General features: G+C 37.7%; 6 protein-coding genes across 11 annotated transcripts; all 6 read right to left on the reverse strand.

Annotated features, from left to right (window-relative positions):
- Positions 1-4661: 4661 nt before the first annotated feature.
- Positions 4662-7771, reverse strand: LOC121974476 (probable leucine-rich repeat receptor-like protein kinase IMK3). Its single transcript, XM_042525556.1, has 2 exons — positions 5637-7771; positions 4662-5534 (listed from the first exon to the last, which is right to left on the reverse strand). Exons 1-2 carry the CDS (start codon positions 7741-7743, stop codon positions 4876-4878), a joined length of 2766 nt encoding a protein of 921 aa, XP_042381490.1. The 5' UTR covers positions 7744-7771; the 3' UTR covers positions 4662-4875.
- A 1948-nt stretch (positions 7772-9719) lies between these two features.
- Positions 9720-10419, reverse strand: LOC121974477 (macrophage migration inhibitory factor homolog). The gene is made up of 3 exons (XM_042525557.1): positions 10280-10419; positions 9969-10169; positions 9720-9874 (listed from the first exon to the last, which is right to left on the reverse strand). Exons 1-3 carry the CDS (start codon positions 10388-10390, stop codon positions 9839-9841), a joined length of 348 nt encoding a protein of 115 aa, XP_042381491.1. The 5' UTR covers positions 10391-10419; the 3' UTR covers positions 9720-9838.
- Positions 10420-20299: 9880 nt separating this feature from the next.
- Positions 20300-20947, reverse strand: LOC121977261 (protein LIGHT-DEPENDENT SHORT HYPOCOTYLS 5-like). Its single transcript, XM_042529850.1, has one exon. The coding sequence runs from the start codon at positions 20945-20947 to the stop codon at positions 20300-20302; it is 648 nt and encodes a 215-aa protein (XP_042385784.1).
- Positions 20948-22980: 2033 nt separating this feature from the next.
- LOC121974478 (putative transcription factor bHLH086) lies at positions 22981-30650 on the reverse strand. 5 transcript variants are annotated; one of them, XM_042525559.1, is made up of 10 exons: positions 30492-30650; positions 29178-29296; positions 28334-29055; positions 28165-28248; positions 28000-28086; positions 27759-27920; positions 26164-26229; positions 24584-24649; positions 24431-24499; positions 22981-23531 (listed from the first exon to the last, which is right to left on the reverse strand). In XM_042525559.1, the coding sequence occupies exons 3-10, from the start codon at positions 29024-29026 to the stop codon at positions 23193-23195; spliced, it is 1566 nt and encodes a 521-aa protein (XP_042381493.1). In that variant the 5' UTR covers positions 29027-29055; positions 29178-29296; positions 30492-30650; the 3' UTR covers positions 22981-23192. The 5 variants fall into 5 exon arrangements, with proteins under 5 accessions (XP_042381493.1, XP_042381492.1, XP_042381497.1 ...); XM_042525558.1 differs by having other exon boundaries at positions 29164-29296; XM_042525563.1 differs by having other exon boundaries at positions 28165-28200; positions 28334-29296.
- Positions 30651-31983: 1333 nt separating this feature from the next.
- LOC121974479 lies at positions 31984-37103 on the reverse strand. Of its 2 annotated transcripts, none has more exons than XM_042525564.1 (5): positions 36973-37103; positions 34912-35804; positions 34584-34784; positions 32601-32796; positions 31984-32370 (listed from the first exon to the last, which is right to left on the reverse strand). In XM_042525564.1, exons 2-5 carry the CDS (start codon positions 35752-35754, stop codon positions 32186-32188), a joined length of 1425 nt encoding a protein of 474 aa, XP_042381498.1. In that variant the 5' UTR covers positions 35755-35804; positions 36973-37103; the 3' UTR covers positions 31984-32185. The 2 variants fall into 2 exon arrangements, with proteins under 2 accessions (XP_042381498.1, XP_042381499.1); XM_042525565.1 differs by lacking the exon at positions 36973-37103 and adding an exon at positions 36875-36960.
- Positions 37104-39087: 1984 nt separating this feature from the next.
- Positions 39088-48609, reverse strand: LOC121974480 (phosphoinositide phosphatase SAC2-like). Its single transcript, XM_042525566.1, has 15 exons — positions 48286-48609; positions 47447-47651; positions 47191-47356; positions 46371-46593; positions 44634-44710; positions 44309-44496; positions 44088-44182; positions 43815-43948; positions 43580-43708; positions 42045-42462; positions 41536-41657; positions 41298-41408; positions 40687-40887; positions 40195-40335; positions 39088-39351 (listed from the first exon to the last, which is right to left on the reverse strand). The coding sequence occupies exons 1-15, from the start codon at positions 48415-48417 to the stop codon at positions 39213-39215; spliced, it is 2481 nt and encodes an 826-aa protein (XP_042381500.1). The 5' UTR covers positions 48418-48609; the 3' UTR covers positions 39088-39212.
- Between the last annotated feature and the right edge of the window lie 12339 nt (positions 48610-60948).

The raw sequence follows: 60948 nt of genomic DNA on the forward strand, positions 1-60948 counted from the left end.
GATGGTGCTTGGCAATAAATTGACCAAGAGCTTGGTCACTTTGTCATTGGCCTCGCACCTTTGGACTTGCTTTTTGCACCACTTGCTCCTCTTGAGAACTTTGCCCTTTGAATTTCTTGGAGCCTCGAAGCTTTCCATTAGAGCAAACCATTGCTCTATCTCCATCATAAGAAAATTTTCGATTCTTGATTTCCAAGAATCGAAACTCGTGGAAGTGTATGTTGGAGCCACCCTTGTGTCAAATCCAAGTCCATCTTGGAATTGTATCTTGAAGTTGAGCTTGATAAAGTCTTGAACTTGAAGAATTTGCTCCAACTTCTTCACCCTCTAGCTTTTCTTGATATGCTTGACCCTTCTGGCGATGATTCCGGTGAAGAGCGGCCTCGCTCTGATACCACTTGTTAGGCCCAAAAGTAGCTAGACGGGGGGGGGGGGGGGGGGGTGAATAGCTCGTCGCGTGCTCGTTGCTCGGCGGTGCTTGTTTCTTCAAAGATATGGCAGCGGAAAATACAGAAACAATCACACAACGCTAACACGGTTGGTTTACTTGGTATCCACCTCACAAGAGGTGACTAATCCAAGGATCCACACCAACACACACACCCTCCACTAATAAAACTCTCCTTTACGGTAACTACCAAGGGCGGAGAAGCCCTACAAGACTCAATACAAGAAGAGAGGGAAAGGATACAAGAAATACAAGCTTACAATGAGTACAAAACCCTAACCCTAGCTTCTCTTCTTGGCTTTGATCCGCCTCTTGACTTGGAGAACTTCCAAGATCCTTCAAGAACTGGCGATCTGAGCTTTGTGAGTGCTGTAGAGGAGCTGGCGAAAGATCTGAGATGAATCTAAGAAGAGATACCGAAGACAACGCTCGCCTGCGGCTATAAACACGATGCAACGATCGGATCCCGATCGATCCGAATGTTCCCAATCGATCGGGGAGGCTTTGGATCGATCCACGGATCGATCCAGAGTGCCTCTGTGCTCTGGGAAAAACGCCTGGATCGATCCACGGATCGATCCAGCGCTTATCGCGCGAAGCAGCCGCGTCCCAATCGATCCACTGATCGATTGGGACATCTGGATCGATCCACGGATCGATCCAGAGGCTCTCTGTTCGCTAGGAAAGGCCTGGATCGATCCACTGATCGATCCAGCACTTGGTTTTTCGCTCAAAACCAAGTCCCAAGGCTCTCAAACCAACATAACCTTGACCTGTTGGTACATCATGCCTAGCATCTGGTCACTCCCTTGACCTGCTAGGACTTCCCACCAAGTGTCTGGTCAATCCCTTTGACCCACTTGGACTTTTCTCGTCGTGCCAAATATCTGGTCACTCCCTTGACCTACTTGGACTTCCACCAGATGTCTGGTCAATTCCTTTGACCCATCTGGATTTATCCTTGCCTGGCTTCACTCACCAGGACTTTCACCTAGCTTCACTCACTAGGGTTTTCCATCTGCCTAGCTTTACTCACTAGGACTTTCACCTGGCTTCACTCACCAGGGTTTTCCATCTGCCTAGCTTCACTCACTAGGACTTTCACCTGGCTTCACTCACCAGGACTTTCCATCTGCCTAGCTTCACTCACTAGGACTTTCATTTTGCCTAACATCCCAGTTAGGACTTCCCAGTCAAGTATCCGGTCACCCTTGACCTACTTGACTCTTCTTCAATCAATTTCTTATTGTCAAACATCTAAACCCAAACCAAGACTCAGCTTGGTCAACCAGGTCAACCATGACCTGAGGGATGTTGCACCAACATAAATGAACCAAACGGTTCGGGAGTTATTCGGAGTTCGGTTCGATAAAAAGTTCGTTCGAGTTCGTTCGTTTATCTTATCGAGCTGAGCTCGATTTTGAGCTCGATAGTTTTATCAAGCCGAGCTCGAGCTTAAGGATATTCGGCTCGTGAGCTCGCGAACATGTTTGTTTGTAGGCTCACGAGCCAAAAAATGAGCCAAAAAACGAGCTCTAAAATGAGCCAAAAAACGAGTTCTAAAACGAACATTAAAACGAGCTTTAAAACGAGCTAAAAAAAGAGCTCTAAAATGAGCTTGAAAACGAGCCCGAGCTCACTTAACGAATTAGGCTCGTTAACTATGATAATCGAGCTAATAACGAGCCGAGTTCGAACTGTTCGCGAGCTTGATAATTCCAAAACGAACCGAGCTCGAGCCTTGTAATAAAAGTTCGATTCGAGCTCGAGCCGAGCTCGATCCCGAATATAACTTAAACAAGCCGAGCTCTAGCCTAATACTGTTCAGCTCAATTTGGCTCGTTTACATCCCTAATTCCAATTTCATCCCGAGCAGCATTGCTTCAGTTTTCCTCGTCCCGAGCCGAGGATCTAGTCCGCTCAGCTAAAGCTCGGATGAGACTTGTGTTACCTCTCCATTGAGGCTGGCGCTGACGCTACTCGGCCGTCGTTCTTTCTTCTTCCCGCCGCCCGTCTGATCGACGTCGATGATGCCAATCGGGAGATAGTGAACGACAGTGATATCCTAAGAAGCTAGTTAGCTTGAAATTGGCCTCAAGTCGTAGCAGTCTCGAGTGTTGTGTGTCATCAATTGATGGAACGAGCAAAACAACGGTGTTCAAGGCTGTCTTTTGCAGCTTTCAGTCGGTCTGCTACTACATGTTGTACGGCATGGGTTCGGGGCTCCTGATACGATTGTGCTACTCCCGCTTGGGGATCCTTTAGTGGTTGAGGGCTTTTATCCAGCTGTCATTCAGGGGCAGCGGTAGGTTTAGCGAGTGCCTCTCTCCTTCGTGCCGCCTGGCCTTCCTCCACATTGATGTATTCACTGGTGCGCTTGAGCAGGTGGTCGAAATCTTTCGGCGGCCTCTAGATGAGTGAGCGAAAGAACTTGCTCTCTGAAAGTCCCTACGAGAAGGCACTTACTAATAACTTTGGAGTGACCGATAGGATGTCCATGGCCACTTGGTTGAACCACTTGATATAGGCTCTCAGTGCCTCCTTAGGCCCTTGTCTTAGAGTGAACAAGTTAACGTTCGTCTTCTGGTAATAGTGACTATCAGCGAAATAATGTAGAAACGTCATCCAGAAGTCCCTGAAGTTGCGGATTGATTCGATCGGCAACCGTCTAAACCACCTCTATGTCGATCCAGAAAGAGTGGTGAGGAAGACCCGACACTTCACCTCATCAGTATACTGATGGAGCATGGTTATGCTATCAAACCTGGTCAGATGGTCCTCTGGGTCGGTCGTTCCATTGTACTCCCCGATCATTAGTGGAGTATAATGGCATTGTAGCGGGTTGTCTAGGATCCCTTGCAAGAATTGTCTGTTGATATGTTCTGGGGCATCATCGACCTTTGGTGCCTTTCCCTTCCGTCCGCTCCAGATAGGTGCGTCGTCTGATGAAGATCCTTGCTCTTTATTCGCTCGGCCTTGTTCCTTTGAAGGAGTATGAAACAATGCTTGGTGAAAGGGGATCGACAGATTCCTGTATGTGTCGGTCGACTTCTTGTTCTGTCCCGGAACGGATATATTTTCAGCTCGGTCTCTGTATCTAGCCTATTGTCCTGTTGCTGACGTCGCAGGTTCATTTACGTGTCCCTCGATCATCACCTGCTATTGCTGCTCCACAATCTTGGTTGTTGGGCTTGTATCAGCATGTCTAATTTCTCCTTTGTCAGTGTCACCGTTGTGAATCGTCCAGCGTCCTCCATCTCTACGTCTCGAATACAGGCTACGTTTCCACAGATGTCGCCAATATGATCTTATCCAAAAATGGTGAAGAAGGCTAACTGAGGATGTGGCTACTCGGTTAACAGTGTGAAGACTCCGCTCTGATATGCAACACAAGAAACGTCAGTATCGGACCAGGAAAGAGGTCCCCAACGTTAACCCTCCGATGCTCAAGTCAGTTATCGGAACAGTGGAAAGACGATGGAGCAATCTAGTAGCAATGAGTGCACAAGTACAAATAACAGATATCACATACCTTCGTTGGTGCATGGACCCTCGTTTATATAGTGCTACAGTATGCGACATGCACACTTTTCAAGATGCAGGCACGCTTTCCCAACTGTCCTATGAAAATACCTGTCAAGAAAATGTCTCTAACACCATACCTTAATAGAGCATGCAAATCTCGAATATAACAGTAGAAGTTTCCGTCGTACGATTTACCTGTTGATCATGATGCCTTATTATCAGTAGTATTATCTCACAGAGGGATATCACGAGATATGAGAGGTTCCCCACCCGGTCGATCTCAACTGTTCTTCTCCATAGTATCTCGGTTCAGCAGATTATTTCTTGCCCGACCGGATATGCGCTCCAGTCGACATAGCGTTCATTTTGGTCAATTGTGAGCATCTGATCTTTCCATAGTGAACCTAGCCAGACAAGTAGTCCACTCATATAAGCCACATGGTTGATCAAACTCTTCTGATCTGATCGCCAGTTGACATCGACTTTTGCTCGGCTAACTTTAGTGGACTTATTAATTCTCTGATGTTGATCATCTTAACTTTGACTTTCACATCGACTGTTAATCCCGCTTGTCACTTATATTTGATAAGCACCTTTTACCACCGCATCACAAAGTATTAAAGCGATCAAAACAACAATTTGTAAATGAGAAATGGTGTTGTTAGAGAACTGGGGAATTGCAGATTGCTGAAGGAAGAAATGCATTGTTGTTCCTGGCAAAATTGATCAAAATTCAAAGATAGCAACAGAACCCATCCTACAATTATCTTATGATAATAAATTAAGCAAGGGAAAAGAATAACAAGAATAATTAAGTCTGACTCTAACAAGAAGCATTATCTACAAACATTCGATTGCTGTTGCTGTCGTGTGATCTCCTCCATGGCTAGCTAGCTAGCTAATCAGGGCTTGGTTGCTGCTTCACTAGCTGTGCCGCCGCCGGCGCCTAGATGCTTGGGAGAAGAATCCAAAGAAGCGGCGGCGGCAGCTTCCGGCTTGATCTCCTCCAACTGCTGCAGCACTTGGTCCGTCTCCGGCCGGGCAACCGGCGACGGGTCTACGCAATGCAACGCGAGTTTGAGCGTGTTGAGCAGCTCGTCTCCGGTGCTCGTCCCGGTCGTCGTCGCTTCTTTCATCAGCTCCAGATCAAACACCTCGTTCGTCCATTCCTCCTTCACTATCGAAGCCACCCACTGCGGCAGGTCCATGCCGTTGGTCGTGTCGGCGGGGGACTTCCCGGTCAAGAGCTCGAGCAGGATGACTCCGAGGCTGTACACGTCGGTCTTCGTGTTGGCCTTCTTCAGCTTTGATAGCTCCGGCGCTCGGTACCCGAGCGCGCTGGCAGTGGCGATCACGGTGGAGTTGGCGGCGCCGGTCATGAGACGGGAGAGCCCGAAGTCGCCTATCTTGGCGTTCGCGTGCTCGTCCAACAACACGTTGCTGCTCGTGAGATTGCCGTGGATCATGCTGAGGTCGACGTGGAGATGCCGCAGGCCGCGGGTGATCCCCATGGCTATCTGCATCCTCGTACACCAATCCACCGGCGTGTCAGGGCTGCGAGCTGAAAAAGAAGAAGTAGAAACCGAACTTCGATCACTTCAAGCATGAACAAGAAGACCGATGAGAACTACTACTGAAAGGGCGGCGGTGAACAAGAACTCGCCATGTAGAAAGGAAGCAAGGCTGCCCTTGGACATGAAATCGAAGACCAGAAGCTTCTCTCCTTTAGGCCCCAAGTAGTAAGCTCTCAGAGGCAAAAGATTCGGGTGCCGAATCCTTCCGATCACATTCACCTCGGTCTCGAATTCTTTCTGGCTCTTGGCAATCTTCTCCCTCAGCCTCTTCACTGCAACTTGGCTTCCGTCCTCCAGTGTCGCCTTGTAGACTGTCCCGTAAGTGCTCTTCCCCATGATCTCCGCCGTGGCGCAGAGGAGGTCGTCGGCCGCGAAGACCAGCGGGCCGTCAAAATGGACCAGCTTTCCTCCGACATCACCGCCAGATTCGGCCTCAGCGCCAGCTGAAGGCCTGGACTTCTCGCCGGAGCCAGCCGCCTCCTCTCCAGCAGCCGTAGTGCTCTGCTTGCTGCTCGTCGCAGTTTTTCTTCTCGTCAAGCAGAAGAGAAGAATGCAGAAGAGCAGAAGCGACAGAGCAAGGAGGACCCCCACCGCTAAGAGTATTATTGCTGTAGAGCTAAGTCTTCGTCGATGCTTCGAAGGGGATAACGGAGGAGGGGGATAAGACGGAGGAGGAGAAAGACATGGAACAGAATTGGCGTAATCACATAGTTGGATGTTTCCGGCGAAGGAGCTCGAATTGAACTTGTCGGAAAGGAGAAGCGGCACTGGCCCGGAGAGATGATTATTCGAAACATTAAAGAAAGTGAGGTTGGTGAGCTTGTCGATTGAACTCGGAATTGCTCCGGTGAGATTGTTGTCCGACAAGTCCAGCCAAGATAGGCCGGAGATGTTCCCCATCGTCGCAGGGATTTCGCCGTAAAAATGATTTCTTTTGATGGAAAGGAATGAGAGGTTCCTAAGGCCATCGATTGCTTCTGGGATCGGACTCTCGAGCTGATTACCTTGAAGATTCAGCTCAACCAGCGAAGGAAAGTTACAGAGTGAAGCAGGGAGGCTTCCATTAAGCTGATTGTTACTGAAATCAAGCTCCTTTAGCATCGGCAATCTGGAGAGGGAGGTCGGAATGCTGCCGGAGAGGGAGTTTTGGGCAAGATTTAAACTTTGAAGCTGGTACGTGTCATTGGCGACGGAGCTTCCCCAGGTGTCAGGGATCGGACCGGAGAGGTTGTTCTGGTGGAGATGGAGGAAGGAAAGAGAAGGCAGTCGGGCGAGAGAAGTGGGGATCGAACCGGAGAGGTTATTAAAGCTAAGATTGAGCCTGATGAGGTTGGAAGAGTTGGCTAACGAAGGGATGGCTCCGGTGAGGAGGTTGTTGCTGAGGTCGAGTGCTTGGAGCAAGCGGCAGGCGGCGAGGGAGGGCGGGACGCCACCGGAGAAGCGGTTGTTGAAGAGGTACAGCCCGCGGAGTTCGCGGAGGAAGCCGAGGGCAGGGGGGACCTGTCCGTCGATGTCGTTGTCGTGGAGGCTGAGCTTCCGCAGGGCGGAGAGCTGGCCGACCTTCTCGGACAGCTGTCCGGCGAGGCCGCGCCAGGGGAGCTGGAGCGCCACCACCTTGCCTTGGACGCACTTCACGCCGATCCAAGCGCCGGAGCAGGCGCCGAGCCCGGTGCCATTCCAGCTCCGGAGGACCCCGCGCGGGTCGGAGAACGCCCGCTTGACGGCCTGCAAGCCCTGCAAGTCCGCCTCGGAGATCACCACCCCATCCCACGAAGCAGAAGCAGCGTACGTGCTGCTGCCACTAAAGCATGCTAAGAAGACCACCATCAACAGCAGCAGCAGCAGCAAGTTGTTGCATTGCTTGCTCCATCCCATGGCTACCGGCGACGACTCTAGACGGAGCTCGAGGAAGAGGATTGAGACGAAGGGCGACGAATCTCGGTTGGGTTCGCTTTTGTCTCGGGGGGAGCAAGTAAATACTGTGGGTGCATCATCGAGTGAAGGAGAGAGAAAGTAATGGCGAGTGTCAGAGAAGCAATAAGCAATTGCTTTCCTCCTGGTGCCTGAAGCAACGGCTAGTTCGTGCTTCTTCTCCTTCTTTCTTTGTTTTGCCTTTGCCTGAGGAGAGTGGAGACTGCGAGAAGAGACCACAATCCATCGAGCAGCGTGAGGACCGCTCCAACGGTTATTTTCCATCCTCTCGAGGTACTTTCTTTGGCACAATAGAGGGCTACAAAGGAGTCCTCTGACAATAATCAACAAGCCTTATACATTTTTTTTTAAAAATAATTAAATAAATTTAAATTTTATTTTTGATACTGCACAATTAATTCAAGTCAAACAACACCAATTGAAGTGATCTGATGGTTCAACTGCACTCGTTTGAAGTCAAACAACAATGTGACTGTGTGTTAGGAATGAGGGCACAGGATTGACTTTGCTTGTTTGTTTGTTTGCATAGCTCCATGGGATGTTAATTGATAGCAGCAGAAGATTAGACAATTCCTTTTTTTTTTTTTGCATTATCATTTTGATGAATAAAGATATACCATTTGAAGACTGTAAAGTAATTATTTTAGAGTGCAGTGAGATGTTCCAAGTCAATAGAGTTTTGATCGAAATGAAATGGATCTTTTTTCTTCTTTGAAGGTTGAAGTTTGTATTCTCATCCACCAGATCAGTGGAAACATTTCTGAGATCTAGTAAAATATTATTTTACTTTTCGATTAAATCTAGTCCCAGTAAACCAGTCAAGTTTTTTTGGGATAAGGTAACCGAGCTAATAGTGGTTCAAATTTGAACTTAGTCGTTTATAATTAGAGTTGTTCCTATCTGAAGGCAGGGAAGACGAAAAGCTAGGATGTGGTTAGAGGTTTGACGTGGTGAAGATTTCACGTGGTCCTACAATACAAAAATGTCAATGTCGGATCAGGAAAGGGTTCTCAACATTAACCTTCCGACGCTCAAGTCAATCTCTGTCAATGTAAAAAACAATAGGAAATATGTGGCAAAAGAGCATGTAGAATGATGAAATTACGTATACCTTATTCTGTAGATAGAAACCCCTTTTATAATATCACTGTAATGTCTATGCACGCATCTCAAAGTATGCATATATTTTTTCAACTATCCTATGAAAAGACAAATCAAAAAATGTCCCTGACATCTTTCCTTAAACAAACATACATATATCTGATGTAACAGTCTGAAAGCTTCTATTGTAAGATTTGCCTGTGAAATATGCTCTGTTGTCAGTGGCGCAAACGTCCAAAAGAGTACAAGGAAAATATACGAATGTGTCTCACAGTAGGCCAACTGATGGTCGCTCGGCCAAGACACGCCCGTTCAACTGTGCTGCACCGAGCAATCTCCCTTTACTTAGTTTTCTCGTTGTCGGAGGGTTGCCTCTCATCCAGATGGACACGCCTCCCACTCGACGAGGATAGCGGTCGGGGGATGTACTGTCTGTTTATCTCTTAACCTCGAATTGCCCATTTGGCCTTGTTCGTCTACTCGGACATGGCGGTTGTAACTGGCCCGCTCGGTCGTAGCTGACCCGCTCGGTTGTAGCTGACCCGCTTGATTGTAACTGGCCTGCTCGGCCGGCTTTGACTACTTAACTTTGACTTTCACGTCAACCGGTCTTCTTTATTTTAACTTATCTTTAGTGGGATCCCTCTTCATCACCACATCAAAAAGTAAAAAATGATATTACTCACCTAAACAATCCAGTATTATTAGTCCCACGGTAAAATACATACAGATAAATTACGAGAAACATTTTACCCTCACACAACGTCCTTTGCATGAAAAAAATTAGACACTCAACGAAGCATTTTGTATCCGTTGAAAATTGACCCTACTACCCTTGTTCGTCAAATTTCTTCAAACTTATTCACAAACACAAACTCTTATCAAACCAAACACCTAATCTCTTTCGCCTGTAACACAGCTTCTAAGAAAGTGTTGCACATTTACAACTCTCCTATCCTTTCTTCCTCCTCTCTCGTCTCTTGTCGACAGATTGTCAACTGAGACAAGCTATCAACTGTGAGATTCTATAAACTAAACAAATTATTATAATGATTGGATTTAGACCTGATAATTAATGAGCCATTTCCGTATACTCTGCATTGCTTCATGCAAAATAATGCATGAATAGAAATCAAACGGATACGGAACATTCTTTTTTATTTCATACTGATAAATCAAAGTAAACGCCATACTTATCATGATCATAGCAACTGAACAGAAACCGTGTTAAATCATATGCATCAATGCCGCTCAAGATCTAGAAGGTGGATCCGTTCCACCCCATGTTGGCGCCCTGCATGCAATTCAAGAGGGAGAGAAACTCATCAGCATTCCCCAAACCATGCACGAATTTGACAGAGGAGGGAGGGACAGGGCGGGCCACTGACCTCGCTGTCGTAGAATTTGAGGAAGAAGCGGGATTTGGGGACGGACAACTTGGTCTCGAGGACGGAGGACACGGCGGCGCTCAGATTCTTGTTGACGTCGGGGCTCAGGAAGCCGACGGAGACGAGCTCCCCGTACGCAGCGGGCTGCTCCGATCCGCCGAAGGAAATGGGAACCGAAGCCTTCAGCACCACCATCACGTACTGCAAGCGGGAAAAACATCAGGAAACAAAAAACCCAAGTGGCATTTCGCCGAGCACCTTCAGCGCGACAAGGCGAGGGAATCGAATAGGGGAGGAGGGCCAGAACCCACGGTTTCGGGCTTGCCCATGATCCTAGCGACGGCCTTGGTGACCTCGGAGAAGATGGCCGAGGTGTCGACGCCGTCGAGGCTGACGTTGGTGGAGAGGATGAGGCACGGCATCTTCGCTCTTTCTCGCCGCTCGTCTTCGCAAATGGGGAGACCGACGGGCGAGTCAATAAGTAGCGGGAAATGTGCCATGGTACGTGGCGTATTGTGAGTGGTTGATTTCTCACGACGCCTCATTATATCACACGAATCCTAAAATTTAGGATTGTTTAAAAAAAATAATGTGTATTTTCTATTTTTATTTTCTGAAAAATATACGTTTTCTAAAAAAAAAAATTTTTCTGGATGATTAATGCTTTTAGGTGATTTAATGCACAATTAATGCTTATTTATAGACATATAAAACTTGCTCCGTCCTCATTAATGAAAATATTTTACATTTATTATTAAGTTTATATATATTATTATTATTATTTGATAATCTGATATCCAACTTTTCAGGAGGTTACCAATCGGATATTAACCAATATATAAAGTCGTTTTCTTTCAAAAAAAAAAAAAAAAAAAAAAACAAGATGTTTAATTTTTCTTTCTTTCTTATTTTGTAGTATTTATCAATCATTAATTATCATTAGATAATGATTTACGGTAGCATAATGAGTAAAGAGTCATTCTTTTATTTTAATAATTACTAAACAAAGACTTTGATACTTTGTCCAACTTAGGGTTTAGGAAATTGATATGCTTCCCAATGGAAAAACATAATATATATATATTATGTGCAGACGTTATAAATGAAATGTTTAATTTTAATTTTTTTATTATAGTATTCATTATAGTAAGTATTAATTATAAAATCAGCAGTATTATATGAAGCTAAATGTTGATTATGATTTGAACAGAAGATGAGAATTATAGAGATGAGTATGTTAAGGTGGATGTGTAGACATACGAGGATGAACAAAATAAAAAATGAAAACATTAGAAAGTAAACTGCTTCTATTGATGGAAAACTCCGAGTAATACATTTCAAATGGTACGAACATATATTTAGATGATCAATAAATATTCCAAAATAACCAAAAAAAAATTTAATTAACAATAATAAATTAAGATTAAATTTATTTGAATATAGATAATAATATAATAAGAAACATAGATCAATTACATAAAAGTATTCATACAGAGGATCAGTTGTTTTTATTATAGTAAGTATTAAATAATTATTGTATCCATATTTAACCATTATAAATGAAATTATTAATTATTTTAAAATATACAATTTTTACTATAAATGAAACGTTTAATTTCTATTTTTAAGAGTTTGTATTGTTTAATCAACTAATTTGATTATCGAATTTGTAGTATTTTAACAATGTAGCATTTATTAGTTATAGTGCTCTAATTAGAATAATAATTAGTAATATTATAGTTTAATAAATTTTAACATAAGTAACATTTTTAAAAAATCACAAAAAAAAGGATCGTTTTCAAATTATCACACCAATAATAGTGTTTTAAAATATTACATTAATAACATTTGAAAATGATTTTCTTTAAAATGACATTTTCAAATTTCACATGGCAACATCGATTTTAAATAGTAATTCAAAATTTTAATTAATATGTATTTCTGATATAAAATATTTATTAAACTTACTAAATGATGAGCATAGGTTTATACTAGGGATGTCAACCAAGCGTAACGGAAAGGGGTGGATTTGCTATCCTTATTCTCACACATAAATTTTATTCTAGTCTCCATATCCTTGCTCTCATCTAATCGGAAAATCCTGATACCTGAATCCACAGAGATTAAATCTTCATCCCCACATTGATTTGACACAACAACAACAACAACCAAATTTTTCCCTATTAGGTGGGGTCGGTTGTATGAGTTCTTTTACGCCATTGAGCTCTATTTACAACTACATCTTTATCTATATTTAAATAAATTTTATCTTATTCTATTGTTGCTAACAAAGTCTTTTTTGGTCTTCCTCTTCCTCGTTTGCTATGCATGTTTATCATAGTTTCACATCGCCTAACTGGAGCATTTATTGGTCGTCTAAGTACATGATCATACCATATTAAACGTGTCTCTCGGAGTTTCCCCTCAATAGATGCAACTCCGACTTTCTCTCTAATGCTCTTATTTCTTATTTTGTCCATCCTCGTATGTTCACACATCCACCTTAACATTCTCATCTCTGCAACTCTCATCTTCTACTCATGTACTCGAGTCATAGCCTAACATTCAACTCTATATAACATAGCAAGTCTAACTGTGATTTTATAGAACTTACATTTAAATTTAAGAGGTACTTTACGGTCTCATAAAACACTCAACGCTCCCATCCATTGCAACCATCTTACTTGTATTCTATGTAACACATCTTTCTCAATCCCTCCATCGTTTTATAAAAATGATCATAAATATTTAAATCTCTCGGTTCCGGGCAACTCGTCCTCTCCTATCTTAACAATTGTCTCATTACTTCTAGTATTGCTAAACTTAAATTCCATATATTCTATCTTTAATCTACTAATCTTAAAACCTTTCCCTTTTAGTATTTCCCGCAAGATTCTAGTTTAGTATTTACTCCTTCACGTGTTTCATCTACCAAAATAATATCATCTGCAAACAACATACACTACGGTACTGTGTCTTGAATGTACGTAGTGAGTTCGTCCATAATTAGTGAAAAAAGATAAAGAGTTATAGCTGATTTTTAATGTAACCCTATCTTTATTGGAAATGCTTCAATTACTTCGTCTGAAGTCTTTGCTCTGGTTGTTGCATCCTCATACATATCCTTAATTAATTCAATATATGTTACGCTAGCACCTCTCTTTTCTAGAAGTCTCCATATAATTTATCTTGAGACTCTATCATAAGTTTTTTCTAAGTCAATGAATACCATGTGTAAATATTATTTTTGCTCCCGATATTTTTCAATTAATTGTCTAAGAAGATGCATAGCTTCTATTGTCGACCTTCCAAGCATGAACCCAAATTGTTTTTCAGTCACTATAGTCTTCTTCCTTAATCTTTTTTCTATTACTTTTCTCAAAGTTTCATAGTATGACTCATTAGTTTAATACCCATTTAGTTTACATAATTTTGTACATCTCCCTTGTTCTTATATAAGAGAACTAGAATACTTATCCTCCATTGATCAGACATTTTTTTCGTTTTCAATATCATGTTAAATAATTTTATAAGTCATTCAATACCTTATTTCTCTAGGCACTTCCATACCTCTATCAGAATATCATCTGGTCCAACGGCTTTTCCATTGTGCATCTCATTTAAAGTTTATTTTACTTCTAAAGTTTGAATTCTATGATAAAAATTAAAATTTCTATGCTCTTTTGACCTACTTAAATTGCCTAAGTTAAGTTGGTCACCTAAATCTTCATTAAAAAGTTGATGAAAATACCTCTTTTACCACCCTTTTATTTCTTCATCATTTACTAATACCCTATTGCATTCATATTTAATACATTTTATTTGTCTAAGATCTCTTGTTTTCTTTTCTCTCACTTTAGCTATTCTATAAATGTCTCTTTCCCTTTCTTTTGAATCCAATTTTTGATATAATTGTTCAAAAGTTTTATTTTTGTGCTTCACTCACTACTTTCTTAGCTTCTTTCTTGGCTATTGTATATTTTTTAAAGTTTTCCTCGTTCTTACAAATATATAATTCCTTATAAGCTATTCGTTTTTCCTTCACTTTCTTTTATACTTTCTCATTCCACCACCAAGATTTCTTACTTAGTGGTGCATGTCCCTTTGACTCACCGAGTATACTTTTAGCTATTATTGTCAACTTCGATAGCATCTTATCCCATGTTGTATTTGAGTAATTGTATATTTCACCTAATGCTTGTATTTCTACCTTCTCCTTAAATATATTTTGTTTCCCATCTTTTAACTTCCACCACTTAATTTTAGGAATCGTATATATTTTCTTTTTATTGATACTATGTTTGAGGTGTATATACAACATTACTAATCTATGTTGGGTAGTTAAGCTTTCTCCAAGGATGACTTTACAATTTTTACAAATCTTTCTATCCTTCTTCCTAACCATAAGAAAGTCAATTTGCGATTTATTATTCTCACTTTTAAATGTAACTAAGTGTTCTTTTCTTTTCTTTAAAAACGTATAACGTATTAGTTAATATAAGGTCATATGCTATCATAAAATCTAATATAGTTTTTTCCTTCCTCATTTCTTGTTCCAAACTCATAACTCTCATGTACCCTCTCATATTTCTCATTTTTACTCCGACATGCCCATTTAGATCACCTCCTATTAAAATCATTTCATTTGGTAGAATATTTTGTAATATTTCATCTAAGCCGTCCCAAAACCTTGATTTGATAGGTTCATCTAATCCTACTTGTGGTGCACATACGCTAATTATGTTCATAGTTTCTTTCTCCACTATTATCTTAAGGGCTATAATTCTATCCTCTTTTCTAACTACTCCTACAACTTCACCCTTTAGCAAACTATCTATAATAATCTCACTCTATTTCTTGTTTTACTTTTTCCAGTGTATCATAACTTAAAACCTGAGTTCTCTATCATCTTTGCCTTCTCGCCTACCCATTTTGTCTCTTGTACACACAAAATACTAATTCTTCTCCTAATCATCATATCTACTACCTCCATTGATTTACCAGTGAGAGTTCCTATGTTCCATATTCCAAATCTTAGATTATTAGTTTTCCTATCTTATTAGTTTCCCCCGCATTGATTTGGCAAAAAAATATATATAATTTTCAACACATTTCATAAAAATATTAATACATGAGAGGTGTCGGCAAAGATCGAAGGGAGCAGTGCCGATGGAGATCGATGTGAGCAAAGGCTAAAGATCAAAGGGAGCGGTGTTGAGCCGGTGGCAATGGAGATCGATGCGAGCAAAGGTTGAAGATTTAAAGGAGCTTTGCCGTCGAAGATCGATGCGATGAAAGCAAGGATGTTTAGGGTCTTGATTTTATATTATATTATATTATTATTATCGGGACGAGTTCTGGGATGAGAATGCTATTCTCATACCCATCCCGATTTAAATATAGGGATTTAAAAAATTCCTGAACCCGAACCCAAACCCATATCCAAAATAGCTCCTTGAATCCACTGTTATTTCAGGATTTCCCAAGGGCTCGAACACATGGAAAAAATTATCATCCCTAGTTTACATTGACATATTCAACAAATTTAGAAAATATAACAATTATATTAAATGATGAATAATTATTGCATAAATATAATTTAAAGTACTAATTTCTTAAGATTAATTTTAAAAAATATAAAATTAACAACTTTTACCGAACCATGTAGCTATGTTTTCTAAATACTTAAATTAGGTACCTAATTTTTAAAATGACCAAATCACGTACCTATACTCATTTTACACCTCTTATTTATACAGTCGACTGCTACATTAAAGCATTTATTTTTTTTAAAATAAACATATTTTTGTAAAAGCCTTATTTATATTTTTTAAAAATCACTTCTCTAAATATATTATATTAAATTGATATTTGAGAATATGAATATAATTTTAAAAAAATTACATAAACACATAGGACCTGATTTTATATTATTAAATTATGTAGGTCCATCGGTTGATTTTGACCATATTCTATGTATTCATCTAGTTCTCTTGATTATATTCATGCCCTCAATTCTCAAACATCAATTTGATATAATATATTGAGAGAAATAATTTTTTTTAATACGAATTAGATTTTTCAAACACATTCGTATTTAAAAAATCATGGTTCTTAATATATTATATCAAATTAATATTTGAGGGCATAAATATAATTAATTAGGAGACCTAGACGAATACATAGGACTTGACTTTATGCAATTATAAACTCTCTATGTCTATCAGTAGATTTTTGACTAAAATCGACTAATGGACTTAGAGAGCTCAGAATTACAAGAAATCAGATTTTATGTGTTCGTGTAGTTCTCTTGATTATATTTATGCCCTCAAACATCAATTTGATATAATATATTAAGAGAACTGATTTTTTTTTAATATGAATAGATCTTTAAAAATAAATCTGCTCATTTTAAAAAAAAATTATGTCAGTCAACTGATATACTGTAGCAGTCGACTAATATAAATAGGGACAAAAAGGGTACAGAGTATATGATTTAGTCTTTTAAAAGTTAGGCACGTGATTTAAGTATTTAGAAAACTTAGCTACATAATTCGATAAAGAAAAATTATAATCAATGTCATCAAAAGAGTGTTGAGCTACTAAAGTGTCATAATATGCCTTGTTTAGCTGGCTTTTTTTTTGCTTTTTGGCACTAGGTATTTAAGTTTTTGGCTTGATTAATCTTGAGGGTGGCTCATCCGGTCCTACAAAAATTTCTCTTTGGCCACTTGAATAAATTAAGGAAATGTATATGGAGGCTCATCCTGACAACCATGGTTCTCGGAGATCTGCTATTCATTAAGAAGAAAATCCTCTATAATACATCACAGCTTAATTTAAAACTCCAAATACTTAATTTATCATCGGAGGACCAATCCATTAGTATCATTTCACATTGTTTATATGTCCTTTTAAGAAGCGCCCATAAATTATAAATGAATCAATAATGGTTTTACTATTATTTGTTAGTACTTCTTGTAATTAATACAAGTTGGTACCATTTTAAATACAAATTAATCAATTTTTTAAATCCAGTTATCTCGACTTATGCTCTGGTTATCTGGGGGTCAGATTAACTGAGGAAAGTTTTATGTGGAGTAAATTTTTTACTATTTATTTTACCAGGATGGATGGATTAATCATTCTGTCTGTTGTTTACTTCTTATCAAATAATGGATGATAATTTTTTGAATCTATCTGCGGATCAATTTTTAGTTGTTTTTCATCCTCCCAAATTTGGATGGAGAGTCCATGTTCATCCTTTGTAAGGGAGCGGCCACAGTAGGTGAGTAGGCGGGCAATCTCACGCTCGCCCGCCTGCAGGCATGTGGCCGGGGGAGCTTGCCCTCAGGAAGGCGGTTGACCGCGAGCAAGCAGGAGGACCAGACCTCAAAGGCTGCTAGGGCACTCGTCCACAAGCAGGCCGCCGAGGGCTCTCGCCCGTGAGCTAGCAGGCAACCCTTGTCTCGTAAACGACGAGCAGGCCCTTGCCCATGAGCAGGCTACGAGGGGGCGCTCGCCGTGAGTATCGTGCTGATGGCTCTCTTGAGCGATATAAAGCTCGTCTTGTGACAAAAGAATTCAATCAACAACTAGGTATTCAGTCCAATTATTAAGATTACAACAGCCAAATTATTACTATCTATAGTTGTTAGCTCCAACTAGCCAATACGCCAATTAGACGTTTCCAATGTCTTTTTTCATAGTCATCTTGAGGAAATTGTATATATGGAGCAATCGCCTAGGTTTATTCATCCATAACTTTCAACACATATTTGTCAGTTGAAGACATCATTATATGGTCTTTGACAAACCCCTCGTGCATAGTTTCATCATCTCTCTACTTGGCTACACACTCAAGGGTTCTTTGGCTCAAAAATTGACTCCTCTTTATTTTATAAATGCAATGTCAGTTCTATGCTTTTTCTCCTTATTTATGTGGATGATATTCATTTAACTAGTAATGATCAAGAAGGCATCACTTCTCTACTTCATCTTCTTAATCAAGAATCTCCTATTAGAGATCTCGGTACAACCCGTTTCTTTCTTGGCATTGAACTTTTCTCAAATCCGGATGGTTGTCTCATTTCACAAAGCAAATACATTACTAGAATCTTTTAACGGACTAAGATGGATGGTGCACGTCCAGTCTCAACACCGATTGTTTAGGCAACTTTTCTGCACCTTCATCATCTTATGCTTTGGCTAATCCTCAAATATATCAGAGTATTATTGGAGTCTTACAATATGTCACTATCACACATCTTGACATATCTTTTATTGTTAATCGAGCTTGTTAATATATGCACTCTCCCACTGAACAACATTGGGAAGGAGTTAATAGGATCCTTCGTTATCTCAAATGCTTTATTCTTCATAGTCTCTTTTTATATCAACATCCCTCATGGGAGTTGAATGCATTTAGTTATGTAGATTGGGTCGGCTCTCCTGAAGGCAAACGTTCTACTGGAGGGTATGAAATATTTTTTGGACAAAATCTAATCTCTTGGCATTCTAAAAAACAACCTACTATATCTCGATCTAGTACCGAAGCTGAATATAAAGCAGTTGCTAATGTAACGTCTGAAATCATTTGGTTTCAATCCCTTCTCTCATAATTACATCTTTAATCCCTTCTCTCATAATTACATCTTTCTACTGATATTATACCTAAGATATGGTGTGATAACATTAGGGCAACATATCTTACTACAAATCCAGTTTTTCATATAAGTACAAAACATGTGGAGATAAATTTTCACTTTGTACGAGAACATGTAACAGCTAAACAACTATCAGTCTCATACATCTCTATCGAGGATCAAATTGTTGACATCTTCACCAAACCGTTATCCCGATAATGGTTTCATAGATTGACAACCAAACTCAACGTGTTGAACATCCCGTTAAACTTGACGGGGGTAATGACGACAAGGATAGCAGTCCAGAATAATAATCAGAAGATTTATCATGTTCCGGGTAGAATCAGAAACTGATTTTAATTATTAATGATTTACTATGTTTGGATTACAATCACAACCATATTTATCATTATTTTTATATTTATTATTATCATATATATTGATCCTGTCTGAGTCGAGGCGATGGACGCTGGGGGTGTGATGCTCACGTTGACTGGATGTAGACTTCGAGCGACTGAGACCTGCAACCATAAAACGTCAATGCCGAGCTAAGGAGGGGTTCCCCGACGTTGGCCCTCCGACGCTCAAGTCAGATCTCCGACGGAAGCAGTAAGGAAGCGAAGAGAAATGAAAGTGGCAGAGTAACGGTAGCTACAATAGAATCGAACATACCTCCGTCGAAGCTTGGGATCCCTTATATAGGGCTCTCGGGAATGCGCGTGCACGCTTCTCGAGACATGCACTCATCTCAAAGATTTTCCTAATAATACATGTCAAGAAAGTGTCCCTGACAACATACCTCAACAACCTGAGTATATCTTGACAAGACAGTGGAAGCTTCCGTCATACGATTCTCTACCTGACCACACCGCCCACTATTCTGTCTGTTGGTGGCACGAGTCCCTAAGAGGATAGCGGTCGATCCTCGTTTTGTCGGTTACTGGCCCGAGCGGGATGACCGCTCGACCAGCCTTCATTAGGCTACCTGTCGCTCTGTCCTTCGGCCGAGCGGTGTATCTGCTCGACCCGCATCCACTGTTCGTGCCGAGCGGGCTGCCCGCTTGTCCTATACTCTGCTGGTACATGGGTTTTTTTAGCGTCGGAAGCTCAGCTCGGTGGCCGAGCTGTGATATTATCAGGTCAGGTCTTCCGCTCGGACAAGTACATTACCTCGAGCGGACGATGGTATGAGAGCGTTGACTGTCTTGATTTTGACCTTCCATGTGGCCATAATCCCCTGCGAGACAGGCACCCCATTTTACCACCAAATCATATATCATGATACTTTTCTATATACTCCCTCGTGATGGCCTTGGGTCGGGTGCGACGGGGGCGCTGGGGGCGAGCGATTTCGCCTTTTTTCCCACATGATACTTTTCTATATAATCTTTTAATCATTTATATAAATAAATTTGTTAGCTTATTCTAATATCAATAAAAAAAATAATTACGTACTTCTGTTTCCTCTTTTGTTAATTACATATTTATCAAACAAGAGATAATCTAAAACAGTAGTTACATACGTCTGTAATCAAATCATACCTATCTGAGGGCAAATCCGGCCAACCTGATTAACAACTCAGTTACACAAAGGAATTGATCACCATGAAAAACAAATACAAATTGATTTTCACTCGTAAATTAATAAATTTCAAATATTAACATTTAAACACTTTAAAACACTAGTCATGAGATGGACGACGAACCGCCGCCGGGGGGATCGGCGGGTTGCTCCGGCGCCGAAGCGGAGGTCGGAGGTTGCACCGCGGCGGAAGAGGACTCGCCAGCGGTGGCCGGAGAGGCGGCGGATCCACGCTTCCGCTTCTTCTTCTTCTTCTTCTTCTTGTTGTCGTAGGGGATGCCGCGGGCGTCGGCTTGGCTGACGCGGACTTCCCGGAGGTAGATGCGGATGGCGGCGTCGGCGAAGGGGTTGGACTCCTTGAGGCCGCCGTTCTCCTCGTAGGCGGCGCGAAGGCGACCGACGAGGGCGTCGAGCGAGCCCCAGGCCTGGCGGAGCGGGCAGAGGCAGGAGGCCGGAGGATCAGACTGCCCGAAGAAGGCGCACCCGGCGGCGTGCACCTTCGTCTTCCCGAACTGGTCGAGGTACTTGAGGAACTCGATGACGTCCGCGCCGCTGCATTGCTCCAGCGTCAGCGGCGGCCGGTGGATCCTCAGGTATTGCAGGAAGGTATTCCAGTCTCGCCGCTTCTGCGACTCGTACTGGCTCAGCGGCCGTCGAGCACTCTGGTCGGCGGCGGGAACAGAGCCGGAGGCGGTTGCGGTAGAAGAAGAAGAAGAAGGGCCCTCTCCGCCGCAGGCGTCTCCAGACTCCATGCACGTTAATTAAGCGATCTAGATCACTACTACTACTGCTAGATATAGCTACTTAATTCACTGTCGAGATCAGCATCAAAGATTGTGGGAGTGTTGTCTATTGATTTGATCAGTTCTATATATGAAAGGGGAATTGGAAAGAAACAAGTGAGCGATTGATTCAAGCGAAGGAGGAGGAGGAGGAGGAAGGTGGATTGAGTTTAGCTGATGATGGAGAGAGATAAAAAAAAGTCTATTTTCAATATTAATAAACAATTGAATTAAAAATGACCTCAATTGGATTAAAATAGAAGAAAATGACCTAAACATACTCTCTTCAAAGTTTCAATGTAAAACAATATTTCTTTACTCATGCATAATCTTGATAAAGTAGAGAAAAATCCTTAATTATAATCATAATTTTACATGCAGTCTCCAATCATAAAAAATTTTATTTCTACTTTCTGTATGCAAAGTATTACTTGTTTCAACTCCTTCATGCAAATATTGTTACCTAAATTACCTCTCAGTTCTTTAGATATAAAAAGTCTAAAAACGAGTATGCAGGAAGTTAAATTCAGCACTTTACACTAGAATCCAGTACTTTATACTAGAATCGAGTATATTTTATATCAAAATTAACCCTTATATTTTTTCGGTACAAATAGTCTAAAAATGAATATAATTCCTATCAAATTCAGCACATTAAACTAGAATTGAGTATATTTTCTATTAAATTGAACACGATTTTTTTCTTATTTAATATAATTCCTCGTAAATTCAGCACCATTTACCATTTTAAAAAAATCTAGTATATTTTTCATCAAATTGAGTATCATTTAAAGAAAATCTAGTATATTTTCCATCCAATTGAGTGAAAAAAGAATCGTACTCAATTTGATAGAAAATATACTAGATTCTAATTTAATGTACTGAATTTAAAAGGAAATATACTGATTTTTAGACTTTTTATACCGAAAAGTATCATGGAAAATTAGGTAAATATATTTGATTAGGGAGTGGAAACAAAGATTTTTATAGATGGGGACTGCGTGTAAAAATAAATTTATTATTAGGGGCTGCATGCAAATTTACCCTAATCTTAAAGTGAATTTAAGTATAATTCTTGTGGCAAAAAGGTGACGCCCTGCATTTGAATGAGAATGAAATACATGTTTTTTTTAAAGAAATTTATTATCATTTCTTATGCTTCATATTTTGATACTTTTTTTTTTCTTCTCAATAATAGATTCATCACGCAAGTCAATAAAAGCACAGTATTAAATCTTAGCATTTATTTTTGAGACATGCTCACCGACGCCCTTAAATATATGGATTCAAGTACATCATCATTCAAATTCATGCTTGCGTTGAGGGTAAAATATTTAAGGGTAAAAGGAATTCTCTGCCCAAGTTCCATCTTTAATGAGCGCACACAACACTCCATGTTCCAAAGGAAACTTTAATGACATCATTGCTCACAGGAAGCATTCATTCTATGTTTTTTTTTATAAATACATAAATAAAAATTATAAGTAATTGTTGATCTGTGGCTAAGTGATCATGCTTTGTAAATGTTGTGGTCAGAGGAAATTTAAGTTGAACACAAGAATCCAATGAATGCCTATCAGTGTTTACAAATAGTTTGTTTGTTTGTTTTTTCGACCGATGTTTATCATCGTCCAACTCGAACACTTTGGTTTGATTTAATCTCCTTTCGACTGGCCCACCAAACAACCTTAGATTCCTTCAATCATTCAGAGGCTCATGCAATCAGAGCTAGCTAGCAAAGTGATTGATTTTCAATGGCCTACTAGGTTTGTTAGCACATCGCGATAGATTGATTGCTGCTGAGAAGCTGAGGAAGTGCGATAAGTAGCAGTTGCATTACTGATGATCATGTCATTTCAGGCACTGAAGGTCAACTTAAATGGTTGCCTCTCTCTTTCAAGTGGATTGGATATCTTTAAATTTTATTTGAATTTAATTTACTCTCTGTTTCTACAAGAGAGCAGAGGTGTGTATATATAGTCTCAATTTGTTTAAGTTCGAGATGAGTTGAGTGCAGGTTTAGCTGACAGAGTTTTCACTATTTTTTGCAAGTTCATGATCTTAATTGCACACTCCAGTCTAAAAATACATGCAATGCTGATGGACTTTACAAGCCTGGTGTGCATATTCAAATAAAAATCCAATACAATACTGTGGCTAAGAACACTATAACCCTCAAACTGAAATCTCTTTGGATGACGAGCGCATCAGTCAGCTAATGTGGCTTGCAATCTGATAATGTTGCTTTGTTATCCAGTTGATGAGCTTCTTTAACTGAGGTTCCATCGCATCCACCGAATTTGGAACTGCGTCTCATTGTCAGTTTTCCAGCATCAGGTGCTACGGCAGTGGAGGAGCCTTTGTTGGGCGAGATGGCAGTGGCGAGACCTATTGGCATGAGGCATAGTCCTTTGCTCTGAAGGAACTGCATAGCATTGGTGACATTAGTTTCCATGAGCTTCATGACTTCCTGCTCGAAGGCTAAGCTGTCATCTGATTCTGAGATGTCTGAACCACCCTGCCCTGAGGATGATAATAGAAGATTGCCGGAGCCCTGTAGAATTCATTTTAAATTCCATAATGAAGAGGAGATCAAAGAAATGGAACAACCAAATGTAGCTGCTTAGTAGTTATCAACTTCCCTACTTACAAAAAAAACAATACAAATCCAATGCCTCTCGTGTGTTTATGTTGAACAAATGCAAAGAGATCTGGAGCACTCACTGTTTATCTTCTTAAAACATACACAGACTCCCACATTTCCTGTTAAATAGCCTCATTCATTTGCTTATGTCAAATAATTGCGACTTCTCTAAGATATCTATAGCAAATTCATCTCATTTAGAAGACCTTAGTAGTTAAACTCTTGTAGGTACTATGTAATGACAATAAAAGCAACGGACCAATATATAATAGCGCTTTATTATTCATCTGTTAGCGACAAAATTCAAACAACATTGATTATAGGATAATTCATGTGAATATGTCCTTGTTTGGGCATGAGGCCATCCTGACGTTAACTTTATCACCATTTTAATTCTGTTTGCTATGCTGTGGTATCCAATTAATTTTCTCAAATTTCATCAAACAATTATTTTAAGGGAATGAATAGAAAGTCTTCCATAGGATAGAATGGTTATTCCAGGTGTATTCATTGAACAAACACAAACATGCTCTCATTCCATTGAGAATGGAAAGAAATAGATATTCCTAAAAAGTAAATAACCAGTTTTTTTTTCTGTAGAAAATGATAACGGTGAAAACAGCATTCACCATATCTTCCATAAAATATGCAGTTATAATTGCACTACTGTAAATGACAAAGAAACTGCTCATTAGAACAAGAAAGCAATAAGAAAAACTAAGTTCCAGGCTCTGCAATTGAGTAAAATTTCTTCCACAAAGACAATGGTGGACTATATATTCGAATATTGAAATTAAATGAAAGAGCACCTCAGTTTGGGTATCTGTTAGAAGGGGAACAACTGCTCCTGTTGCACCCAACCGGCTCATGCTTAGAACCTTCAAATTAACATATTATCAAAAATAATGAGAAAATAAATTGCTGGTAACCACACACTTGTTATGTTATAAAAATGTTAAAACCTTGACTTGGAGTTGCAAGAATTTGACATAGTCAATAATGTCGTCCAACATTGATGCCTTGTCATTCTGCAATGATTAATTGCATGCTTCAGCTATAACAATAAGGTCGAGGTAGAATATAGAACTTTGGCTAGTAATTACAGAAATGAAGAGTTAAGTCCACAAAGCAGAAAAATTTATGATAAAATAGTGCATCTATGCAGGCATCATCCAACTTTAGTTAACTTGAAATTTTTACATGTATTTTGGAGAATGGAGTTTGAAATCAAGAACATTTCAAATAATATCGTTAACAAATAATAAGAAATTTTATGATTTCATTTATAAGATTTAAACTATCATCAACCAGAAACAACAAAGATCAGATAAACAAGTTGCAATGTAGTATGTGCAACTGGACTGAAACCTAGATCTTGGGAGAATTGGGATTTCATGGTAGCTAGCATTAATAAGGATGATAATAAAGCAAAACAACGATTCTGAAAATGGAGCCCGGATGAGTTATTCACAGTTAGATCAGCATATCAAGGTTATGTTTCAATTGACAATGTCTATTCTGAGTTACGTGCCATTTGGGTGACTTTTGCTCCAAAACAAATCCAGTTTTTCACTTGGTTAATGCTATAAGATAAGCTGAATAAAAAGCTTGTTTGGTGGAAGCTGGAATCTCAATTGACAGCATCTTTTGTTATTCTGCAGAAGCTCAGTAGAGATGGCTGAACAACTCTTTCATACTTGCAGTTAGACTAAGATTGGTTGATTCTGCATTTCCCGCTACAGTGGGATTGAATTAGCAGATTGTATTAGTTACTTTGATTCTAGGCAACGAAGGAAGGATTTCAAGAAAACAAAGCCACTCAAGCCTTGATATGGCACAAAAGGAATAATTTAATCTTCAAGAGTGGAATATGGAATCACCTTTACATTTTAACTGACTGTAGTTATGTCAGTTACAGGATCACCAGATAGGAAATAGAAGGCAAAGTATCAGCAAATCCTGAACTAGTTGAAATTGGAGATATGTTGGATATACTTAAAACGACTAGAGCTCCTCATAGTTTCTGCTTTCCTAATCATTATATTTCATTTCCTGCACTTAAGTTTACTCCAGTCTAATTGTCATTTTAAGCTACTGCTCAAGTTGCTTAGCTAGTTTTGTTTTCAATTATGGCATGTCAATTCCTAGTATTTGTATTTAACCTCGATATTTATACCAAGTATAAGAGCCTCTCTTACCATTTACCTCTTTTTTTCAGAAAAAATGGACTGAAACCTAGACAACACACATTTGGCACCTTGTTACTCTTGTCTGAACCAGTTGAGATGATTTAACTAAGATCTTAAATAAGTTGGCTAAGATGAAGAACCAAGCCATTTTGTCCTAGATCAAAAAGCCTCATTATCTCCTCTGCTGCAGTGAACATCATTAAAAAGTTGTAACAAAAATTATGCCAAATTTAATTTCAGTGAAATTGAATAAAAGACCATAGTTAAATAAGGGTACTTTTATATTTACTAGACAAGAGATTAACACATTGTGGAAGCGGAATAGGACAAACAGAAGAGAAGATTTCTAGTACCTTATTTGAATCAGGAACAAGTTCCTGTAGATTTTTCATTCTCTCAGCAATTTTTTCTCTGCGAAGCTGCACCGATTGATCAGTACATATCAGCAATACTAAATTGTACAACAAAATCAATTCATGAGCTCAAAATCTTTGGAGTTGACTAATACTAGACAGTAAATGAAATCTACAGCAAAGAGGGATTGAGATCCATGCAGATGAAATAAGAACGTTCATTTTTTCTAAACAAGCAATGTAGGATTTTTAGTTATTCTGGAGTTTCAAATTAATGAGAATCAGAACTAAGATGATTTCTACTGACATCTATTTTTCTTTTTCTATCCATTTGTACAAAAAAACAAATATTTTGGAGTTGGATCATTTTCAATTTGAGTTTATGCATCTATGTAAAAATAATGTAATTTGTGGTGAAAACTTGAATTATTGTATTCAATTTACATTTATATAAGAATGTGCAACAAAGGAATAAACCCATATATATTAATAAAAAAGTGAAACAAAGGAATGAACACACATAGCTACTCCACATTGATTTGTTGTCCATCTCTATCTTTGCTAATGTTCCTCTCAGACCATATATTTTGGTTTGAGATTTGTTGACATATATGATGGATAGACTGTCCCAAGCTTTATTAGAGGTGGCAGTTGCAACAACCATGGGAGCAAATACAGGCATTGACCAATTTATTATCACATTTTGAAGTACTATCTTTCCTCATTCTAAGTTTGTTCTCCCTATTGTAGATTGTGTCACCATCTTGCATGAATGTTTTTATCAAAATGGATAGGATGATCAATGAACTCCATCACATTGTATCCATGAAGTAGGGTTGGAAGTTGAGCTCTCCAGGTTGGATACGTGCTATTACTAGTGAGTTGAGAGGAATTTGTGAGCCAATATGAAGGTTATTAAGGTGCTTGGGAAGGGTGTATGGTTGGTTACTTGGATGAAGGACGGTGTTGAAGTTTGAGGAGCTGTGGAGAGGTGTTCGGCATGGGAAAAAATTACCAGGTTTTGAAAGGCTTGTTGGGTTAATATGGCTTAGATACCATATATGGCAATATAACTTGTGAGGAAAACTTAAATGATTGTGTTCATTATCTATATTTACATTTACATAAGAGAGTGTAAAAAGGGAATTCCTTTAACAAATGAATGAACACATGGGCACAAATAAGGAGTGATTATAAAAGGTAGATCCGCTACCTTAGCGCCCCCCTAGTGCCGGCCCCACGGATATGGAAATAAGGAGTGATTATAGAAGCCATGTTTGGTGGAGAATAATTTCTATAATTTTAATAATAATTCTTCCTTTATCTTGAATTGTTATCATTTTTTAAAAAGCAATTTTGGATGGTGCCATTAGAAAAAACGGAATTTGTATTTTAGTGCTAGCACAAGGTGTGCATACACACATGCTTGTTTAAAAAAATAATGGTAATAATTCATTCCCCCAAAAGTTAGATCATTAACAAAAAGATCTTAACATAGGAGTACAGGGAAATTGATAGAGGAGGAAAACCATTTTATAGAAACTTTCATAAGTTGGCCAAGTACTCTATTAAACAAGACACTAGTTAGTACTCACTCGCTCTGCAATACTATGAGGATCAGTTGCCTGCCCACGTCGAGCTCTCACGCGTGGCTTTGTAACCCCATTACAGCCACTTCCATTAGTTGGAATAGCTTGAGATTGAGTAGAAGAACAGTTCATCTGATGGCTGGTTGTGTGTCCTTCAGATGGCAGTGTCTGTTAAATGTTGAAAGACAGTATCGAAATTAACCAAAAAGAACGAGCTATTGAACATGTCAACAAAAGATCAAATAACCTGCTCTGTGCTTGATATTCCAGCTGTTTTATTTAAAGCCATCATGTATGGCTCAGGAGGAAAAGGAGAATGCAGTCCATCTTGTTTCTGCAGTTACATTAGCTTAGCTTGGTTAATATAGAATGCTAAAACAAACAGTAGATGGGAAGTCCCAACTCAAAGCACCTTTTGTAGTAGCAAGGCCCCAGCAGTCATATTTACCTGCTGTCCAAGGGAGAAAGAAGAAAGGTCATGTAGGTCATTTTGATCCTGGAAAATGTTGTTATTTGTACACATTTTAATTTCACAATGCTAGCTCAACATATAACAACAGTATTAGGAAATGACTACAAACTTTAATTGGTAAGGATGCATCAGACAATCTGCCAAGAAGAAAACTCCCATTATCAAATCTCATTTTTCTCAACATCTCATCATCATTATTATTTCCTTGATAGCTAAAAGGCATGTTTTCCTGTTCCATGAATGCAGAAACACTTGAGTACATAGAAGACCAAATTGTTGGTACTGAAGTAATTGAATGGCCATCTCCAAGAGTATCTGGAAATATAGATAATTCACTACTGTTGCTCTCAATCGAGCTAGATATGGCCAGTGCACTATGAGGCAATGTCGATTGAAATGCTGCAGTATCAACAGCGAACTTCTCTTGTGATAAACTTCTAACTTGTGTGCCATTGTTCACTGAGATTGAGTTTGAGAATTGATGGCCTAAATTCTGGTTTGGTAACCTTTCACTTGGATATAGATCTTCGAGAATCTCATACTTCATATTTCCATCTACAAAGATATTAGGTGTCCCAGCATGCCCTTGGACGCTCAAGTCTTCATTTGCCATATTTTTTACTATATGATTTGATGATGTAATGCCCATAGATGGGTAATTTACTTCTTTGTATGCTTCCACAGAATTAGCGAGCAAGCCATCTGTCAGAGATATGCCTGAACCATTCCGTAGTACCCTTGAAGAGGAATTTCTATCTGGCCATTTTGAAGATTGTATGTAGGAACCAATCAAGTCATCCATTGGAATGTATTCAAAAAGAGACTGGTGACCTGGAATTATAACTAAACTTGTTTGATCAAAATTTTTCCTCTTGACTTCAAAGAAAAGTATAATTCAATTTATCTGTAAGAATCTGGCTTGAAAGAAGTGACACTGACTCGAGCACTTGAACCTTTAGTTTTCGAACAAGATTGCAGCTGTCAATGCTTGATTAATGGAAGAGTGTTTCCATCTGAGACGTTGGATGTGGTCTCAATTAACAAAGAGCAACAGATAATTTCCAGTTTCTCTCTAGCAATATAGAAAATTGTTAATCAGATCATAATATCATTTGCATTGAGAAAACTTTGACAAATGAAGATCCTCTATATATTTATGAAACTCTTGAAGTAACAGAAAGTGTTTGTTCTACTGAAAACAGAAATGCACACTATCATAGCAAAGCAACAAAGTAAACCTGAAAAAAAAGTTTGATACCTCAAATATATACATACAAAAAATATTAAAATGTTCATTAGAACGTTTTTCATCAGTACAATAGTCCCTTCATATCTTTATCTTTTGAGTGGCATGTTTTTCAGTGAATTCTCCAAAAATTACATTCCAAAGCCAGCATTCAAAAGACAATGAGAAAGTTCTCTGATCTAAACATCAATGTACCCAGGTCTATAAATCAATTAGAATGAATATATATGAGTAAAGAAACAAACTTTACATTCTGGTGTCAAACTTTTTTTTTTTAATTTCTTGTTCTCATTGTAAAGAATTGCAACTAACAATTGTACCTAATAAACACAATAAAGCATAGTAGGCAGGAGGTCCTGAGTGAAAATCAATACAAGTTTGCACTCAATGAAGTTCAACATCCATAAAATACTGCTAACTTCCTCATTGATTTGGACTCCAATTAATGAAAATATACTTCAAAGGTAACTACACTGATAATACTGGAGCACAACTGATCAGTAGCTGCATCATTCCCTTTTCTCAGTGCCACAATCAATCATTAGCTTTGCACCAATCCCCATCAAAATTCCCCAACTTACCCATCGTATAAAAAAAACACTATCTGTCCATCATTCTTTTCGAGTTTCTAGTGCCTCGATTTCTTTCAAGTCCTCGACAAGTACATTTCTTTATTTTCAGAAATGAAAATCTGAACCATTTCCATCGAGTCATACCGAGGAAAATCTTACTGGGTACGAAAATCTAAAATCATAACCTAAAGACTCATGAAAAGAGGAGTTCACTTGTTGAGCGCTCATTTTAGTTGCAGCCCAGATTCCTAAACATTCCTGAATTGCATCGAAATAATAGGACTAGAAACCCCATGGGACGTCAATCGAAATCGTTTATGACCAAAAAAAACCCCAAGGGAGATAAGGAAACAAACAGGACTCAAATCCACAGCAATTCCAAATGAAAAAAAAATGAAAGACCAGTTGCATAATAGCAATCGGACGAAGCAGATGACGATGCGACTCACCTCAATTGTTCGTCGGGCATAAGACGGAAAGCGTGCGACGATCGATCAGGGAGCAGAGGAGTCGTAGGAGAAGCAGCAAGAGCTTGGGAGCGTTGATAAAACAAAAAAACCAAAGCAGACGATGCTTTCTAAATGACTGCTCCAGCTTCCCGAGGAAGCAGAGGCGATCCACGTGGCGGATTTTTATTGGTCGCATAGTGGGGCCGTGGTTTCTATTCCCGGGCTTTGATGGCTACCGTTTTCCACGCGTCTTTCGGAAAGACCATCGGCTTTTCTAAAAAGGGGCAGCTTTTACGGCAAAATTACAAAATGCCCACGGACAGAAACGCCCCTGCTTAAGTGAGCTTGATCGCTGATTTAATGGCGTTTTTGTAACTTGATCCTCCGGATTAGCCGCGCTCGTCGCGTCGATCTCGGCGGAGCTGCGGCGGTGGGGCCCACGTCTAAGTGGGAACCTGATAATTTAGGGGCTCCTGTGTAATTTTCCACGCCGGAGCTTTTATGGCCGTCTGATTCGCACGCCGGATACGGACGGCAGGATGGCGACGTCATCGGAGAGGGGTAATTTAGGAATTGCACGTCAGTTGTTACCCTAGTTTGTAAAATCGTAATCCATATTAATTTAACTCTTAAAATTTTATCAACATCATTAATAATTTTAAAAATTATCTAAAGATCATTTACCAATAAATAGGTTAATAATTATAAAAAAAAATGATATACATAGAGAAAGAATCTCATAGAAAAATTTAAATATAGATACATAAAGTGATGATCGATAAAAAAATAAAAACGATTAATCATAATTTTATGTATCTATCCCTAAATTTGATGGGAACATAATACCAATTATTTTGTAAGCTAATTCTAAAAAAAATATCAAGAAGACAAATGTATAGAATTTTTCTCTCAATTTAACCAAATAAAAATAATATCCTAATAACAGCCAAACAATTGTTTAAATAATCTCAAAACTAAAATGATAAAAACTAACTTAACTTTAATGAAAGAAGTTTAATTTTTGAGAGCTTGAAAAGAATATTTTTAAAATTAAAACTGAACTAACTTCCATTTGATATTTTCAAACTGTTGTGGTTCAACCCAAAATAAAAATTATGATCTTTTATAACTTAACCGATCTTACCATTCTATTAATCTTGCTCCAATCCCACTGTAAAAATTGATCCCAAATGTTCTTTTGGATATTTCGAAATTGCAGGATCCTTTTACAAACCATGCTCATTACTATTTGCAATGTAGCTATTTAAAAATATATAACATTATAAGTCTTATCTCAAATTAGTCAGTGGGCATTCCTTCATATCATTTATTTTTTACGAATGTAATCAAGATGACAAAAAGATGAATATGCTCACCTCAACGCCCCGTCAATCTATCCCAGACTAACACAGAAAAAATAAATTACAGACAACTACTCATCTTTGAAATAATGATTAATACATAAGGAAGACATTTATCTCAGTTTTGCCAATTTACGAATGTAATCAAATTGCGATAGATGGTGATCATATGTACAATGTCCAACTACTGTACAGATTTCATTCCTGCTCGTATTCATCACATTTATCCATCATTCTCTTTGAGGTCAAATGAAAGGTTTTATGATCAAATACATTTTACTGCATATTTAATAGCACAAGGGAGTTTTATTTATACAATTAGACACATGAACGCTAGCATTCGACTGCAGAAAATAGATCGTCCAGTGCAGCGTACAAAGGTATAGCAGCTTTGGGCGGATCTACTGTCCCCATAAGTATGTCAGTAGTAGTAAGATAAGGGTCGCCATAAAAGCGTGTATTAGCATCCAGACGGGTCACGACCACGTTGCCTTCAAGTGAAACTCCAAGAAAAGCACCTGCTTTACAGCAAAATGGAACACATTAACCATTGAATGTGAAAATGTGCACGATGATTATCATATGTCGTTCTTAAGAGAATGAAATGAACGAGTTCATGATAAAATGGAAATTTGGGAAGTATATCAGGAAGATTCCAAATGTAAAATAAATACAATCACATGGCACAATTCAGCAGCAAGAGCAGCAGATGAATAAGTCTATCACATCTTTCTTGCAACGTAGTTACCTTTGCTACAACTGTAAGTGTAACACATGCCTGACCCTTTATCTCCAGCTCTTAGATCTGCTTCCAAGACTCTACCAATAGGCCCTGCTGCAGCACTAAGGCCAGCACCAAGAGAAAAATGCATGCGGCTGCAAAATGTCTTGACCGCTTTGGAACCATGAAGTACGATGATGTAGTCCATCAACTCCCCTCCAATCTAGTGTTGTTAAAAAAAACAGAAATGATCAGATGAGGCAATCACTTAACCTTAAAGTTAGTTTGATGAATAGTCATACTCCAGGAAAGTTAAGAACTAAAGGTAATTTATAATTTTCAAATTGCTAAAAAAACTGATAATTTCCAATATAAATCTTTGCCATAAGTTCATTTCATATTTCAGAAAATGTCAATTGTAATGTAAAAACAACCAGGAATTTGTGATGGTATTTAGGTATTATTAGAAATAGTCATGCACAAAGTTCAATGGAGAAATAAGATCAAAGTAGCCATGGCTTGAAATCTCATCTTGTGCTAGACTGGTCAACATGACATGTACCATTCCGATCAATTTAGAATCCAATATTGATCAACACAGATAACCTCTCATGTGCCACCCGTGTAGTTCATGCCAATGAGTGTGTTGTGTTGACCCTCGACGTGCTTCAGAATGCTTCAACACACATCAAGCAGATTTTTTAAAAGTTTTTTAGCTTGTTTTCCAAAATTATAATTCAATTGATTGTCTAATTATTATAATCTTATTTTAAAACTATACAAATTAAGTAGAAGAAAATTATATGAGAAAACTTAATATGAATTTTTCTCAACATGCACTGAAGTAAAAAAGAAAAAAAAATCATTTCTACTTTAACCATCTAAATTGATATAGTTTATTAAAAGTACCAAAAAAAATCAATGAGAAAGAATTAAATGAGTAAAACCTACCTCAATTCATCTTGGCATATTAAACACGTGTCAAAGCATGTTGAGTATCAGTACAGTATATTATTATAAAATTTAAATTTGATTGTCTATCTAATTGCAATAATGTTATCTTTAGAAGTAAAATAACTAAGTGAAATGATATTAAAAGACTAAAACTCATTCAAACTTATATTGACATGTTTTGATGTGTGTTAAAATGTATCTAGTATCAGCAAAACAACTATCACATTTTTATAAATTCAAAAAGTTAGGCCACATACTTGTATGCATTATACAAGTGTGCACTCAATTATGCTAGTTATGTACTTATCCATTGGGCTACGACCTCAAACTTATCCGCGCTTCAGCATCAAAACTTATTGACACATGATGGCAATGTGGATAATTGACAAAAAAAAAAAAAGAATTTAGAGGGTAACCATCAGATGGTATCTCAACAAGCATAGAGGAAGGTCCAAGGTTTGAGCTTGACATGCAAGAAGGATGAGCGAGCAATCCTCTCATCAAAACAACAATCCTAGGGTTTGCAAGTAATCAGCTGACCAAAATATTGTGACCTATGTGACTCCTCATGCAAGTTTGTTCACAGAGGAAAAGTCATTTTCCCAATTTCTCAAGCTTGGATGACCTCATATTAATATTGTTAAATAGAAGCCCCTAGCATAAAAACAGAAAATTTTAGTATATGAATGACTGCGAATATTTACCCCAAGATAACAATGGAAGTATGTAAAAAATTTCATTCCAATGTGAAAAATAATCTAGATAGGTATTCAAGTGAAGAATATAATCACATATGAGAAGTAGTATCCTCACACTATTCAAATGCGACAACCCCTTTGCATGGTTCAAGAGGTTACCAAAGATTGAACAATTAATGAAATATTAACATTTTTATATCAAAGGCACGCTACAGTGTGGAGGTGTGAACATGTTATGTGGGTGAATATTTCACTTGCATTTTGACCCTATTCTCTGGTAAATGTAAACAAAGTAAATTTCCTACAAAACTTAAGTCATAGGTCATGAATACTGGTAAGGCAATAAACAAATAAATACCTGCGCTCCCCAACCTAAACCCACAGAGGCAATGGAAGATGGTGCAGACCACGACCCATCTGACCTCCTAGCAACAACCAGGCCTGTACCTAATTTATAAGTAAGAATAGCGCCAATTTTAGCAACTGTCAGGATAGCAAGCCCTTCTGCTCCATGAAGGACAGCTAGAGGGATAGATTTTTCAGGATTCAATCTGGCAATCTGCAAAAGAAACAAAAAATTATTTATAGTGATATATCAGTAACGCATGGTTAGAATCGAAATCACAGTAATACATTGGTTATGCTCATAGGCTAAACAAATGCAAAAAAAATGGATAAGTAAGCACCTGGCTATAGCTTTTTAAAGTATTTGCTGCCTTGTATATATCATGTTCCATGGATAAACCTACAGGAAGATTCAACCACCCTCTTGCAGATGTCCAGTCCAAAACATCATGCTTTGCTGATTGCACAGCATTGCTAATTGAATTTATTAATAAGCCTTGCAATGGATCTAGCCTATCATAGCATGCATCACACACTCTTTGAGGATCTCGTTGACGAAATCTGACTGGTAACAAACATCTTCCTTTTGAACATGCTTTACAAAAAATATGACCACAAAATCGACAATGATGTCTTCCACGAGTAAGCGCTGTAAAAGGTAAAGCACACTGCATACACACAGAAGTATGGCTATCTGGTAGCCATTCTGGAGGATCTGCTTCCAGAACTGCTCTATAAGCACTGTAGTTGACGGCCTCCGCCTCGAGAAGTGGTGGTGCACTTGGTATGTACACAGATGGATGAAGGAAACTACCACCACTATCTTCAGAACCCAAGAACAACGTAGTTGAGGTAGAATTTTGCTGTGGTTGAAGGTCACCATGGTTTTTGTTTCTGCCAGTAAGAATAGCCACTATGCCACCAAGAACATTCTTCAAGTTTACCTCAATTTCCTTTCTAGAATGCTCTGAATTGCCATGATCTTTAAATGAATCAAATTTGTCTGATGGGCATGTGACAGATGATAAGTTATTTGAACCCTTCCATAAGCATCTAGGTGTAGAAGGCAAACTCTTTTTGTCAGGGGCATCCCAGGGGTCAGATTCAAAGTCATTTACAACATAATCTTCTTTATCAAGATCAGATAATGAAGCATATCGATGCATCCCTCTTGAAGTCGCCATTCATTTACTTAAGCCTCTAGGATTACAGATCAAGGTTTAGAATGATTCACCTACACACCATTAGTTTGAAAAGTATGTGAATATGTAGAGTTCTTAAGAGGAATTTAACATGCATCATCATACTAAAATCATGGAATCTAAAGCAACATAGACAAGATAGAGCATTCAACTGAAATATACTACTACGGCTACTTAACTTTCCTATTAGGAAATGGAATACATAATCAAGATTTGATTGCAAAGACCATGAATATTATTAAGAGAAAATTATAGCAAACATAAACCAAACAACAAATGGAAGCTTAGCTGATATCTCCACCAATTATGACATTTGTGATTACACACTAGGAAATGTATCCCAATATAAATAAAATTTATGCATTAAGTAATTTCGGGCTCACACTACATATATATATCTGGTTACCGTAAACAGTCTTTTTCCAAATAAACAAAAACTTACAAAAAAAAAATCTGAAATGGCAGACTAATTCTGCTATAAGACTAACAAACCACAATTATCCCATGGAATGATGTCTGATTTATCACTATAAAGTTGGGTGTTCAACAAAGTTAGCCCAAAAATATTCAGCTAAAAGACTCAAATTCAATTGGTAAATATATTTAAATTGAGAATTACTCAGCTAATGCGTTGCGTACTAAAAGTTCATTCCCCTTAACGAACCAAACAAGAATTTCATTCAAAACCCATCAAAAATCTATTTCTTTTGTTCAAATAGCACATTAAACAAATTGAAATTGTACCCAAACTGTGCTTAAAAAAATCACACAACGGAATAAAATCCTCATCTAGAAAAATATACCTCTCGTTTAATATTTCACCTAAGGCAAGAGAATTACGAATTCCAATGAGCCCCTTTTCGTAAATAGCTATCCAAACAAATTCCGACAGATGAAATCAAAGATACAACAAGGAAAAACTACGAAATACAGTATTTTAGCAACCCTAATTTCATTAGAAGCCCCGACATGGACGCGGATATACAAACCATGAAGTAATTGTTGATCAAATGATAATTTTTTTTAAGAAAAAAAACATCCCTAAAATAACAACCTTATAAAAAGTTCAGAGAGGCAGAAGTTTGTGCAATCGACAACAAACCTAATTCACAAAGAACTCTAAAAAAAATTTGCCGAGAGCATCAAAACACAGGGGTAATCATCAAATTACAGAGATCAGAACGAGGAGATCGATGGTACCTGCAAGAGCCTCAGGGAAGCAATTCCAGCGTCGGAAGACAGCGACCCAAAAGACGCAACGCGCTGTCGTGCCGTTGTGGATAGGAAGCAGTATGATATTACAATTCGACAAGGATCCGACCCGATTATCGTAGCGGATCGGGTCTGATTAAGCGGGCGGTTTCCCTTCTCTAATTGCCGAATCGAGTAATGCTGTCCTTGTCCTCGTTTTACTTGCACAGCCTGAACGCGTATTGGAGGTGCATTTGTACGATTGTTCCATGGAGTGCGAAGAGTAAAAGATTGATTTTTTAGGAGTCGGATGACCAATTTTTGTAAGTTGAATCATGTTTTTTTGTCTTTTTGGAGTTCTTATGTTAGTCAGCTAGCAAAATTTTTGAATTTGATCATGTTGATACCCTAAAATTATTTTGATGTAATCAAATAAGTTAAGTCTGGTTGTGTTTAATCTTATGTCTAAGTGTATAAAAACTTATGAGCACAGGACGTCGAGCAAAAAACGCAGCGAAAAGGACGACACGGGAAAGAGTCGACGGATTCGGTGCGTCCGAGGGACAAGAAGTTGCGGAAGAGTACGCAGGCGGACGAGAAGGAGGCACGCCGTGTTTCCGAGGGACGAGAAGCCAGGAGCGGAAGCTTGCTCGAGAAGGTAGGAAGTTGAGTTCGGATGAGCCCTATTCCAGATGGCCGAGATCACCCAAACAAGAGGAATCGGAGTAGAAGATCCGGACCAAGGCAAGCGAAACCGGAACGGAAGGCCCAGATTGAAAAAGTCAACATGGTTGACTTTCCAATTCTAGGCGCCCGGAACCGAAGTTTATCCGGATCGCGTTTGACCGTGATCCGTTGCGAAGGGGATAAAGTTTTATCCCCCTCCAGGCGCCTGAAACCTTTCCAGGTGACCCGACCAAAGCTATAAATACAGCATTGGTCCAAGAAGCTAAAACCACAAGCATCTTTAGAAACAATACTTGTACGCTTTTAGTTTTCGTTTAGCTTCATCTTTTTGTGCGATCATTGTTGTAAAGAGATTTCTCCGCCTGAAAGAGATATTAGTGCGCTCTACTTCTTTGAATTAACAACCTCCCCGATTGTAACAAAGTAAAAATTTTTGTGTCTCTGTCTTTTTGATTTCTTTATCATTTTTATGCAAATGTTCTTTAATTAAGTTAGTTGTCCGAGAAAGTTATTTGTACAGGGGTTATTCACCTACCCCCTTCTTCTAGCAGGCCGCCGGTACTAACATATCAGTGTTGCCTATTTCTTTCATCTCGTTTTAAACAGTTTAACTGACTTTGAGCGCCATATTCTACTATACAATTGCCGTCCAGTTTCTCCTACAATTTTAGAGCGATGGCATCCTTATAAGCAATTAGCGTTTGTAGAAAGAAACAGGAAATCAGTCGAGAAGTTTGAGTTTCAGAGTAGAGAATCTCCTCTGGGTGTTTGCAACTGGCTGTGCGAGATGGCTTAGATGTTGTGTCATGACTTTCTTTTCTCTAGCTATTCTATTCCGTTTTGTCACTCTTAACAAACCTCAATGTACACTGCTTATCAACAATGCAGTTTTCTATTTAGTAGATAAAGAATTTATTTCAAAGCAGTGTTCGGTTGCCCTACAATCTTGAATTAATTTCTAAATGTTGTCCTTGTGATCTATGTTATGTCGCTTTGTTTAAGTTTATTTCTTTTACCTGTAAATCCATTGCATGTATGCTCAAACTTATCAACTATATTCTAGCTGATACTCAGGTCATTAAATTTCATCTTAAATTCTTGGATTGTGCCATTTTTTTTTCCTTTAATCTTTAGGTTTTTTTTTAGGAGAAACGATCATATCTTAAACATTTATAATGCTAGATTCTAGATTTAAGCTATCTCAAGCTAGCATATTTATATGACTTGGGTTTTAAATTTTCTTTGCTGGTTCTAAGATTTTGGATTTTCAGTATCTGTTTGAATTGAATAGTGGGCAAAGTACTAGAAAATCAATTAATTCCAGGAGTTGAAAATCTAAACATGAGCCAAACTTAGAGAAAAATAAACCTAGAAGTCGAAATTTTCCAAGCACTTTTATCAAAATCTCATGATTCTCAATGTAGTTAGGAGCTAGATAAGTATGCAAAAGAATCCATGGATTTTATTCAAGTGAAGAGAACTGCAGATTGTCTCATGTCCGTAGAGATTAAATCAAAACTAACAAGTCCTTTCGGTATCTCTTAAAAATTCACCACTTTTAATCACTCTAGTGACCGGACTTCCCGAGCTACATAATTGGAAAATTTCTTGCAGTCTGTAGGAACTTTTACCTTTATGACAAACCCATTATTTATGGGAACCGGGGTTTCCTCATTAGCTTTCACATTAACTATCAAGGCCCTGAAAACACAAGAAACTTAGATCAAGTACTTGAATCTCAAAAGCAATTCTATGTTCACTGTTGTTCATATAATTTAACTATAACCAATGCTTTCAAAATTGACTAGCAAAGATTCTAATTGCAACTTGCAGCAAGGATTGTAGTTATGTACATAGTTACAATTATTTATTTCCTATATTAAAATAATAGTTGATGTGCTTTCAGGCACATTACTCTTGTAATCCTGGACTATTGCAATGAAAATTCTATGCCTTCAGTTCTCTTATGTGCATCTCCATTGTTTACATGATTTATTTGTTGTTATTTACACATAGCCACCCTTTCTAACTTCTACCTCATATGACAATTAATCTATATTACCGCCTCAACTAGCATCCATTTTAAAATTCCACGATACCAAATAAATTAAACTATCTCTAAATCTTACTACTGTATCTCTTTCACCAAGTTCTTTTGTGGCTTCTCTCCATACTAGACCACCTTCTTGTGGCTTTCTTTTTAATTTTCTTTTTACACTACTGGATTATTTCATCATGTCCTTTTTCATTGAATGAATGTTTCAGAACTGACAAAGACTTGACTTCTAGTTACATTTACTCTCAGGTTAAAATCAACATTCCTGAGTTGCTAAATTTGCTCCTAACTTCTGTCACTGAATAATAATCTCTCTTTATGACTTTACTAATAAAAAAAACAATATTCTATGAATAAGTTATATATACTTTTTTAGGATTTTCAGTTATGATGAATGGATCACACAAACTAGCTAGCAGATCTAATGCATTGACCTCATGCTTTTGAAGTACTACAAACAAAATTTTTCATGGATTTCTCTAGATTACCTGTGATTTATTTCTTCCTCCCCAGCATTACTATTTGATAAAAGAGAATCAAGGTTCAGAAAATTTGAATGCCAATCTTTATACGCATAAGTAGATATGCTATCTTCAAACAGCTGGTCTTCAGACATTGTGGGAGTTTTCCTACAAAGAGAAGCAAAATTAAATTAGCATTGTGAAACAATTGAAAAAAGTAGTTGCATTTCTTCTCATGCGAACTTTTAGCAAGGAAACAGAGAATCACTAGCAACAAATCAAATGTCTAACACTCACGAGATCAACCGAAAGTGAGTTTAGTGCATGAAGTGGATACTTTAAGGATACTTATATAAATCAGGTTTGAACAGAACTGTCATTAAACAAAAGGTCACAGGGAGAAATTACATCAACAGAAATTTGAAACCTTTTCCAAAAATAACAAAATCCAACCATTTAATGACTAAAATCATAAAGACAAAATTAATTAATTGGATATGTCAAAATTGAATGGACAACCTCAACTCTGCAACATTAGTTTCACATTTTGAAATTTCTGACGTTAAATTTGAATCGGACATGCGCTTCACAAACTGTGTATGTAATGTTCCAGATGGCGCCGAGTATGAGAGATCTTTGTGAATAAAACTAGATCTTGATAGAGGGTCATAACTTTCATGGAGTATATTCCCATCTGATATAGATCTTTTGATAAATGACCTGCAAAAAATGTAAACTCTGATAAAATATAACTGCAGAATATAGCAGACTTGTATAAAATTCTTAAATTCACTCTCATAAACAACTCAAATTAGAAATCATCTACATGCAGGAACATTGTGGGGACTTGGGGGAGACAATTGAAGAGAACTAGTGCACAAATTTTCTTAGATAGATTGCCTCAAATATGCAATATAAAGAACAAAATTCTCTATGAAAAACAGGAATTAAAGCATTCGTTTTCCTCAGAAAAAAAAACATTTTCATTTAACAATCAAGAAAAGAATATGCCAAGTAATTTTTCTTTACCAAAAAATGATAAAAAAAAAGTGACAATTATTCTAACCATTATTTTCACAGTAATGACATAATATGTGGAAGAAAGGAATATCAAGCAGACAGGGTAATACCTTGAATTTTCATCAGTAAAGGCATGACCCATCTTCCCAACACAATGCTGAAAGGAATTAAAATCCCAAATGGCTGGTTTGTCCAGTTGAGGTTGGAAGTGTCCCAGAAATCTGTTAAAGAGTGTAAAGTATCAGTCTCGAAGAAGAAGCTTTGCACGGTTTGAACGTCCATAAAACTGTAACTTCTTTCATAAAATATGCAAAGCATTGGGAAATGCATGGAAATCTTTACACATACAGGTCTATTGCAGCTTGCTTTTCAACATCCATATATGCATTACTGTAATATCTTTGGAGTGTTCTAAAGAACTCTTGGGACTGGGTTGCTGCTTTCCATTGACCTCTTCTTTCAGAGAAAATCTATCAAGTGTTAAACATGAAAACATTTTTATCCCGAAACAAGTAATCTTTGGACCTATGTTGTTAAGAAAGAAAATAATGTCCATATGTTCTGTTAAATCTATAATAAAACTAATGAATTTCAATCATCCATATAAATAGAACATGTGCAATGTAAGCAATGTCCTCCCATCAATTCTTTTACCCAATTGCAGGAATGGAAACATTATATTTGTTTCCAGGTCCGAACCATTGTATTTAAAAGTGGCAATCAAAATAAATAACCGTTCATGATAAATTATTGTAATTAAAGTTGATAGGAAACAATAAAAAGAACCTGGCATAGCATGCATACAAACATGTGATGCTTGACAATCTTAATCTAAATTATATTCCAGGAAGTGATACCTTATTGTGAGCAGCAGAACCGCCATATTGCAGAGAAAGTGTGTCCCCCATTGTCTCATAATAAGTCATCAAATCATCAGCCAAGGCGGCATCAAGGTGAATGCTTGGAAGATGGGCTAAATTTAAAGCATGAAGTTGGTGCCCTAGTGCAGCTAAACCATAGGCATATTGAGCGACATTTGTACGATCTAAACAATCAATGCAGTTTGTTCTCAGGACACCTTGCTGACACCTGAGTGATTTTACCAAGCAATGTCCAACACTGTGATCCTCAATCTTTGCTATCTCATATCCTGATGTATCAGAATTATCTTCTCGGGATCCATCTTCTATCATATCAACTTCATCTGTGTCAGTGGTGTTACTGCTATTACTAGTAGAATGATTATTACATGAATGATCATTACCATCATCCATCCTGAAAGTTAAAACATAATTAGGAAACAATCAATAATGAAAGATATAAAGTAGTACAGTGAATGAAATGCTACTTGTTACTGAAAATAAGACATAACAGTCCAATAAGTAGACAGATACACAATTATGAACTTTGAGTCAGTTCATATGAATCCTTGGATATTATACATCATAACCTGTATAAAAAACTTGCATGCAATCCAGAGGCAACAAAATGATGATCCAAGAAAGTTTTCAGGCAGCGGTTTGTATAAGCTACGTTATAACTATAAAAACACTTACATAAATCTTGATCCCAATCACATTGTGTGAATTTAGTTTAATAGAACTAACATCAATATCAATTATAGATTATATGATGAGGTATGAATGCTGGGATAAAACAACACATAAATTTTATACAAACATAAAATGGATGTATAACATACAAAAAATAAAATAAAATAAGGAGCAAATTTGAAGCTAGTAGTTTGGTTCCTTTGAAGTTGAACCAGTTTAGGTTCCAAAGGAATGCCCTAATTTGATTCATTTAGAGAACTTACTAGTTTTTGTCATTGCAAAATATTAAACTAAGTTTTTGATGTGCTAGCAAGCAAGTTGCAAATGTCAATTTCAATAGTTGTCTTGCAAGTGAGAAACACTTTGGACATTTATATGCCAATATAATATACTCTACATTGTTATATTATGTGATTCATTTTATTCTCTAAGGCATAGAGTGACCAAACAGAACTTCTAGTTAATGTAGTCATATATTCTATTACTCTTGCACTGAGTTCAATGGAGGAAAAAGATTCAGAGCCAACACCAAATAGTTAGGACTAGCATGACCATTTGATCTTTAAGTTGTATTAATGATAGATGTTATTTAATCAAACCACTGCATAGACATACCATTATCTTTGTATAATGTTGACAAAATTGGATAAATAAGTATAATATCACAAATCCTTATTATTGCATAAACAAATATACAAACTGTATTCAGAACCATAACATCAATCTGGAAAGAAAAAACTTCAGTAAGTCGCACACAAAAAAAAAACTGATACCTCGTTTATTTAATTAAATTTGAAAAAAAATACAAAACACAAGAATACACACCAAAATATACTTACACAAAGTTGGGCCACCTTACATCACCTTCATTCCTCAAACTTGGTATCATTTCACAATAAAAGAATCCTGTCAACTTTAAGGTCCCTACTGCTACTTTTCCCAATAATGTAAGCACATTTTTAGCTTTGCTGTAACAGAAAAACGAATTAAATTAAAATTGTGGGAGGCAATAATTATAACTTTTCTAGCAGTAGAAAAGAAACAAATATCCTTGAATCAAAGAGAGTCTAGTACCTTCGAGAATGCTTATGAAGATCCCAATGCAAGTATTTTAAACTACGTTCTTCTGGAATATTTTTGTTGATAAACTCAATTGCATCAGCAAATTCTGAACGTAAAATAGATTCCCGAGGTTTCTTCTCCACTGACTATTAAAATAACAAAAATTATGAGGGTGGCAAATCTCATTGGTTATTAATCCAATCAAATAAAGGGTAAATAATGATATAAAATGGATTATGAAATGCTTTATGCAAAAAAAAAAAGGAAAAGCCTTAGAAGGTATACCTTTATCAAGTTCAATATGATAATAGGATTTCCATATCTTTTGCTGAGATTCTCAAAATGAAGCCGAGTAGCGTGATAATCCCTTTCTTTTTTTACTGTTCCAGGCAAAAAAGTAGATATTTACTTTTTAAACAAATGTAAAATATTTGTCAAGCTGACAGGCTTTCCCTCCAGTTTCCTAGAGAGAGAGAGAGAAAGTGTTGGCAACATTTAAAACTTACATATTATATCAGGCTTCAGATTAAGTTTTGAGGTTTCTTGAGACCAAAAAAGAGGTATTGAACCCCTATTCTGAACTACAGAACTAACACACTTTGGCATTTCTCCAGGAATGTCTTTAAAGATAATTTGTTCTGTCTCAACGTCATTTGCAACATGCCCATCGAAATTCAAACCTCTCTTAAGGTATCTAATCCAAAGAACAATGGTGTTTTCAGAATTAACAAGAAGGCAAGAAGAAAGTACAAGATGGAAAGTATTAAGGACAGTCAGTAGACTAAAATGAATATATAGATGACAAAAGAAAGACAGCAAGAGCATAACAACCTAGTCCCGGCATAGTGTCGTGAGCGCCTAGCAATGAGAGTCAACCAAACATCTTCTCCAGAAATTGCGAGTTTCACCTGAATTAACAAGGATAAAGCTATTATTTATCTTTTTTCTCTGAGGAATTTCATAAAAGTGATGATATCCAAAGTAGAATAATATGATACGGAACAGCATAATGATGAACTACAATATGATTGCACTCAGTAAATCAGCATTTATGACCATTAAATTTCCTCATGGTATGTTAATAACCAAAAATTCTTGCATATTTGAATGGAAAAACAACAGATTATTAAAAAGATATTGGTCCCTTGTAGAGCATGAGCATTAGTAACATGAAACCTCTAAAAAAGATAGTGACCCTATCAGTCTTATAATTTATATCCAATAAAAACATATTAATGAAACTAAGGGTTATATATTGGTCCCTTGTACCAATGTGTGAATAGCTTTTTCAAAACTCATCATTGACGTGTTATGTCTCCTTGACCATTTACTCGCACAATAGGATCAATATTTACCAATCTGCACATTGGTTAAGTGTTCCTGATTTAATTTGCTTTTATTATATTCCTACTTTGAGAGATACATTTAAGATGGTATAAGCACGTTCTTATGCATCTAATAAATGTCTCAGTTAAGCGATATGAGACCAGGACAAATAAACACATTAATAGAGAATGAGATAAACTAAAAAAGACTTGATTAAATTCATTTAAATATAGACGATGATATAGTAAGAGATAGAGCCCAATGACATTGGAGGATCCATATAGTTGACCCCACATAGTGGGATAAAGATTTAGTTGTTGTTATTGTTATTCTATTCCTTTTCCTCTTGTCATTACAAGGTTCTCTATCTAAAAGTTCGAGCAAATTTTACGACTAAATTTTATCAGTTTTGAAATGCAAGTTACGATAAAAAACCAGAACTAAATTAAGATTTTTTGAATATGAAATATAGGTTATGAAGACACGTGCAGTAAACTAAAAGACTGGGTTTCAAGGTGTTTCTTTGAATATCCATTTCCGCCTCATTGTAATGCTGCTTTTGTATAAGCACTTTCTTAGTTTATATGAGTTACCTAAGGAACCTGTGGATTATATATCCTGTACAAAATGAATCAGGAATTTAGCAAACACCACTGAATGAAATATTGATCATCTAGGACATGCATGCCAAATTCTATATTATTCATAGGATAGTAAATTTTGGTGAACTGATTGTAGTTGGCATGATTTTATATTATCTAGCCTTATTTTTTGGGTAAATAACCTCTATGAAAATTTTCACTATTCTAATGTATTGAATGGGTTGTCAGATGCAGACAAACTCGAACAGTCACCAAATTCCCTTGAAATCTAAGCCAGAACCTTCATGCATTTTGCATCCTTGATTCTTCCAAACTATCCAAACTTATGCCTATTGTAGTTTCCTAACTGGTAATCAGTCATTACCAAGACAGTGTAATATTAGTTATCAATTATGTTAACATATAATGATCAAGGACAAGGAAAAAATTAAATTACACACACAATTTATGGAATTTAGCAATCAGTTACAATAAATAAATGATTTTAGTACAGACTCCATCATGATTTATTAGCCCAGCCAATCAAAATGACCAAATTAGGTGATTCATATCATTCCTGTCCATTGGTAATATTCAAAAATGATTGTGGAAAAGAAATCATCAAAAGGTTGAACAATTAAATATTCTAAAATATTCATACCTGCTTAAAAAAACCATACACCAAATCAACCGTCCATAGAGTACTTTTGACACGATTATGAATCTCCCGAGTCAAAAACTCATTCCAAATAAACATAGTTTCATATATCATTTGCCCTGTATGACTCTCGCATATATTCTTCTGTAAGCTTTGCATGATATGGTACGAATAGCTAAAAAAGAAATCTTTCGTAAGATCTACTGTACGAAAGAGCTTCCTGTACCTGTGAAAATATTCAGACCAAATATGTTTTCAGCCAGGTTAAAGCTGCCAAGGTCAAAAAACAACGTGACAGACTAAAAAGTCATACTAAAAGATATATATTAAAATGTACATGGTCATCAGATAGAAAATCAATGCATGGACATTTCTGGAACATGAAGTTGGCTATCTAATCTCAAATCCAAAAAAAAGACTTGAAATAGATGAGAATTTGTAACCAGATTAAACAACAATGAACAGAAAGTAATTGCATGAGTTCCTCTAATCACAAAAAGAGGCCTTTATTGTTCTTTTTTTTAAAAAACACACACACACACATTCTTTCACGAAGATGATTCCAGATAAAATGAAACTCATTTAGTAATACTGTTGAGGTTGAGATAGTTGGTGTTGTTGAGCTTCCCCCAAAGTGCATATACTTTCAATAAAAAAAACATACTGAAATACCAAAAGAATCTTATACAGTGAAGCTTAACATGTAATTTCCATTCACATATACATAACCAATGAGCTTTTCAGGCAATAAAGAACATGTCTCGAGCCTAAACAATATATGCATTAAACATTTGATATTGATGTAGTGTAGAAAGTCAAAAACCTGTACTCGTCCCTGGAAACTGTCATATTAGACTGGACAGTAGAATTTGGAAGTGTGATAATTTCACTCTTTGCAACAGCATAAATTGTGTGGCCAAAAATAGCTCCAATCTCCCTTCTCTCAGTGATAAGCAGCATATAGTAAGGCCCCAAAAATTTAACAAATCCTGATACCAAAAAAAAAAAAAAAATCTTTTATGCTTAGTGTAAATAATCAATTATGACATACGAGAAGAACCAACTGAGAATGCACTAACCAACAATGCCATAACAATTTGTGACAAACTTTAGTCCACCGGTGGACTTGTTTCCCTCATGTATCCGATTCAGCAGTTCTTTACATTCATCTTCTGAGTATGTGGTAGAGTCCTCATCTATATTAAGTTCTGAGGGTTCTGACCTATCAATTTTCAACACTCGCGAGAAGTTCTTGGTCTTGCTCCTTCCAATCATGTAAAATTTCTGCAGGATCAAGCAACGCCAAATCACATAAAAGTTATGTTATGAGGATCTTAAGGAGAATGAATAAGCAAATACTAAATAGTAGACAATATGCATATATATCAAGGAGACCGCAATACCTCAAAGAGTGTTCTTAGAAAAGAAAAGGAAAAGACTATTAAAATAGAATACAACAGATTCAGTAGTCTTAATCCTGATAACTTGGAAAACATGCTAAATAATCAAGAATTAATTACTATGAATAGCAATCACGATTGTATTGCTTGAAGGAATATGCGTAGAAAGTTAATAGTTGTTTTTTGCAACACGGAAACTAAAAGTTGACCATGAAATTGGGATTTGTTTTTATGACGAAGTGGAAATTCCTTTATTACACAGAGATGGAAGGCAAATTCCCCACGGTTTACCTGCAGATCAAAGGATCCCAAAACAAAGAAGTGATTGAACGCCATCAAATCAAGTAGAAAGGTTGCAGAGAAAATAACTAAGAACACAAAAGCTTGCGTCTTTAGACACCCAAGCTATGAGAAGGAATGGAACAAAGAAGTAACTTCGAGCTAACATTCTAGTGAGATATAGAAGAAGAAGGCAAAAAAAAAAAAAGACAAATTTCCAGTCAGCGATTTTTCCTTACTGATTGAGTCTCGTAGAGCTCAAAACTTTGAAGGTATCCACCAGCGTCAGCTGACTCGTCGTGGATCCGCCCCTCCTCCACACCCTCCGTTGCCATCCTGTCCGGATCCCGAGCCCCTAGCTCGGGCCGCATCAGTTGGGCATCAAAATCTGCCAATACTAGGCAGTCCGCCGACGCATCTCCAGGTTCCCCCGCGGCTGCTTCAAATATAGCATCGTTTCTCCCTTTCTTCTCCGGCCTCCTCGTCCACACCAGCTCAAGCCTCCCCGAATCTCCTATTTTCCATCCGGGTGCCGGAGCAGCAGCAAACGAAGAGAAAACGAGCAACTAAACAACGAGAAGCTGCAATCTTTCCCAAGGAGATCGATTTCCGAGGCCCAACAAACCAAATCGCGACAAAATCAACGGGTATCTGGGTTTTGATTATTGCAAATACGAGAACAACAGAAGCAACAAACGATAATTTGCAAGAAACCCAAACCAAACAAACGGAAAACAAACAGAAGAAAGAAGAAGAACAACAACAAAAACAAAAACGCGAAAGGAAGAACAGCAATCGCAAAACGAGGTCGCCTATTTCTTCTCCCCCTATTTTATATGTTCCACGGAAGATTTTTAACCAAAAATGGAACTCCCTGTTCCTATTTGTTACTGTGGTTGTTTTATAACGTCGAGGGAACGAGTCAAGCACGCCTCCGCCCTGACTCGGTTGGCTCACCCAACTCGTGCACGATGACATCATCCATTCTACCCTTTTTATCAGAGTTTTTGAAATTTCTTTTTTAATTTTTAATCACTGTCAAATTCCCTCATAAAACAAAATAAATAATTTTAATTCATGCTTTATATATTTATACAATTAAAATAAAATTAGAGCCCTGAAAACCAGGGTTTGGTTCGAAATAAAATAATATTTTAGAATTATTAATTGCGGGAGCGAGTCGAACCCCCCCACCGAGTCGACTCGGGCGGATTCCGAGTTGACCACGTGAGCCGTCCGCCTCAATCATTGGATTTGAACGAGTCTCGCAAGCCACCGCATTGGGGCAATATTATTATTGGTGTTTAGGTGTAAAAAGGGCAATTAATTAAACGCAGTGTGATTAGTGTGATAATCACTTGCCTTACCACGCACAATCCCATCATGGAAGCGATTTAATCACAGCTAAACTTTGGGTGTCGAGTTACCAATTGAAGCACCTTCCTTTGATTCGACTGAAGAATCGGATGATGCCAAGTCAGAATTGGGTGGACATTTTTCTCGGGTGTTAATTAATAAATGGGTCGACACGTTAATCACCACTGATCAGTCTATTTAGTAATATTAATAATAATTATTTTTATTAATTATGATATTTTTCTTGGCCGGCTTTTAATTTCTTCATTTGGAGGAAACAGAGATATGGACATGGATGGTTCGCGTGGAGCACGCCCCTTGAATAATTTTGGGTCAAACTTTTTTAATTAGTGATAATAAAAATAAAGAAAATGAAAGCGGCTAGCTCCACCTTCCAGATGAAAGCATGCTTGGAGTCAACTTTTATTTTTCTTTGTTTTTTATTAAAGAAAAACGCCACCTGTTCGCTGGTGTTGAAGAATACTAAATAAAAAAATATATTTTAAAAACAAAATTAGATTTGCTTGGGACGCAATGTTATTTTGATAATAAAAAAATTTAAAAAAAAAATTATCTCGATTAATCTGACCGATCTAGTCTGATAAAAATTTTTCATTAATTATCAAGATAAATCAAGAAGTACATATGATGACTAATCTAGAAGTCTAGCATTTTTTAGTTACGTCCAATCTTCCCATTTGAAAAAAAAAATTCCTGTAAATACATCAAAATTAGAGATCGAACCGCGGGTACCTGAGTGACAACCTGAATATATTATCGCGACATCATAACCCCTGGGAAGTCCTCATGTTACACCTACTTTTTTTAGTTCCAGGGGTTATAGTGTCACGGTAAGATATTCAGATTGTCACCCAGGTTCTCGTGGTTTGATTTCTAACTATGAAGTATTTGTATGAATTTTTTCTTTAAATGGAAGGCGCAACTAAAGGATGCTGGACTTATGAGCTGATTATCACGTGCACTTCCCGATTTATCCTGATAGCTGATAGAAAACTTTCATCAGACTGGACCGGTCATCCAGAGATAATCAATGAGACTAATTAAGATTATTATTTTTACACCTAGAACACTGATTAGAGAGATGAAATTAGGAAAATATGATAGAGGATCAATTCAAGATGATAAAAGATGAATACGTTCGCCTCCAGTGTCCAGTCAATCTCACAGGATCAAGATGAAGGAGGTACATCACGAACGACTATTAATTTTTGAAATAATGACAAACAGATAAAGAGGAGGATCAATTCAAAGAACAGTGGAAGGGAGATGCAGATACTGATGGCCCATGGAAGAGGATGGGAACTTCAGCTAGTTGCTGTGTCAACAAGCTTCAGGCGATTGCCTGGCAAGGAGGTAACTGAGAGGGAGAGGTAGCATGTGAAACGCATAGCTTGTTAATCGTGGATGAATGAATGAATGAATACGACGGAAAGTGCCATAACTTTCGGTCACTGCAAGCAACTGGCTCCTTACCTGAATCCTGCTGTGGTTGCCTGCCGGACATGTGAAATGTTACTGGAGAAGGATCGTATCAGATCAGTTTATATACTAAAATGAGAATTCAACTTGATATATATATCGGTTCCCGATGTTGATTACATTGTCCCTTCTTTTTTTGCTAAGTACAAGCGGTGGAGGACTGCTAGCTAGCTGCATCGGATGAGAGCAGAAGGAAGGTAGGGGACGGTACGGTACGGACACAACAGATGGAGGCGTTCCTCTCCGTCTCCATCGTCCATCCTCATTACTGCTCTGCTCTACTACTGTATTTATTTGGACTTCAGCCAGCGCCTCGTGCTTCGTTTCTTGGCAGCTCACCGTGGACGCGGTGATTTATTTTAAAAAAAAAAATTATTAGAGAAACAATAAAGAGGAAGAGGGATTGAATTATTTTTTTTTATAAATTGAATTGATTAAATTTTATCATCAGTATTGATTAATTCGGTTGGTCGATATCATCAATCGGTCCATATTTAACTGTTGGATCATCGATTAATGTTTTGTAATTTGTAGTCGTTGTCCAATTTAGGTATATCAGTATGAAATTTTGATTTGATCGATTTAATAAATTTGTTGATTTTAAAATTGAAATTTAATAAATCCAAAAACATGATTTTATTTTAAAAAAATGAATTTCTGAATTAATCAAATCTAATGTTAAAATTCGATTGATTTAGTAGTTTAATTCGGTTTAACTGTTTTTTTTCCTCATCTCAACTTTTCCCCCTCTTTCTACTACTGGTCGGTGAAGGTGAACACCACCAAGCCAAGAGGCTTTGATAAGCCCTCACTTGCTGGCTGTGTTGGTGCAATCAGATTTTTGATATTTATTTAATTCATAGTCAAGGTTACTTTAATGAAGTGAGAAATTTAGTCAGGTGAATATTGATGGGATGATTAATAAAAGAATAGTCTAACCAAGTCAGAATTGATAGGATGACTATTAATTAACAAAGAGTAAATTTAAATAGTTCAAGGGTGATCAAATTTTTGATAAAAAGAAAATCGAAATGAACATTAAATAGAAATGAACATTAAATAGTGAGAAGTAGACTCCACCTCGGGCTGAGTCTGGCCTGAACCTGATTCGCCAAGTTAAATCGGAACCAGTTCCTTAAATGCAAACTCGACAGACAGCCGATTAATCGTTGATTCGACCCGCCGGTTCAACAAGATTTTTCTTTTGCCCGGTTCCTAGTTGTTGGAGTTGCTGGTTAACCGACGGTTCCTAGCCATTGGGGGAGGGGAGATTTTTTTATATTTTTTCAACAGTTAGAATCATTTGATCGTTTTTTATCAATGACTATGATTTAGTATCAGTTATTATCCAAACTCTATAAATAGAGAGCTCATTTTATCATTTTCACACATATCTTCTCTACTTTTAATCTCAATTTCATATTTTCTATGCGCTTTCATTTTTAATTTTCAATTACAATGGAAGGAAGTCGTGGAGGTGCATCATCTCGAGCTCGGAAGGGAAAGGAAATAATGAATCCGCGGGAGAATCCTAACATTCAATCCACCGATGATGAGATCAAGCACATTTCGAATCTGACACCCGAAACACAAGAAAGTATCGATACAATTACTTTAAGGTTCAGGAACTTTCTCCTCTAAAGTCTTCTATTTTCACTAAACATTTTGAGAAAGTCACTCTTCCGTTGGGAGAAATGCGTGTAAAATGTAAGCATTGCAATGCTTCCTACAAATTCTAAGCAGGCGGCGGCTATGGGTTGTTGAAACGATATGTAGAAACAAAGCACCCGATGGAATATGGACTCAACCATTCTCAAACACAATTATCAAGATTTTCTTCAACTAGCGGTAGTACTGATTCTAGTTTATTTTTATATTTTGATAATAAATTAAAAGAATCATTAGTTAAATTTGTTTCTGTAAAACATCTTTTTTTAATTTTGTATCTAAATGTACATTTGAAGATTTTTGTAAAAAATCTTTTAATCCATGTGCTAAATGTGTTCCTATGACTACACTGTTAGGGATCAAATGACTAGCTAGAAGAGGGGTTGAATAGTCGTGCACCCCAAATCGATTGCTTCTCCTACAGTGTTAGTTTCTACAGTGGACATACAAATTAATATAAACAAGAAAGCTAAAGACAATAAGAGAAAAAATAAGTAAACCGCTAACACGACAATTTACTTGGTTCGGAGATAACTTTCTCCTACTCTATGGTTATCTGTAAGGTGGGCGATCCGATCCCTCAATCCGTCGGTGGATTAGTCCCCGAAAACTCCGGCTAGCACAAGCCTCCTTGTCGATGGAGAAACCTCACCACAACTCGATCAAGAACACCCGAATTGCAATGAGAGCTTGGACACTCTAATTAGACTTTAACCAAATCCAATTTCGTCACCATGGTCAGTCATCCCAAGCTCCATCTTATAGAGCTTGGGAAGAAACAACATTGTTGTTTTATCCTTACCAGTCGACTAATGCCTGGCCAACAACTCTTTACTAGTCGATCGGTGCCAACACCAGTCGACTGATCCCAGCCGTTCGAGCACAAAAATTCTTTGTGCTCACCCCCAGTCGACTGGTCCCAGTACCAATTGACTTACACATACCCTAAACCTAGGGTTTCTCTTCCTAAGTACATTTCTCTCGCATTTGGGCCCTCACGACTCACTTGACACTTCTTTGCAGCCTTGACCAGAGCCTTCAAGTTTACTTCCCTTTGGCTCTCGTCACTCGGATGCATCTAAGCTCGCGACTCGTCCCAATTTCATCCTTCGCATATGCCTCGAAGTCGTTTCCCTCAACCCTTGTCCTTACTGCCTTGTCCACAGTCCCTCGGATGTTCCATCCTTCATCGGACCCGAAGTCATCAAGCTGAGTCATATGTATATCCTGCAAACCTGCACACTCATATACACATATCAAATAACAAGGGTGAACCTAACTTAAACCCTTTGCCCAAACACCAAAACACATTGTCGCATGAACTATTGAGATTGCTCCAACATACACTTACTCGTACAATTAAAAAATTAGTAGAACAAGGAAAAAAGAATTTAATTGATGAATTTAGTAAATTAGATAATAACGTTTATTTATATTCTGATATTTAGAGTGATCATTAACAAACACATTCGTATATGAGTGTGACTTGCCATTGGATCAATAACTCTTGGAACCTCCAAAAAAGATTATTAGTTTATAAAGTTTTTGATGAATCACATAATATTCATAATATCACACAATTATTATGTTTAATTTTAGAAAAATATGACTTAACTCATAAAATATTTTCAATATCATTAGATAATGCTAGTTCGAATACCGCTTCTATAGATGATCTAAAATTTATTTGTCAACCTATTATTGGTAGTTTATTTTTTCATATTCGTTGTGTATGTCATGTTTTAAATTTATGTGTTCAAGATGGATTAAAAATTTTAGAAAGTTATATTAAACTAATTAGAATTACAATTTCTTATTTATGGTCTCATCTATCTATAATGAAACAATGGGTAGGTTTTGTAAAGCTAATGGAATGAAACCTAAAAAAAATTTCGCGTGATGTACCAACACGTTGAAATTCAACATACCAATTATTATAAGATTCATTTTAATGTAAAGAATTATTGTGTTCATTTTTTGCATAAAATACTAATAGTAATATATATTTATTTTCACAACAATGAAATATTTGTAATAGTATTTATGAAATTTTAAAAGTATTTAATGATGCAATCGAACAACTTTTCGATGTTTATTATCCCACTGCTCAATTAGTTTTAGAAATTTTTTCTAATATAGTATTAGTTTTAAATGAACATATTAATAATGAATCTTTATCTTCTTGCATCTTAACTACGAAAACTAAATGGGAAAAATATTTTTATTTTATTTCTGAAATTTATTTAATTGCATTTACTTTAGATCCTAGATTTAAATTAGAATTTTTACAAGAAATGTTAACTTTATATTATGACGCTTTAATTGTAATTAAAGATTTTTCTTCTCCTGATCTAATTAATATTATATATAATGTTAGAATTTATTTATATGATATTTATAATCAATACTACGCAAAATATGGAACACAAATTAATATTTCTGAAATACAACAAACTACTAGTAGTAATTTAAAACTTACAAAAGCACAATTTTTATTAAAAGAACAAACAAAACATCCACGGGGATCCTCAAGTTCCACACAGGAACTTGAAAATTATTTTATGACTTTTTTTATTTTAATAAAGCAGATAATGAAAATTTCGATATCTTAAAGTAGTGGTCACAAAATGCTAAAAGTTTTTCCGTCCTCTCCGTGATCGCTAAAGAAATTTTAGCTTGTCCAGTGTCAACTGTTACTATGGAACAGACATTCAGTGTCGGCGGCAACATATTAGATGAACGATGATCAACTTTATCTCCCAACTCATTGGAAGCTCAAGTATTACTGGACGATTGGACCAGAGCGGAGAAAAGAATCCAAAGAATCCAAAGAATACAACTTTCAGATAACAAAGTTGAAGATTTTGATACTGAAGGAACGAATACGACATGAACGGGAAATGGAAGTGAGTGACAATGTAAAAGGATAAAAATGTAAAAGAACTACGTGGACTTTGATTCCCCTATACTCTAAGGGGATACATAGACAACTTAAATAAGTGCAAACCATTTTTTGCAATAATTTTTAAGTTTTTTAACATAATAATCTTAAACCATGGCGAACCACAAAATAAACCATGAACCGATAATTCCGAAACGTGAACCGTAACCGACTTGGGTGGTTAAGGTTAATGGTAGACCTGCCTAGAACCGTCGAACCGTCAGTTTTGAACCGTGGGCAGGTCTAATGAGAAGCTTTGAAAGAGTGAACTCTAAGCAAAAGGAAAATCCTAGGGAGTGAATCCTAGGTGGTGAGAACTCTTGGAAGAGTGAACTCTAAGTAAAAGGAAAGCTTTAGGAGAGTGAACCCTAAGCACTAAGAAGTTTTGGAGGAGTGAACTCCAAGCAAAGGGAAAACCTTAGAAGAGTAAACCATAGGTAATAAAAAGTTTAGAGAAAACTCCAAGTAAGTGTGATCGAAACAAGGTTTGGCAAACTACTTTTATCTATTGTGCTAACTTTGTGTTATAGAAAACTCTTAATGGATCAAGTCGATCAAACACTAAGCAACAGGAAGCCCAAATAGATTAGCTGAACTAGATATTTAACAAGATAAGAATCTGGAAGAGAAATCCTTTTGAAAAGAAAGTGTGAGGACGTGTTTTCATTTTGAGAATAAACTTAGGTGATGATCCGATTGAAAAAAATCAACAAAGATTTCTTAGTCGAAATCAAACAACCCTAACTGTCAAACTCACTCATGCATATTAACTTTTATCTAACTCTATTTTATAGGATCATTATTGATCCTGTCCGAGAGTCGAGTCGACGGGCGCTGGGGACGTGACGCTCGTTACTGTCTCGAGATGACCTCCAAGATGATGTGGACCTTCGGTGAACCTACAACAAAGCCGAGCCGGGAAGAGGTTCCCGACGATGACCCTCCTGTTGGTCCCTTTGGAGGCCGGCAAGAGGGGAGAGGTGAATTGCCCTACAAAAATTAAACCAAAAATCCTTCTCGGATATTCAACTAATTTAAAAGACACTTGTAATAATAAAACTAAGAGACTAAAAGAAAAGAGCAGACACAAGAGATTTACTTGGTTTGGAATCAGGGGATTGCTAATCCAAGGAAAGTAAGCACACTATCTGATTATCTCCTTCGGGCGGAGTAGCCTCTTTACAGCATTGACAGCACAAATAAAAGAAACAGAAATGAAAGCACAGAGAAAACTGATTACAAGTGAGATTATTTAACTGTGCAGATCAGTACTATATTTATAGCACTGGTCGGGGCGCCCCGAAGGGTTTCGGGCGCCCTAGGGGGGATAAAACTTTATCTCCCAACGTTCAGTCAACGTCCACGTCATCGTGGATAAGTTTTGGGTTCCGGGCGCCCGGAACCCTCAAAGGTGCCTAGGGCGCCCGGAATCATTCTGGGTGCCCGGACCACTTAAGTCAACCCTGCTCCGGTTTAGCAAATCTCGGTCTGGGTCTTTACTTCCGGCTCCACTAGTTTGGGTGATCTCGGTTATCCAGAATAGGGCTCACTCGAACCCAAGTTTCGGCCTTCTCCTCGAGCAGTCTTCCTTCCCGGTTTCTCGTCCCTCGTGTTAGGACCAAAAGTAGCTAGAGGGGGGGGTGAATAGCTCGTCGCGTTCGCTCGATGCGCTTCGTTGCTTGGCGTTGCTTGTTGCTTCTTGGATGTGCAGCGGAAAATACAGAAACAAACACAAGCACGCTAACACTAGGATTTTACTTGGTATCCACCTCACAAGAGGTGACTAATCCAAGGATCCACACCAACGCACACACCCTCCACTATGAATAACACTCCTTTATGGTAACTACCAAAGGCGGAGAAGCCCTACAACACTCTCAATACAAGAAGAAGAAAGGGAAATACAAGTTAAGCAAAAGCTTACAAGATGTGCAGTAAAAACCCTAACCCTAACTTCTTCCTCTTGCAATAGATCCGCCTCTTGACTTGGAAAGCCTCCAAGAACCTTCAAGAACTGGCGATCACGTGCTTGTAGAGAGCTGTGGAGGAGTGGAATGAATCTGAGAAGAGCTCGTGAAGAGATTGCCGAAGACCACGCCGCCTGCTGCTTTAAACCCGACGCAACGGTCGGATCCCGATCGATTCGAATCGATCGGGGCTGGATCGATCCACGGATCGATCCGGCGCTTATCGCGGATAAGCGCTGGATCGATCCACGGATCGATCCGGCGCTTATCGCGAAGCCGCATCGTCCCGATCGATCGGCGGATCGATCGGCTGGATCGATCCACGGATCGATCCAGCGCTTATTGAAAGAATCGGATCGATCCACCGATCGATCCACGGCTGAATCGATCCACGGATCGATCCGACGCTATTTTGCCCAAACCAAGTCCCAAACCTCCTAACCAACATCCGGTCAACCTTAACTGTTGGTACATCATGCCTCGCATCCGGTCACTCCCTTGACTGCTAGGACTCCCCACCAGTGTCCGGTCAATCCCTTTGACCCACTTGGACTTTTACTCGTCGTGCAAGTATCCGGTCACTCCATTGACCTACTTGGACTTCCACGATGTCCGGTCAACCTTGACCCATCTGGACTTCCTTCCTTGCCAAGTATCCGATCAATCCTTTGACCTACTTGGACTTCCCAACACCGGATGTCCGATCATCCTCGATCCATCCGGATTTTCCCTTGCCAAGTATCCAATCAATCCTTTGACCTACTTGGACTTCCCAACACCGGATGTCCGATCATCCTCGATCCATCTGGATTTCCTTCCTTGCACGGCTTCACTCACGGGACTTTCACCTAGCTTCACTCACTAGGGTTTTCCATCCGCCTAGTTTCACTCACTAGGACTTTCACCGGCTTCACTCACCGGACTTTCACCTAGCTTCACTCACTAGGATTTCCTTCCGCCTAGCTTCACTCACTAGGACTTTCACACGCTTCACTCACGGGACTTTCACCTAGCTTCACTCACTAGGGTTTTCCATCCGCCTAGCTTCACTCACTAGGACTTTCACGGCTTCACTCACGGGACTTTCACCTAGCTTCACTCACTAGGATTTCCTTACGCTAGCTTCACTCACTAGGACTTTCACCGGCTTCACTCACGGGACTTTCACCTAGCTTCACTCACTAGGATTTCCTTCGCCTAGCTTCACTCACTAGGACTTCCTTCCGCCTAACTCCCAGTTAGGACTTCCCGATCAAGTATCCGGTCAACCTTGACCTACTTGACTCTTCTTGATCAATATCTTATTGTCAAACATCTAAACCCAAACCAAGACTCGGCTTGGTTAACCAGGTCAACCTTGACCGAGGGATGTGCACCAACAATCTCCCCCTTTTTGATGTTTGACAATACCACAATAACACTTACAATCCCACATGTAAGTTAGGCTAATCATATAGCCTCCTTCTTCATGCCACTAGGTAATGAACCCATAAATTAAGCTTTTCATTCTCCCCCTAAGAGGGCAAACTCCCTCTAGGTAATGAAAACCTAACTTACTTCATTTCATTCTCCCCCTATTGGCACACATCAACCTCCTACTAATAAAACACATCAACCCGTCTTTGGACACACATCAACCTATGCTCCAATTTTGGGCACACTTCAACAACTCCATTTGTTGAAGACTCTCCCCCTGAAGAGTTGCTCATCGTGATCACAATTTCACTCATTGTGATCAACACAATAATGAAGGTCCCATACCCTTCATTTATCCTTAACTTCTTCCTCAATGTAGACAAATACCCAACCTTGAGCATTTTCTAACATCTTGAGTTCCCACTTGAAATGATGAGGATATCCACTCCCCATTTATCCCCATTTCAAGTTTAAATGCTCAACCTTGAGCAAGTTCACAACAGAAGGTTAACCACCTTCCAAGGTTCATGAAAAATAATTTTCATGTCTTTAAAGAGTCCCTCCCCCTAAAGACATGGTGGTAACTTCTGTCATTGCACCAACAATGACTTGGAATCCCTAAACCTTTAGGAAACCCAGATTTAGAAGTTTTGAGGTTCAAATGTTCAAAATTTGAAACAAACCTCAACCTAAACTTCAACTTAGCCTTCCTTTACCATTCCATCCTTGTTTTCAACACGAAAACACCCTTTTTATGTATACAAATGTATTTTAAGGGTTTGGAATGAGTACCTAGACTAAAAATAGGTTCAAAGTGCTGAAATCAGGCTTTCCCAGCCAAAATCAGCAACTTGGATCGATTGGAGTTGGGTTCCAATCGATTGAACCTTTCTGAATCGATCCACTGATCGATTCAGACTACCTGGATCGATCGGCTGATCGATCCAGCGAGCTACTGCTCGCGAGATTTGCCTTCTGAATCGATCCATGGATCGATTCAGGCACTCCAATCGATCCATGGATCGATCGGAGCTCTGATAGTTGCTGAAATTCCATTTCAGTCAACTTCAGAAACCCCTAGAAAATTCTACAAAAATTCAAAAATTATGAAATTTCGTGTAGACATTGTTTAGGGCATATATTATCAAGGAAAAATAGTTTTCTATGAAAATACATCATCTTTTCAAAGATTGACACAAACTTGAAAACTTGCAAAAACTTTAGTGTTTTCTTCAAGTTTGTGTCTAACTATTCAATGGTGATTACTATCAAAAGATAGCCTTCACCAAGGTTTTCCAAAATCATTTTGAAAACTTTTTCAAAACCAATATCCCACCATGTTCCTTGGGCATAATGCACATGACTTGTACATTAGCTTTCCCAGTGATGGGAAAACACATATCTATGTGTTTTGATGAAACTAAAACTCAAAAGAATGCACTAAATCAACATCTTGAGTTTTGTTCATCATCCTAACATCTCACTTGTATCTAATGTGCACTAAAATACATACAAGTCATCTTATAGGTCTTTGTGAGATGTAGATTTTGGTTTTGCCCTAATCTAGGGATCATGCATATCTATCTAGGCATTTTGGAGATATTAGACACCCACCTAGGATGTCACTTGTTAATAAGTGTTGTTAAATGCCTTTTGTCCTTAATTACAAGGAATTAAACTTAATGCATGATAATGTTATGACATACATCAAAAAGAAATAATTTTCAAAAGAAAATATCCTATAATTACATGATGTATGAATGTCATGACATGGTATTTTTGGATTTTTCATAATAAAACATGAACGCAAAAATAGACATGATGTCATGACATATGATGGGCAAACAATCATGGCAAGATTTAGCATAAATAAAATATACCTAGATTAACTATCTAAGTATCCTTAAAACCTTAGCTAAACTTACAACTTAAACCTAGATTGCCCTAAAGTGCTTCAAGAAAATGTCAAAGCCTAAATTGGCATTTCTAATTCCCTTGATTAATTTATGCCAGTCGAAATTAAGCATATCCTCAAATATTGGCATATTTCATTT

The sequence above is a fragment of the Zingiber officinale genome, chromosome 4B (assembly GCF_018446385.1).
Source record: "Zingiber officinale cultivar Zhangliang chromosome 4B, Zo_v1.1, whole genome shotgun sequence".
NCBI lineage: Eukaryota > Viridiplantae > Streptophyta > Magnoliopsida > Zingiberales > Zingiberaceae > Zingiber > Zingiber officinale.

Excerpts from the sequence above, each read along its gene's own strand:
- LOC121974476 (XM_042525556.1), bottom strand. The coding sequence starts at position 7,743 with ATGGAAAATAACCGTTGGAGCGGTCCTCACGCTGCTCGATGGATTGTG. Across the intron at positions 5,535-5,636 it reads CCTTGCTTCCTTTCTACATG|CTCGCAGCCCTGACACGCCG; the intron begins GCGAGTTCTTGT and ends CTTCTTTTTCAG.
- LOC121974477 (XM_042525557.1), bottom strand. The coding sequence starts at position 10,390 with ATGCCGTGCCTCATCCTCTCCACCAACGTCAGCCTCGACGGCGTCGAC. Across the intron at positions 10,170-10,279 it reads TCATGGGCAAGCCCGAAACC|TACGTGATGGTGGTGCTGAA; the intron begins GTGGGTTCTGGC and ends TCCCGCTTGCAG. Across the intron at positions 9,875-9,968 it reads TCAAATTCTACGACAGCGAG|GGCGCCAACATGGGGTGGAA; the intron begins GTCAGTGGCCCG and ends AATTGCATGCAG.
- LOC121977261 (XM_042529850.1), bottom strand. The coding sequence starts at position 20,947 with ATGGAGTCTGGAGACGCCTGCGGCGGAGAGGGCCCTTCTTCTTCTTCT.
- LOC121974478 (XM_042525559.1), bottom strand. The coding sequence starts at position 29,026 with ATGGATGACTTGATTGGTTCCTACATACAATCTTCAAAATGGCCAGAT. Across the intron at positions 28,087-28,164 it reads GGGCCTTGCTACTACAAAAG|AAACAAGATGGACTGCATTC; the intron begins GTGCTTTGAGTT and ends ATGTAACTGCAG. Across the intron at positions 27,921-27,999 it reads GAATATCAAGCACAGAGCAG|ACACTGCCATCTGAAGGACA; the intron begins GTTATTTGATCT and ends AACATTTAACAG.
- LOC121974479 (XM_042525564.1), bottom strand. The coding sequence starts at position 35,754 with ATGGCGACTTCAAGAGGGATGCATCGATATGCTTCATTATCTGATCTT. Across the intron at positions 34,785-34,911 it reads CTTTAAAAAGCTATAGCCAG|ATTGCCAGATTGAATCCTGA; the intron begins GTGCTTACTTAT and ends TTTCTTTTGCAG. Across the intron at positions 32,371-32,600 it reads CACTTACAGTTGTAGCAAAG|GTGCTTTTCTTGGAGTTTCA; the intron begins GTAACTACGTTG and ends GCTGTAAAGCAG.
- LOC121974480 (XM_042525566.1), bottom strand. The coding sequence starts at position 48,417 with ATGCGGCCCGAGCTAGGGGCTCGGGATCCGGACAGGATGGCAACGGAG. Across the intron at positions 46,594-47,190 it reads GTTTCCAGGGACGAGTACAG|GTACAGGAAGCTCTTTCGTA; the intron begins GTTTTTGACTTT and ends ATATTTTCACAG. Across the intron at positions 44,711-46,370 it reads TGTATGGTTTTTTTAAGCAG|GTGAAACTCGCAATTTCTGG; the intron begins GTATGAATATTT and ends TTGTTAATTCAG.